General features: G+C 52.7%; 2 protein-coding genes across 5 annotated transcripts in view; one reads left to right on the top strand and one right to left on the bottom strand.

Moving 5' to 3' along the window:
• The first annotated feature begins 19,079 nt into the window (after positions 1-19,079).
• IL21R (interleukin 21 receptor) lies at positions 19,080-56,073 on the top strand. The gene is made up of 9 exons (XM_036413012.2): positions 19,080-19,562; positions 40,262-40,324; positions 42,098-42,200; positions 43,770-43,969; positions 48,315-48,460; positions 49,334-49,511; positions 49,903-50,002; positions 51,521-51,602; positions 53,993-56,073. The coding sequence occupies exons 1-9, from the start codon at positions 19,556-19,558 to the stop codon at positions 54,791-54,793; spliced, it is 1,680 nt and encodes a 559-aa protein (XP_036268905.2). The 5' UTR covers positions 19,080-19,555; the 3' UTR covers positions 54,794-56,073.
• Positions 56,074-59,390: 3,317 nt separating this feature from the next.
• Positions 59,391-70,118, bottom strand: part of GTF3C1 (general transcription factor IIIC subunit 1) — a 78,401-nt gene continuing 67,673 nt past the window's right edge. For 2 of the 4 annotated variants that reach the window (XM_036413009.2, XM_036413011.2), the window contains 9 exons: positions 69,570-69,663; positions 68,438-68,610; positions 67,003-67,290; positions 66,126-66,385; positions 64,743-65,023; positions 62,904-63,450; positions 62,231-62,276; positions 61,249-61,441; positions 59,391-60,246 (listed from right to left, as the gene is read on the bottom strand). In XM_036413009.2, the coding sequence (XP_036268902.1) occupies positions 60,037-60,246; positions 61,249-61,441; positions 62,231-62,276; positions 62,904-63,450; positions 64,743-65,023; positions 66,126-66,385; positions 67,003-67,290; positions 68,438-68,610; positions 69,570-69,663 (2,092 nt within the window). In that variant the 3' untranslated portion in view covers positions 59,391-60,036. Of the gene's footprint in view, positions 60,247-61,248; positions 61,442-62,230; positions 62,277-62,903; positions 63,451-64,742; positions 65,024-66,125; positions 66,386-67,002; positions 67,291-68,437; positions 68,611-69,569; positions 69,664-70,118 lie in introns of those variants that run through there. The other 2 variants (XR_006739943.1, XM_036413010.2) reach the window with 2 other exon arrangements.

Here is a 70,118-nt window from a genome sequence, read left to right as displayed (position 1 = left end):
CAGGCCCCACTTCCCTCAAGACACCTCTCATGGTATGAAATTTTGATCTTTGTGGAATATTATAAGGAAATAGTTCATAGGAGTTTGATATGGAATGAATGGGAATGATAGATTGTCTATGAAAATATATAAATGTGATGGGTCTTTGCTTGTTTATCTCTACACTCCACCTCAAGTTCAGTTCTGAGGATCCTACCACTTTGGACCTGTGTCAAATTATTAGTGCTTCACACATTTCTTGTAGCACAATGTGCCCTCTTCCAGCTCATATAAAGATATTCTTCCATGCTTCTCTGACAGGCCCTCTCCTACTCTTTCCTCAAATGGAACACTGTTCTCCACTGATCTTATTGGGCTTGCTCCAGTCCTGTTACTTGCTTTTCCCTTGGAATGTATTGTTCCCACTGTTGATCCTATGGAAGGCGATGCAGAAGCATTCCTGTTTTTGCCCTTGGCATCCTTGTGTGGACTAATAGGCAGAACTATTCAGCTCAACCCTGGATTCTGCCTAGATCCTAACCTCCCTTTGCATCCTAGTCGACAGTCCCTCCTTAGCAGCACCATTGAGCTTGTCTTAGAAGACCTGCAGGATAAACTGTCTGAAGGAGAGGCCTAGCCTGCTTTCTGGCCTTGAGTCAGGGCCACGGCCTTGTTCTGTGCTGTGAAGCATCTTCTCGTATGTGTGTTTAGCTCTGCTGAGAAATTAAATAAAAATAATAGAGATGTACCATGTTTCCCCGAAAATAAGACCTAGCGAGTGAAAAGATAAGACATCCCCTGAAAATAAGATCTAGCACAACTTTGGGAGAAAAAATTAATATAAGACACTGTCTCATTTTGGGGAAACAGGGTAGTTGATGTTTATTATCGTGTATTTATCTGTCCATTTAACAAACTAGGAGACTACTATGTGCCATGTTCATTGAGCACACATGGCCTTCATCTTCATTGATAGTGTAATATGATTCCTATAAAACTATTAAATGCACAGAAATATTTATTGTGTTGATATATGTCATGGGGCACTGAGTTTGCACCAAGAGTTCTTTGAAAATGGGCTGCCGTCTCCTTTCAACCTGGACATACTACTATGCTGTATTTCTGAGCTTGCCTTGCAGGTAGTTCTGACCATAAGACTACATTTCTAAAAGAGGAGATGGTGGGTTATGACAGGTTCCCCTTCCAGGCATCACCATACAATCCTCCTTTGTGCTCCGCCTGGCTCTTCTGCTTCCTAGCTGACTGGGATGCAGGCATGTTAAAGGTCCAGGACAGGCAATATTTTGACCTGATTGTTGGAATGCTCAAAGGAAAATTTCAAACATAAGAAAACCGAAAGATGGGTGTGAAGATGGGTAGGAGTTAAGATGGCCATGACCTACATGAGCGTGTGGAGTGAAAGTTCATGTATATGTTTTATTTCAGAATCCTGTGCGTGGGTTACTTTGTTAGATGCTATTACATGGTATAACAATGTGGGAATGAGAATGTAGTTTGTGTGCAAGTTTTTGCCGAGTGGTATGCATATTCTGGGACTTATCTGGGAGTGTTTTCCATGTCTGTAAAAGGGGATGGTGACTGAGGGTGTGCATCTTTGCTATGTTGTGTGACAGCATATGTGAACCTGTGCAGGAGTGGTACCTGTTCTTACATGAGATTCTGAGAGGGAGCGTGTTAGAGGACATGTGTGTGCACTCTCAGAATGTTCAGCTCTATGAAGGCCTAAAGGCCTTATGGTTAGAGACTCAGTAGATGAAATTTCATTTTCTTAAGGGCATGTTAGGTTACCTGAGTGGATAGTTTATGGAATTAAAGTAAAATGGGTGAGTCTGAAAATGATTGTTTGAAGGAATGGAGAGTGTATCTAGGTAATGCTGCTAGAGAGTGGGGAAGATAGATGAGCAGTGAAGACCTGTGTATATGAGAGAACTAGCTGGGGAAAGAGCATGAAGCCTATCTGGGTATGAAAGAGGACAGAAATGTTTGTGAGAATCTTTATACTCATTTGATTCTTAGGTTCTAAGTGAACTTTCTTATACCTCTTGGCATGTACCAGTGCTGTTTGTGGAATTTATGCTGAAGGACTTTGCCCAGTTCTGGAAGGCACCCTCCCTACTTGTCTCCCTACAAAAGAATTAGTAATAGTCCTTCTGCCCTGAAGCCCTTTCCTGTTTTTGAGAGGAAAGTGAACTAAGTAGAGAATAGCCTGAAGATTTGAGCTACATCTCATGACCAAGCTCAGTTCCCATCTTTGTGTATTTCTCACCTTCTTTATCAAAACCCGGAAGCTTCAGTGGGGGGAAGACAAGGATGGGACATTTAGAGAATTCAGGACTTTCTCCTGCTGCCTGACTGGGAGCTGCGGCCTCCGCAGGTGACTGATGCTGAGGCATGTCCTCTTGGGTGTTACATGGTCCTGGGCAATGGAATAAAGGAGAACATTGACATGCGGCATTTTCTGGGGTCTGTGTCAATTCAACAACTACAAGTTGAGTGGATATTATTTGACAGACATGATCAATTGAAATGACACTTGCTCTCACAGAAATTAAAGTGACTATCACACTTAAAATTCCATGTACTCTGAACTATTAGTGAGTATTTTTTATATGGTAGGTTTGGTGGATGTCAATGGGATTGAGCATTTTGCATGTGATATTTCTGGAACTCTATAAATATAGATTATCAACAACTTTGAATTATGCTTGAAAGACAGTATGCAAAGATTAAAAAGTGGATATCAACTCAATTTCTTCATGAAAAATTATGCATTTAGGAGATATATGATGTGACTTTCATGAAGTTCTTAATGAGTATTCACATATTTACATTGCTATCTATAATAATATAGATATACAGACATAGCTGCAAAAGGATAAATTTGTATTTTTGAAAAAATTATTCACTATTGTGTCACTGTCCATTTCAATCTTAGCCAAGCTCACTGCTCCTTAATTCACTGTTTAAGATTATCATCATGCCTCATGATTGTGTGTGCTATCAAATTATTCACATTTTTAGCAAAATGCCATGGTGAATAAAATGTACTTGCTGTTTAAGTTTATAATGTGTTGGTTAAAACCGGGTTGAGGTATAATGTGTTATTATTTGGTGCTGCAAATGTAAATGTGGGATGAGCTTTGTGTGACTGAGGAGGTTATGTGTGCTTTTTGTCTCCGTGTTAGTTCAGCACACATTTATGTATGTAGATTGTATTGTCAATAATAATGTACTTATCTGCTTTACGTATTATGTTGTTTAGATAAGGAATGTTATTTCTAAAAATATTCTCTTTGAGACTAGAGCAGTTACTGTATTTCCAAAATGTGAGAGAATAATTATAGACAGTAGGGATATGCAAATGAAGGTGTATAAGAGAAAGAATACCTCTGTTTTGAAAATAATGGCACAGAATGCAGAGAATATTCTGTAGTACTAGTGGCCCAGTTCACAAATGTGTGCACATTAAAAGGGAATTAATTAGAGGAAATATTTTAATATTGCTATTTGCCCTTTCTCTATAATAGAAGTGTCAGAGATGAAAGAAAATTAGTAAAATGTACATGCAAATCTCCCTCCTGTCAGAGTCTGGGGCTTGCCCTGGGACCCAGAGTCAAGTCCCCACCTACCTTCTTGTGCCTTGAAATTGCGCAAGAACCAAACTCTACAGGCCCCACTTCCGACAAGACACCTCTCATGGTATGAAATTTTGATCTTTGTGGAATATTACAATGAAATAGATGATGGGGAAATTGAGTTCAAAGAAGTTTGATATGGAATGAATGGGAATGGTAAAGATTGTCTATGAAAATACATAAATGTGATGGGTTTTTGCTTGTTTATCTCTACACTCCACCTCAAGTTCAGTTCTGAGGATCCTACCACTTTGGACCTGTGTAAGTTATTAGTGCTTTACATGTTTCTATAATAGTAACACAATGTGCCCTCTTCCAGCTCATATAAAAATATTCTTCCATGTTTCTCTGACAGGCCCTTTCCTACTCTTTCCTCAAATGGAACACTGTTCTCCACGGATCTGCTTGGTCTTGCTCCAGTCCTATTACTTGCTTTTCCCTTGGAATGTATTGCTCCCACTGTTGATCCTATGGAAGGCGATGCAGAAGCATTCCTGTTTTTGCCCTTGGCATCCTTGTGTGGACTAATAGGCAGAACTATTCAGCTCAACCCTGGATTCTGTCTAGATCCTAACCTCCCTTTGGATCCTACTGGACAGTCCCTCCTTAGCAGCACCATTGAGCTTGTCTTAGAAGAGCTGCCGGATAAACTGTCTGAAGGAGAGGCCTCGCCTGCTTTCTGGCCTTGAGTCAAGGCCACGGCCTTGTTCTGTGCTGTGAACCATCTTCTCGTATGTATGTTTAGCTTTGCTGAGAAATTAAATAAAAATAATAGAGATGTAGTTGATGTTTGGTATTCGAGTATTTATCTGTCCATTTAACAAACTAGGAGACTCTACTATGTGCCATGTTCAGTGAGCACACATGGCCTTCTTCTTCATTGATAGTGTAATGTGATTTCTGTAAAACTATTAAATATAATACACAGAAATATTTATTGTGTTGATATATGTCATGGGGCACTGAGTTTGCACCAAGAGTTCTTTGAAAATGGACAGAAACTGCCTTCTCCTTTCAACCTGGACATACTACTATGTTGTATTTATGAGCTGACTTTGCAGGTAGTTCTGGCCTTAAAACTACATTTCTAAAAGAGGAGATGGTGGGTAATGACAGGTTCCCCTTCCAGGCATCACCATACAATCCTCCTTTGTGCTCCTCTGGGCTGTTCTGTTTCCTAGCTGACTGGGATGTAGGCATGTTAAAGGTCCAGGATAAGCAATATTTCGACGTGATTGTTGGAATGCTCAAAGAAATTTTCAAACATAAGAAAACTGAAAGATGCGTTTGAAGGTGGTAGAAGTTAAGATGGCCATGACCTTCGTGAGCATGTGGAGTGAAAGTTCATGTATATATTTTATTTCAGAATCCTGTGTGTGGGTTACTTTGTTTGATGTGATTACATGGTATAACAATGTGGGAATGAGAACGTAGTTTGTGTGCAAGTTTTTGCCGAGTGTTATGCATATTCTGGGACTTATCTGAGGGTGTTTTCCGTGTCTATAAAAGGGGATGGTGAATGAGGGTGCGCATCTTTGCTATGTTGTATGACAGCACATGTGAACATGTGCAGGAGTGGTACCTGTTCTTACTTGAGATTTTGAGAGGGAGCGTGTTAGAGGACATGTGTGTGCACTCTCAGAATGTTCAGCTCTATGAAGGCCTAAAGGCCTTATGGTTAGAGACACAGCAGATGAAATTTCATTTCCTTCAGGGCATGTTAGGTTACCTGTGTGGATAGTTTATGGAATTAATGTGCAAATGGGTGAGTCTGAAAATGATTGTTTGAAGGAATGAAGAGTGTATCTAGGTAATGCTGCTAGAGAGTAGGGGAAATAGATGATCAGCGAAGGCCTGTGTATATGAGAGAACTAGGGGGAAAAAGAGCATGGAGCCTAACTGGATATGAAAGAGGACAGAAATGTGAGTTTGTGAGAATCTTTGTTTGTACTCATTTGATTCTCAGGTTCTAAGTAAACTGTCTTTTACCTCTTGGCATGGTCCTCTACCTTAGCCCCAGCTGTCCCAGTGAAGTTTGTTGGGGATTTATGCTGAAGGACTTTGCCCAGTTCTGGAAGGCACACTCCCTACTCATTCCTCTACAGAAGAATTAGTAATAGTCCTTCTGCCCTGAAGCCCTTTCCTGTTTTTGAGAGGAAAGTGAACTAAATAGAGAATAGCCTGAAGATTTGAGCTACATCTCATGACCAAGCTCAGTTCCCATCTCTGTGTATTTCTCACCTTCCTTATTAAGACCGGGACGCTTCAGTGGGGGGAAGGCAAGGATGACACATTGAGAGAAGTCAGGACTTTCTCCTGCTGCCTGACTTGGAGCTGCGGCCTCTGCAGGTGACTGACGCTGAGGCATGTCCTCTTGGGTGTTGCATGGTCCTGGGCAATGGAATAAAGGAGAACATTGACATGAGGCATTTTCTGGGGTCTGTGTCAATTCAACAACTACATGTTGAGTGGATTTTACATGTCAGGCATGATCAATTGAAATGACACTTGCTCTCACAGAAATTAAAGTGACTATCACACTTAAAATTCCATATACTCCAAACTATTAGTGTATAGTTGTTATTAGGTATGTTTGGTGGATGTCAATGAGATTGGGTATTTTGCATGGGATATTTCTAGAGATGTATATGGATTATCAACAACTTAATATCAATGTTAAAGGCAGTTTGCAGGAACTAACATTGGGTATCAACCCAATTTCCTCATGAAAAAGTCTACAGGTTGGAAATTTGTGGTGTGAGTTTCATGAAACATTCTGCATGTACCCACATATCGTATATTGCTACCTATAGTGATGTTGCTATACAGACAGAGATACATAAGATGAATTTTTTATTTTTGAAGAAATTATTTTATTTTTTTAAAACATTTTATTGATTTTTTTTTACAGAAAGGAAGAGAGAGGGATAGAGAGTTAGAAACATAGATGAGAGAGAAACATCGATCAACTGCCTCTTGCAAACCCTCTACTGAGAATGGGCCCGCAACAAAGGTACATGCCCTTGACCAGAATCGAACCCGGGACCTTTCAGTCTGCAGGCCGACGCTCTATCCACTTAGCCAAACCGGTTTCGGCTGAAGAAATTATTTTATATAATTATGTCAGTGTTCCAGTTTCAATGTCAGCCACGCCTAATTCTCATTATCACCATGTCTCATGAATATGTATGCTTTGTGTATTACTCATATTTGTAGCAAAATGCTATGGTGAAGGTAATACATGTGGTGTTTAAGTTTATAATGTGTTGGTTAACCCTGGGTTAAGGTTTAATGTGTGATTGATTTGGCATTTGCAAATCTGAATATGGGTTGGGCTTTGTGTGACTGAGGAGGGTATATGTGCACTTTGTGTGCTAGTTCAGCACATATTTTATGTGTGTATATTGCATTTTCTATAATGAAGGATTTGTAAGTTTTTCATATCATGTGGTTTATGATATGAAAAACACACACATCTTCATTATAGAAAATGCAGTATATACACATAAATATTACAGAGAATGTTCTCTTTGAAACTAGTGGAATTGTAAAATATGAGGGCATAATTAAAGAATGTGAAGATGTGAAAATGAGGGTGCATAAGAGAAAGAATACCTTTGCTTTTTAAAAGATGGCAGAGTATAAAAACAGAGTGTGTAAATTAGGAGGCCAATAACATGTAATTGTCTTAGAAGTTAAAAGTATGAAAATTGAGTTCTGAAGGGGTTAAGATAGAATATGGCACCTTAGGCCCAGTGGTCCAGCTCTTCAGCATTCACCAAGTAGAAATATGTCCATACTGAAAAATACTTACGATCAAATGCCCAGAACATCGCCTTTTCATGTAATTCAAAATGCTCAGAAAAGTATAATTAATGAAAAAATCATATTCATGCAATGCTACACAGAATTAAAAAACTACAGTCAGATGCTACATGGATGAATATCACAAATATAACAAAGAGGGAAAGGAACCAGACACAAAGTATATATTGTGCACTTCTGTATACCTAAAATTTAAAAACAGGAATACCAATCTAGCGGGTTAGGAGTCAGATAAATTATAACACTTTGCATGGTAGAGTGTGGAGAACTCAGATGCATGTGGATGACTTCAATGAAATGAATGATAGGACAGTGAGTGCAAAGGGGTCCGAATGTGAAAGCAAGGGCTATGAAAATATATGGACGTGATCGGGTCTTCAACTGGATATCTCTACTCCATCCAAAGTTCAGTTTCGGGGGATCCTACCATTTTTGGTGAGTTTTAAGTTGTTGGTGCTTTCACATGTTCCTGGTAACATGACATACCCTTGTCTGGCTCATAGGGACATATTCCTCTATGTTTCTCTGATTAAACCTCTCTTCACTTAGCCCCTCTCCCATTATACCCTCAAACAGAACACTGTTCTCCAGTGATCTCCTTGGACTTGTTCCATTCCTGTTCAGTGTTTTTCCCTTGGAATATAGTCCTCCCCCTGATGATTACATTAAAGAAGATGCAGAAGCATTTGAGGTTTGTACTGAGCAGCCCTATGTCCACTAAGGGGTAGAACCACTTAGCTCAACTCAGAGTTTGTCTAGATCCCACCCTCCCTTCGTATCCTATTCAGTAGTCCCTCCCCCTCAGCCCCCTTATAGCAGCATTTAGCTTGTCCTCAGGTGGGATGCAGGATAAATCATCAGAGGAAGAAGAAGGCGCCCATGCTTTCTGGCCCTCAGTTGGAGCCACTGCCTTATTTCCAAGCTGCAAAGCATCTTCTAGTAAATTCAGCTTTGCTGAAAAATTAAACATAATAGAGGTGTGGTCCACGTTTGTTATTTGTTTATTTATCTGCCCATTAACCAAACACAAAGGTTCTGCATAGCAAAAGAAACATCAGCAAAATGAAGAGACATATTCACTCTCTTGGAGAATTTATCTGCCAATGATACATCATAAAAGATTTAGTTTCCAAGATTATATAAAGAAGTTATAAAACTCAGCACTAGGAGAAGAACCACCCAATTTAAGAAAACAAAACAAAACAAAACAAAACAAACAAAACAAAAAAAACAACATAGAAGAGTATGTCCCTATGAGCCAGACAAGGGCATGTCATGTTACCGGGAACAGATAAAAAAAATGCTCAACATCACTAATCATCAGAGAAATGCACAGTTGCCACAAGGAGTCCTGGCAGGTGTGGCTCCGTTGGTTGGATTTTATTCCTGGTTGGAAACATACCCATGTTGGGGGTTTCATGCTGGTTTGAGCTCAAGTAGCAGGCAGTTTATCAATGTTTCTTCTCTCTCTCTCTCTCTCTCTCTCTCTCTCTCTCTCTCTCTCTCTCTCTCTCTCTCTCCTTTATTTAAAAATCAATTTTAAAAAACCTCAATGAGGTATCACCTCATACCTGCCATAATGATAACCATTAATAAATCAACAAACAACCAGTGCTGGTGAGGATGTGGAGAAAAAGGCACCCTGATGCACTATTGTTCACTGCAGCATTATTTACAATAGCCTAGATCTGGAAACATCCCAAGTTCACATCAACAGATGAATTAAAAAACTATGTGGTACATTTACACAATTCTACATAATAAAAGATTAATATGCAAATTAACCCTAACCCTGCCCAAAGCCACACCAACCAGCCAGGTCCACCAGCCAATTAGAGTGAGTATGCAAATGAATCCCAAACAAGATGGCTGCAGCCACAGACAGCAGTTGAGAAACTAGGGTTGCCCCTGGCAACGGAACCCAAGCTTTCCACCTGCCCTGGCTGGCCTAGGTCTCCACTCAAGGATACAAAGTTTCAATTAAGAAATCCAAAAGAAATGGCTGCAGCCATGGAGCAAGCAGGAGGCTTGGCTCTGGTCCAGGCTACAAAGTTTCAATTGTAGAAGATAAATAAATTCCAGATACCAGGGCCTCCACTTGAGTTGCCAGGGGTGCATGGTCGGCTTGCAAACCACCACAGGCCCCTCACCCAGGCCACCCAACACTCCAAGGGAACCCCACCCTGATCCGGGACACCCTTCAGGGCAAACCAGCTGGCCCCCACCCGTGCACCAGGCCTCTATCCTATCTAATAAAAGAGTAATATGCAGATTGACCATCACTCCAACACACAAGATGGCTTCCCCAATGTGGTCAAAGATCCTGCCCCTATGTGGACCCAAGAGGCCACCACAAGATGGCCAGCAGGGGACGGCAGTTGAGAGGGACCAGGTCTGCAAGGGAGGGCAGTTGAGGGCAATCACCCTGGAGGGGTGGCCAGGAGGGCAGAGGAGGAAAGTTGGGGGCAAGCAGGCTGGCAGGGGAGCAGTTAGACAGCAATCCAGGCTGGCAGGGGAGTGGTTAGGGGGTGATCAAGCTGGCAGGCAGAAGCGGTTAGGGGCAATTAGAAAAGCATGCAGGCAAGTAGTTGGGAGCCAGCAGTAATGGATTGTGAAAGGGGTGTCCAACTGCCCATTTGGACCCTATTCCAGGGGGATAGGGTCTAAACAGGCAGTTTAACATCCCTCAAGGGGTCCCAGATTGGAGAGGGAGAAGGCTGGGCTGAGGGATACTCCCCGCCCCGCCCCCTGCTTATTTATATTTTCCCTGGCTTATTTATATTATGTGTGTGTGTGTGTGTGTGTGTGTGTGTGTGTGTGTGTATGAAAAGGTGTAAATGTACATTTGCTTGTCTCATAGTTTATGCTCAATAACATTTCTAAATATGTTCAATTATTTTTTGAAAGTGAAATGAAATCAGCCTTTTTCAAAAGTTCCCTAGAGAATGCATAAATCCCAAAGTTGGAAATATCAGTCCTCTTGAGTAATGTGAGCTACCATTGGAACTTTGGGGCTGGCTCCCATCCATCCCCCTCCCATCTTTGCCCAACGGTTCTTCCATATACTGGTTACTTGTTTACTTGTATCTCCATAGTAACTAAAATATTCCAGTGTTCCATTTTTCAGGAAGAGCCAAACTTTCTCCTTAATTTAACCATCATTGTTAATATTTGCTTTATTTGTGTGTGTGGGTGTTGCGTGTGTGTATACCATTTTTTCTTACATTACACATAAGAGACCCACATTTACATCTTCATAATCAAAAAACAATTTTTTTTACTTCTGTGTAAATAATTTCTGACATTAAACTCTCATCCCTACACAATGAGTTTAAGTGTTCAAAGTCCACCCAACCCCCCAATTTATTCCTCACCTCTAAGAGCCAGACTTTCTTCTTTATTAACGGGAGAATATACTATTAGAAAACTAGTAACAACACTTACTTTACCAGTGCCTTTAGGCAGAAATCAAATACAGGGAAATACATTTTCTAAGAATATTATTCTATCGATAATCAACCACTATATCTCTAACAGAGTAACCCAGAGGGACAGGTTTAGGTAGCACACGTCCTAAACCACAGTGACAAGGACTCGGGCATCTGAGTTTACTCTCAGGCTCCCTGGGCCCTCAACATGCAAACATCCATCTCAGTCTCATATTGTCTCCCTCCCTCCCTGCCTCCCTCCCTCCCTCTCTCCCTCCCTCCCTCCCTTCCTCCCTCCTACCCTCCCTCTCTTCCTCTTTCCCTTCCAACCTCCCTCCCTTCCTTCTTTTCTTTCTCCCTTCTTCCCTCCCTTTCACCACCCACTCTCTCTTCCCCTTCTCTTTCATTCTCTCTTTTCTTCTCTCTCCCACCCACCCCTCACTCCTCTTCCTCTCTCTTCCCATCCTCCCTCTTCCTTCCTCACTTGCTCACTCTTTCCCTCCATCATCAAAACTACGAATTCTCTCTCTCTCTTTCTTTAGAAAATAGTACCTGAATGTGTGTAACACATACCTCTTGACATTCTTGAAGTTTTGATGGAATACTTGTCTTCCAGATGTTTCTGCTTTTTTTTATGCTTCATGGTTCAACTCTTTAAAGAGTCACTGAAATCAGATACCTTTCCCCCCCAAACTCTGCTCTCAGTGTGTCAGATGGTGATGACAAAGAATCAAATTAACAAATACAATCAATATGAACAAATCACTATCAATAACAAGACACTTGAGAGACCTCTCCTCTCTCACCAACTCACTGTTCTGACCAGGGCTTAGGACACCACCAGGGCAGTTATGATGCGAGTTGTTGCCATGGTTTCAGTGGTGTTCTATGACCAGTGTGTGACATCAGCGCACCCCCTGCACCCAGCTAGTGTTCACAGGACTGCAGGGCCACCACACACACTGGCCAGAGTGACCCCTTTATCCAATGGAAACACCACCATTAACTTGAAATTTTTAAGTTGTTTACTTCATATCAACACTAGAGGTTAGGTGACTTGAGTGAAAAAAGGCAATGATTTCATGTTGAGGATAAGCACATTCCTAATACTCTCCAGTGGTGAGGCTAAGCAATACCTGAGAAAATTAGGCTTAGATAAAATCAGGCTTACATTTCACGTAAGAGGCTCACATTTACATCTTATAGAAAGTGGTATTGTTTATATATATGTTATTGGCAGTCCTATTTAACTGGTGTGTAAACATGAGTTATATGTGAGGTATATATTGGTGCATGTATGTGGATTTGAAAATTGCACACAACCCTGTATCATTTATGGAGTACCCTCCATTATGGGGAATAGTCTCCTCCATTTTTACAAGCCAGTTTCTCTTTGGCCACGCTTTTCCTTATCATGGCCCCAGAGGCTTGGGAAAAGAGGGAGCTTCTGGCCCTTGTCATGAATCCTGCTCCTGTCAAGCCAGAGGCCTCATTTCTAGGCTTGTTGTAGGACCCCAGCTATATCTTCTGGAAACAGCTGGACTCTCACCAGGGTTTGAGCTCTATAGTCTTTTTCCATTCTACATCCCACCCACCACAGACTATGCCTCCTCCCTTAAGAGTAATATGTATTTACTTCCAAACCTTAGCAGTTACCTTAGAGACTGGCCATGATTTAGCCTTCTCAATCTTCCTTATGCCCAGCAGGCCCTGCCTCTGGGTCTTTCCTCATGTAACCATGTGTGGGATCCCTTCACACACCCATGTGGTTCAGGGCCCACTCAGGGTCCGGTTTCTGGAGAAGGCCGCACACTAAAATGAAGAGAGAGACTGGAAAAGAGTTAATTTGGGAAAATGGGGGACCAGGCAGGAGTCCACCTCTAGTGGGAAGACTACCACTAGGCTCTGGCCTTGCTATCCCTTTTATTGAGGCTATGGGATATACCCATTACCCTTAAGCAGGTTTGGGAGACACCTATAGCCCTTAGACAGGTAATAAGCGGATTATCATATCAGTAAGGATTTACATGATTACAAGATGGGGAAGTTGCCTCAGTTACCATTGTCTCAATTAGATAGGGAGTGGTTGGTTCTGACCTTTTAGAGCTTCAAGGTTGACCAGGCTTTTACATCTTTCTATTAATGGGACAATGATTGGTTTTTGGCAAGATGGGCAGTATTTTCCAATGCTATCACCAGCACACTAGTGTAAATAGTGGTGGAAAGAGACTTCACTTGGATGGTAAACACAGTAGAGATGATGTGTTATGGAATTGTACCCTTAAAAGTTATATTTTATAACCAATATGACTCCAGTAATCTCAATACAAATAAACTATAAAACAATAGATAGCAATAGAAATTGTTTTCAAAGTATTTTGTTACTTCAGGCTCTTCTACTTTTCTCAGCGTTATTCACTTATAACTTAGCACTGGACTCTGCAAGTGTCTCTTCGGTGTTGTCTTGGCACTAGGTTTCTTTGAGAAGGCGTTTTTACCTTCATGTTTGAATAGCTCTCTATCACCTGAATTATTACTTTTATTTTGTGCTCTTTCGTTCCCATTTGTCTTTTTATTCAAAGTTTTTTTTACCTGTATGATACATGTAGAGTTTATAATCCTAGAGAATTTAGTGATGTACTTGTGAAAGAAAAGAGCCACATGCTAACCTGACAAGCTCAGAGAAGGCCTGCCTGGCAGTCTTGCAAACCCAGAGACCTAAGATAACCACAAAAGATGGTTTGAAATTAAATATCTAACAGGTTATAGTAGGTAATCATGTCCCAGATATTTCACCTGACGAAGATCAAGTTTGATCTTTTACTGAGCATCTGAGATACATATCTGTGAGATGTTAGGGTAACTTGTAACTTCCTTTTTACACTGGACCCTTCAGGGCACAACAAATGGCCTTGAGACATTCCTCATTGTTATTGTTATCAAGTTAATTGTCAACTGTTAAGTATCCTGTATCCATCTCTGTAAAAGAAGCTCATGTCCATCATTTCACCTTTTACCCTGTCCCAGAGGTTTCCTGGCTTGGCTCTGTCCCACCTCCCGAATGTATTACCAATGAATTTCATGTAACTCACCTACATCCCTTTCCTTTGATTGCAATGTATAAATATAGAAATGTAACCCGCCATTTTCCTTAGCATTATATCAGATCATCGAGGTTCTGCTTCCTGGCATATGTCGACAGTAAGGCTCAAATAAACTCACACAAAAAAATCTTTACAGGTTTCAATGATTTTTTCGTTAACAAAACCATTGGCTGAGTTGGCTGGGTGGATTTAGCATCAGTCTATGGACTGAAAGGTCCCAGGTTCGATTTCAGTCAAGGACACATCCTTGGGTTGCAGGCTCGATCCCCAGTAGGGGGCGTGCAGGAGGCAGCCCATCAGTGATTCTCTGTCATCATTGATGTTTCTATCTCTCTTTCTCACCCTTCCTTTCTGAAGTCAATAAAAATATATTTAAAACAAACAAAAAAACATTTGAATGGTGTGCTTCAATGTCTGAATTTTGTTCTATATAAATTATACCCCAAGGAAACTTAAAATAAAAGGGAGGAAATGGGTTGAAGGTGGGGTTGTCTCAATTACACACCCCCACCCTCTTCCCCAGGCCCCTTGGCTGAAATGCAAATGTAACCACTTCCTCCCCAGTGACCACCTCTGAATTCTAAGAGGTGCTGGGAGGGTGTTGAGAGATCCAATTACATCCTCCTTCTGAGACCTTGGGGGCCACACACCAGACAGAAACAGGCACCAGGGGCCCCTCAATGCACTCTTCTCTCAGCCCAGATCTATTTCTGAAGGGGTCGTGGTAACTGTTAAATGTCAACCTTCAAAAGCATTAACTTTTTTTTTCCCTTTAGAAAAATTTATTTTTATTGTTGACAGTATTACAGACGTCCTCCATTTCCTCCTTTGCCCCCCTTCACCCAGCCCCAGCCACACCCCAGGCCTTTGCCACCACACTATTGTCTGTGTCCAAGGGCTATGCATATATGTTCTTTGGTTAATTTATTCCCACCCTCCCCTCTCCCTTCCCCTCAGAGATCTGTCAGTCTGTCCCATGCATCCATGCCTCTGGAGCTATCCTGTTCATTGTTTTATTTTGTTCTTTAGGTTCCACATATAATATTTTCCTTCTCTGACTGGCTTATTTCACTTAGCATAATAATCTCCAGGTCCATGATGTTGCAAAAGGTAAGAGATCCTTCTTTTTTACAGCTGCATAGTATTCCACTGTGTACACTGTATAAATGTACCACAGCAGAAGCATCTACTTTTTAAACACAAGGAGTTACACTTAACTGCCTCATCCCATCCACTTGCCGAATTATGACCTGAGCACTCTTTTGAAAATGTAAATTGAATTAAACCACTGCTCGGATGAAAACCTCAGATGATTCAATTTCTTTTGGAACCAAGCCTACCTTCCATGCATTGCCCTGTGAGGCCCCATGTGGTACGCAAGATGTGTGACTTCCGTGACCCCAGCCCCTGGTGTCCCTTTGCTTGCTCATTCTATTTTGTCACTCTGTTCTCAGGGTTCTGGAGCAAGCCACATTTCCTTCCCATCTCAATGCCTTTGCACTTGCAGTTCCTTCTGCCTAAAATGTTTCCCCAAGGCTGGGTCCTTCTTACCATCCAGCCTGCCCCTAAATGTCACCACCTTGCCCCCTCATTGGCTTTCGATGACACTTAGTTTAGTTCCTATGAACATTTGTGTAGTTTGTCCATTATTTCTTTGTGTCTGTTACTTCCCACTAGCATACAGGCTCCATGAGGGCTGCCACTTGTACATATTTCTGCGGGATATCTGTAAGCACAGAAAAAAGCCTTTCCTTTTCTTTGCTATGGTTTTCCACAATTTATGAGAAGCACCTGGTAATTAAACTCCAAGATTTTAAAACTCAAACAACTCTGTTCAAACCTTGGGACAAGAGAAGCTACTCTCAAGGCTACATTCTTGCATCCTCCTCCTCCCTGCTGTTTTCACAATTCAGGGATAATCTGCACCAAGGAATCTCTAGTTAGTAGAAAGTTCCCTTCCCCCCTCTGCCCACCCCCAAGCCTTCAAACAAGCCTCTTTGAACTCTTCATAACTTTTGCTCTTGGCATGTTTTACAGACTTGGGGAAAAACACTGATCAGACACCTCCTTAGGACATCTGTTGGACTGTCTCCTGGAAAACAAGCAAACTGTAGCTTTTCAAAGTAAAATAAACTTCCTCTCTGCATCTTTTCCCTTCGTTGTGAATTCTTTCACAGTCTGTCACCATAGCCAAAACCCTGACAGTATCCGCAGTGCATACTCAAGGGCCTGCTCAGTATTGGAGGGTGGAAGGCGGGAAGGAGAGAACAGGTAGTTGGGCAGGTGGGTGGATAGAAGAATGAATGAGTGGGGACCCTGGCTAGGTAGCTCACTTGGTTAGAGAGTCATCCTGATATGCCAAGGTTTCAGGTTCAATCCCCAGTCAGCGCACATACAGGAACCAACCAATGAATGCATAAATAAGTGGAACAAAAAGGTGATGTTTCTCTCTCTAAATAAAAAACGAAGAATGATGAGTGGGTAGGTAGGTGAGTGGGTGAGTGGAGATAAGGGATGAAGACAGACAGGCAGGAAGGGGGGAGAGAGAAAGACAGGGGAGGTTAATACACACCCAGAAGAGAAATGAGTGACCAAGAATGTTAAGAGCAGCCTGGCTGGTGTGGCTCAGTGGTTAAGCATGGGCCTGTGAACCAGGAGGTCACAGTTCCATTCCCAGACAGGGCACGTGCCTGGGCTGCGGGCTCCCTGGCAGCTGATTAATAATTCTCTCTCATCATTGATGTTTCCATTTCTCTCTCCCTCCCCCTTCCTCTCTGAAATCAATAAAAATACGTTTAAAAAGAAAGCTAAATGAGTCAACAATGTAAACTCAGGAGCCCAGGGGACTGAGTTCAGCCTCAGCTGTGTGGCAGAACAGCACCAGAATGCTTCTGATGATCGGACCCCCGTTCGGCGTCCTTGGTTCTTGAGCTCTGGCTCAGAAACAATTCAGGGCCAAGACAAAGCACAAGAGAAAGTTTGTTTGGAAAGTCACAGAGGCGGGAGAAGTGAGCAATAGAGGAAACGGGCTCTGAAACAAGCTGTGGAGGCAGAAGGAGGGCCCTTGGAGCCCAGGAGACAGAAAGGTGAAGGCAACCCCTGGGGGGCAGGCGAGGGGAGGGGAAGGCACAGGTGTGCTTCCTGGGGAGAGGGGACCTCGGTGGGGGGAAGGGAGGAGCGGGGTCCTCAGTCCAAAGGGCTGTTGAGGGCAGGGACTTTAGGGGAGGTCCCAGGGGAGAATCCAAACATAATGTCCTCAGCTTCCCAGCTGTGTGCTTTCAGGGTCCTGGTCTCCGCTGATTGGACGGTGCCAGGGGGTCATGCATCAGGTCATGGGGTGGCCTGTCTGGTTTTGCTGCTTCTCTGGGCCTGGAGCCGAAACACAAAGGAGGCCTCCATGTATTTGATGCATGCGGGTCAGAGCTCACTGTCCCCCTTAAAAATGCTTAAGGCTGTTCTCTGGCCCCTGGTCTATCTCTCCCCGCCTCCCCCCTCCAAGGGGGTCTGACTTGCACGATGAGCAGCCTGCCAGGGGCGGGAAGGTCAGGGGAGTGTCCAAACCACAGGACCAGCCATGTGCCAGGGAGGAAAGGTCACACTGGGGGCGAGGTCCCTGTTTTCCCAGTTTTGCCCGTTGCTAGGAGCCTGGGGCTTTCCAGCCGGGTGGCCTTCTGTACCTGCCGCTGTCTGTGCCCAGCCTGTCTGGCTGTCTGAAAGTCGCTGCACTTCTCTGGCCCGAGTGTTTGTATCTGTGAATAAGGAGGACGGCGGTGACGGAAATAAATAACGATTTTCTCGGCTCATTCCGGGTGAGCTCCTGCATCCTGCGAGTCCTGGGCACAGAGCAAGCGCCGCCCCCCTGCTCTGGATCTTCCCGCTGCTGCCAACCTCTGATCCCGGGCATCAGACACCTCGCCCAGAAGATGGCTAGACAGAAAGTAAAGAGCTGGCTATCTCCCAAGACTTGTTCTCCAGAGAATGCCACATCCTTCCCATCAGCCAAGTTCCTCAAAAACAACCAGAGAAAGAAAAAGAAAAATAGAAGAAATAAACAGTAAGATGCTTTCTCTTTTCCCCCTTTGGACCGGACATGTGGGTGAGCTGCAAATTGTTTCCCAAAAATGAGTCAGTGGGGAAGCGATGACGTGCGGTTTGAGCCGGCCCGTGCCATCCAAACACCGTTCACCAGCCCGTCCGCCCTGAGCCCCTCGTCCGGGCCCATTTCCACAGGTTCAAACCCTGGCGGGGACACGTCTCGGCGTGTGTGACATTTCCGCCCTCTGGGCCTCAATTTCTCCACCCGTGAAATGGGAATAACCTCGTCTGCCTCACGGGGTTTGTGGATACAGCGAGATCACCCAGGAGCCTCCAAACTGTAAAAGAGTCAGAGTAGCCACGGCCGCCGCCATGCTCCTGCCCCCTGAAGCTGCTGCAGGCATTTGCTGAATTTTGCACCCTGGCTTTTCCAAGGTCGGCCTGAGAGATCTGACCCTCTCACCGGCCCCCGGCTCGTCTGCAAGATGAAAACCCTCTTTAGAATCCTTTTCTCTGTTTTCATCCCAAATTCCCATGTGTCATGGCTGCTCCCCAAAACCCCGTCCAATGGCTGTGTCCCCATTTAACAGATGGGCAAAGGGAGGCCTTCAGAGAGGTGATGTGATATGCCCAAGGGATTGTCTCCTGTAGGGTGTGGATGCAGGGTCCTGCTCCCTGCAGCCCTGCAGCTACAGGCTGGATTCAAAAATCTTGGGGTCCCAGACCTCCCCCGGGCCCCCAGGCAGCATGCCCAGCGACGCACACCAGACTGGGAGAGGGGCTGCGGTGGGGTCACTGCCATGGCTGCACCAGGGCACCCGGGCTCTTGGTCTCTCTGAGCTGAGAGTTGGACGCTCAGGACCTCCAGGGCCTCCCTGTCCAGTATGGCACCTCTACACCCCTCCTGCCTGCCTGCCTTTGGGTCATGACCTTGGGGAGCAGTGGGCCCTCCCACCTCTTTCTCACTGCCTCTGGGAGGAGCCAGCTGCTCTGTGGGCGGGGCAGTGGGCAGCTCTCACCACATCCTCCTCTTCCTCTCCTTCCTCCTCACCCTGCACACACTCCGGGCAGCTATGTCAGCGGCGGCTGCTTCTGAGGGACCCACGGGGGGCCCTCTGCCGAGCCACTGACAGGCTCGGGGCTCCATGTCTGCCTGCTGCTCCCTGAGCCCCAGGGGCAGCCTGCCTGACCTTCTGCCCGCCTGCCTCCCGCCTGTCTGCCTGGCCAGCCCCTGCCTGCCGTCTGCCCATCTCTGCACAGGCGACCCGTCCCTGCCCCACGATGACCCTCTTCTGTCCGTGTCTGACCGCTCTGGGACGTGACTGACCCCTGCGTGGCCTGCCTGCCCAGGGCCCAGCGTCCCTCTGCCCGGGGCACAGGTGGCATCCTGTCTGGTGGATGACTCGGTGTGGGGTGTGGACTGCTGCCCGGGAGCCCTGCCTGTGCTCCCTCCGCACGGAGCCCGCTGCCCCCTGGAGCCACGGAGTGCCCTGAGCTTGCGGAATGGACTTCTGAGGAAGGAGCTGGAATGGCAGGTAACTCCTCTGCGCTGGGCAGGGGCACGGGCACCCTCTCTGCCCGGAGGGCCCGGCCTTGCTGAGTGGAGGGCGGAGAGGGATCCTGGGCCCTCAGCACGGCTGGGACATGAGTGAGGCCGGCATTGCTGGGCTGGCGTCTCCGGCTCAGCCCGGCTCAGCACGGAGGGCCTCTGTGGGGTGGCGGCCGGGGGCCCGGGGCAGGCATGGCCGGGCGGCCCAGGGACTCTGTACAACTAGCGTCCCCACCGCAGGGCGCTGGGGGGGAAAGCCGGTTCTAGATCAAATGTGACTGACGGTCCCGGTGTTCTGGGCAGCTGAGCGGGGCAGGGTGGGTGGTGTGACTGTGTCGCTGCTAGGGGCCATTTGGGGGTGAGTGGGAAGCACTGACCGTGTGCGAACTTCTGAGTTTTATCCCCTCATTGTACCTGATGCCTCACATGAGTTGGTGTGCCCATTTCCCAGAGAGAGGACTGAGGCTAGGAGCGGTGGGAAGACTTTCCCAGGGTGACGCAGGCAGCGGGAAGCAAGTGGCTGGGGCTGTCCTGTCCTCCACGTGCTGTCTCCTCTCTCGCATGAAAGAAGGGGGCCAGGCGATGGGGGCACACGGGAGCTGTGCGCCGGGCTGGGGCCGAGGCTGAGCCCTGGAGGGTGGGCCCGTTTCTGGCTGAAACAGGCGAAAGCAGGGACAGGCACATGCCTGGCAGGGGAGTGGGTCAGCGAGGCCTGGAGTGGGAACCGAGGGCTCATGGAGGATGGCAAGTTGTGCTCGGCCAGAGCAGAGGGCCCAGGGCAGGGGGCAGGGGCCACTGGGGGAGGGGGGCACCCGCATGGCCTGGGCAGGGGCATCACGGGGTCAGGCCTCGGGGGGGTCTGGGGCAGGGGCATCACGGGGCCAGGCCGCGGGGAGAGCACCTGAGTCCCCGGGGGAAGTGCAGGGCTCTCGGAGGCACATGGCGGAGCGGGGAAAACCGGGGGTCAGAGCCCAGCCATGCGGGACTGGGTAAGCTTGGCAAGTCTTTGTGGCTCTTCCAGCTCCATGGAGCCTCGGTGGTTCCATCTGTACAATGGGAACAAAGGCTGCCCCATCCTGTGGGGCGGGCTGTGAGGATTTGAAGTCATAGAAACAGGAGAGCTGCTGGCTGGAGGCCTTCCCAGGAGGGAACTTACAGCCCGTGGAGCCTGGAGCTCAGGGCGGGGGGAGGACCACTCTCCTCGGGCAAGAGAAGGTGCAGGGCCCCCTCGGGAGCCACCGTCTTGCCTCCCTTGGCCCCCTGGTCCGGCCTCCCTGGCTTCGGCGCTCGGCACGCTGCAGGCACTCAAGGGCCTCCCATGTCCCCCAACACAGGGGAGGCTGCTGGCCTCATTCAGCTCATTTCACGGGTGAGAGTGCGGCTCAGTGGGGAGAACCTTGCTCCCAGTCACCTGGAACTGTAAGAGGCAGAGCTGGGTTTGGACCCCCAGGACCAGAAGCCCTGGCACTGCCCACCCCACACGGGGCAGGGGGTCTGGATGGGGCACCCAGGAGCCCCGTGTTAGCAGGTGGATGAGACCCAGGGCTGGGAGAGGGGCAAGCAAGGCGGAGGCTGAGCCCTCGGGGTGCTGCAGGCCTGCCCCTCCCCGGAGAGGAAGAGGGGGGCTGGAGCCCCCCAAGGCTGTGGGCAGGGGTGGGGCATGCTGGGGGAGGTGGAAAGAGGCACCAGCTTCTCTGCAGCACCTCGGCCTTCCTGGTGAGAGAGAGAGAGAGAGAGAGAGAGAGGGAGAGAGAGAGAGAGAGGGAGAGAGAGAGAGAGAGAGAGAGAGAGGGAGAGAGAGAGAGAGGGAGAGAGAGAGGGAGAGATGAAGAGAGGAAGAAGCTCAGGGCGGGAGCAGAGCCTCAGGGAGGCTGACGGGGCTTGGAAGCAGCCAGGCCTGGGTTTGAGTCCCAGCGGTGTGACCCGAGGCAGCCACAAGCCCCTCTGAACCCGTTTCCTCGTCTGCTGTGTGGACGCAGAGCGCCTGTCCGAGCTTGTCCTGAGGTTTTGTCCCGCAGGTATCTGTTGAGCACGGCTGTGCGCCAGCGCTGCCCTGCTCCCGGGCGCATGGGCACAGCCGGCCGGCCCGTGCGAGGACGGGGCGGCCAGAGCACAGCAGGGCTCAGGGAATGGCCGCTCTGAGGTTTTACTTTCAGTGTGATGGGCAACCATCCCCTTGTGATTGGCTAGGACACTGGCACAAGCTAGGGCAAGGCCCTCAATAAGTGAGAGCGCTTACGATGACTCTACTCCCCATGCTGGGGGGGTGGGGGGGTGGGGAATGAGGCTCGGCGAGCGTGGGTCTCTCTAGGGTCACCAGGAAGCCGTCTACAAGCAGAGGGAAGAAAGCTGGGAGACGGGGAACCAGGACTCCCTAGCAGCCCTTTCCTCACATGCACCTTTCTCCCCCGCCCCCCAGGGCCGCCCAAGCCCGGGGTGGGGGAGGGCAGCTGGGAGGAGCCACCCCCACCCCTCGCTGGCGCCCAGCCAGAGGGACTTTTTATGACAGCTCAAAAGAGAGCTCTGAGTAAACGTGGAAATTCTGAAGCAACCTGAGAATATGCACTTCCCCGGGTGTGGGCAGGGGGCCCCCGGGGGGCCCCAATGGCCAGCACCTGCGGCAGGAGCCCAGTGGCTGGCCCCGCAGCCCCCAGGGGGATCTGGTTATGCAAATTGTCCCCACAGAGTGAGGCTAGCCTACCAGCACGGCCTGGGTCCCTCCTCGCTGTGCATCCTGGGGCGAGCCTCTGCACCTCTCTGGGCCCCGAGTTCCTCCTCTGCCTGATGATGGAGACTGGGACTGGGACTGGGACCCGGAAACGTTCCCCAGCACAGAGCAGGGACACTCAGGCTGGCGCCAGGCCAGGGCAGGCTGGCGGGGCCTGCTGGGCACGAAAGGGGCAACGGCAGTTGCCCCCCACCCCCACCCCCCAATCCCACCCCCACCCCTCAATCCCACCTCTCAGCCTCAAGCAGTTGTGGTTGAAAGCATGTTTTCTTCCTCCGCCTTACACCCAGCCCCTCCTGGTCTGGGGAAAGGCGGCTGGAGTGCCATGTGGCTGCAGGAGGGAGAGAGGTTGCACAGTGTGGGCGAGGCTGAGGTGGTGGGGCAGGTGGAGATGGCACGGGCAGGGGGCGGCTGCTGGGAGTCGGGGTGCGTCTCAGCGAGGGGAGGTGGCACAGGCTGGGGGAAGTGCCGGCAGGAAAAGGCTGTCCAGGTGAGGACAGGCGTCTGGACAAGGGCCCGGGCGGGGCGGGGAGGGAGGCTGAGAGCTCCCGAGGCTCCGAGGCTGTGCATCCTCGGGAAGGCCAGACGCTGCCTCCCAGGTCCCGCTCCTACTGCCTGAGCTATGATGCCCATGTCCTGGCCTGCCTGCCTTAGACACCCACAGCCCGCTCCTCATCACAGGCAAACACATAAAGTAACACTACCCACACGCCCACAGTGTGCCCAGCGCCTGCCTCAGACCCTCAGCCAGGCCAGGCCACAGGGCACTGTCCCCATTCTACAGATGGGGAGAACTGAGGCTCAGAGAAAGGAGGAGATGTGCCCAAGGTCCCACTGTGAGTGAGGGGCAGAGCCTCCGTTCTGAGAGCCCCATTTGGTGGGAACCAGCTGCTGCCCCGAGCACCCTGCTGTTCCTGTCTGAAGTCCTTGTTGCTAACCTGATGACGGCAGCCATGGTCCCTCAGACCCTGGGCACTGAGGGTGCTGTCCAGCGTGGGGGGCAGGACCTAGACCGATGAAGCTGACGGGGAAACAGAGATCTCTCAGGGCTGCTCCGTGTATGACTGGACACAATGATTCTTAGCCTCATTCATTCATTCATTCCTTCATTCATTCCCCCTTCTTCTTCAGCTACTTGCTGAGCACCTGCTATGCTCCAGGCCCCGTTCTAGGCACTGCGGTGAACAGCACCAGTTCATTTCCCAGCCCCTGGGAGCTTAGGCTCTGCGGACGGAGAGAGGTCGTGAACACAAAACCGATCCTGATATGACACGAGACACACAAAGGGGTGTGTGGCCAGCGAGCAGCCGGGGAGGCCCCTTCCGGGCAGAGTGGGTTGACATCCGAGAAGGAGAAGGCAAAACGCACAAGGAACAGTGTCCTAGGCGGGGGGGTGGCACGTGCAGGGACCCTGAGGCGGGAAACAAGCTGAAGCACCCGCCTTTGTCCTCATGGAGAACACAAAGACCCCGGGGCCCCGCGTCTAAGAGAGGGAGTGAGGAAGAGGAAGGGTTCACTGGGGACCACAGTCCTCGGGGCTTTGAACGTGGAGGTTAAGCTCCAGCATCCATCACTACTCGTAGAGAGCGCGGCCGCTCCCTCAGCCGCTCACGCAGGGACTGTTTGGGCGCCGTGTGTCAGGCCCCGAGACCTCTGTGTCAGGACGCAGGCCACACGCGGCCCTGCCTGGGTGCTGCTCCGAACGCCGCCGAAGGCACCGGGCGCAGGAGGCAGGGACCTGAGCGGAAGGAGTGACTCACGCTCCGCAGAGGCCGAGATTTACGGGCGGTGACATTTGAACTGGCTCTGGAAGACGGAGCAGGCGGCTGCCGGTCGCCTCGGCCTGCAGACAGTCCGGGCGGCGGAGACACAGTGCACGGGCCCGGAAGCCAGCTGTCCGGACCCGGTGCGTCTGGAGTCCGGGCCGGGCACGGGGTGGCGGGAGCGCTGGGCAGCAGATCCTGAGAGCTCCTGACGGCAGGGATTGGGGGTTCTCTCTGCAGGTCAGTGAGGAGCCACAGAGGCCGTAGTGGAACGAGGGTGGGGTTCAGGGTCGCTGCTGCTGGCGGTGGGGAGGCCAGGAAGGAAGGCGTAGGGGGCAAGGTGGGCAGAGTCCCTGAAGACCAGGGACAAACTCGGCCCTTTCTTCTGTGTTCCCTTTTGGGAAGTCCCGGGGGCTCGGCACTTCCTCTTCTGGCCGCCCGCCCGGCTCCTGTTTCTGGCGCTCTGGGGAGTCCCTCCTCACCCGCTCCAGTGCCTCTGGACCGGGCATGCACTTCACCAGCTCCTCACCTTTCACTTTCCACGCCCAGTGCCCTCCTGAGTTACAACGGAGATGGTAACTGACTGCAGGAGCAGGAGGGAGGCCATTCCTGCTCACCGGTGAGGGAAAGACACACAGAAAGCACTCGGCTTCTTTCCAGCCTGGGGGGGGGGGGGGGTACATCACGCTGCTGTGAGTGTGCACGTCCATGTGCACTTCTCACTGGCGCACAGTCCAGGAATGGCCTTGTTGGGTGTCCCGTCCAGCGGACGCTTTCTGACATGGTTGTACCAGTTTACGCTCTCACGGGAACACTGGGTCAGGATGCAGAGTGCCGGGTCTTTCCAAGCGCTTGGAATAGTCTGTCTTTTTTTTTTCATTTTAGCCATTCTGGGTTGATGAGCAGTTGTATCCTATTGGAATGTAAATTTGCATTTCTGTGATGAATAATGATTTTAAACACCTTTCAATATGCTTATTGGCCATGTAGATGTCTTCTTTCGTAAAGTGTCTGTTGAAGCGTTCTGTCTATTTTTTTAAAAAGTGAGTTCTGTGTTATTTATTATTGTTTGGTAGGAGTTCTTTCTATATTCTGGGTACAGATATAGAAGGCAATCAATCAGTATTTCTGTTTCACACAGATGTTTCTCTCTCTCTCCCTGCCCTTCTCTAAGCATATCCTTGGGTGAGCATTAAAAAAAAATTATATATATATATGCATGTATGCACACTTTAACAGCTGATAGCTCCATTTTGAAAATGAAATGCATTTTAATAAATATTGCCTTTATAATTATTCAAAGTGTGTATATATAGTCTTGGGACATCCTATAGATGTATGTATATGTGTGTGAATATAGATATAGATATAGATGCAATCTCCTTCCATTTTTTTTTTCCATTCTCTTAATGGCATCTTCAGATAGACAGAAACTAATTTTAACGAAGTTCAATTTATCAGACTTTTTCCTTCTGGCTTGGTATGTGCTGTTAAAGAGGTGCTTTCTGCCCTAAGGTCATGAAAATGTTATCCTAAGTTTTCTTCTACGTGTTTTATTGTTTTAGCTTTCACACAGGCCTACAGCCCAACTGTAACTTATTTTTATGGGTGAAATTAAGCAAAGGGTCAAGGTTTATTTTCTGCTAGGTGAATACCCAGTTAATCGGCCCTCATTTTTAAGACCCTGCTCTCTGTGGCTTTGCAGTGGTACTTTTGTTGAAAGTTAAGAGGCTATATATGTGAATCTATTTCTGGACTCTTATTTTTTCAGTGGCTCATTTGTTTTTCTTTGCCATAATGCCATATTTTTTTCTTCAAGACTGTCTAAATTATTCTTGGCTCTTTGCATTTCTATGTGAATTGTAGAACTAGATTGTCAATTTCAGTCAAAGAAAATCTTGTTGGGAATTTTTTTGAACCTTGGGTTTACATTAAAACTATAGTTCAATTTAGGGAGAATTGACATTTTTAGAATACAGTTATCCCTTGATAACCACAGGGAATTTGTCCCAGTATTTCCTGTGGATACCCAAATCCAGGGATGCTCAAGTCCCTTATATAAAACTAGAGGCCCAGTGCACGAAATTCGTGCATGGGGTAGGTGGGGGTTGTCCCTCAGCCTAGCTTGCACCCTCTCCACTCTGGGACCCACTAAGGCACATGTGTCAAACACAAGGCCCGTGGGCCAAATCCGTCCCTCCAGGCCTTGCAATGTGGCCCGCACCGCGCTGTCATCACTGCATTCCGCTGCGTTTCCATCACAATGACAGTTTATGACTGTTCAGTAAACCATTCGGCCCACGATTTAGGCTGGATTTTAGATTTTGGCCCCTTCTCTGATTGAGTTCGACACCCCTACACTAAGGGATGGTTAACTGCCCATTTAGACCCAATTCTACTGGTGGGATCTCATAATCCAGGACTGCTGGCTCCCAACTGCTTGCCTGCCTGCCTTCCTGATTGCCCCTAACCACTTTTGCCTGCCAGCCTGATCACCTCCTAACCACTCTCATGCCAGCCTGATTGATGTCTAACTGCTCCCCTGCCAGCCTGTTTGCCCCCAACGTCCCTCCTCTGCCAGCCTGGCCACCCTTAACTGCCCTCCCTTACAGGGTTGATAGCCTCCAACTGCCCTCCCTTGCAGACCTGGTCCCTCTCAATTGCCCTCCCTTGCTGCCATCTTGTGTCCACATAGGGGCAGGATGTTTGACCACATGGGGGAAGCCATATTATGTGTTGGAGTGATGGTCAACTCTTTTGTTGACCTATAAAAGATATTACTCTTTTATTATTTAGAATAGGAGGCCTAGTGCACGGGTGGGGGTCAGCTGGTTTGCCCTGAAGGGTGTCCTGGATCAGGGTGGGAGTTCCCTTGGGGTGTGGGCAGCCTGGGAGAGGAACCTGTCTTGATTTGCAGGCTGGCCATGCCCCCTGGAGACCGAAGCAGAAGCCCTGGTATCTGGAATTTATTTACCTCCTATAATTAAAACTTTGTAGCCTGGAGCAGAGTCAAGCCTCCTGCTCGCTCCATGGCTGCAGCCATTTCTGTTTGAATTTGTTTGAATTTGTTTACCTTCTATAATGGAAACTTTGTAGTCTAGGCCAGCCAGGGTATATGGAAAGCTTGGCTTCCACTAGTGAAACCCAAGCCTCTCAATTGCTCTCAATTGCCATCTTGGTTGGGGTTAATTTACATAGTCACTCTGATTGGCTGGTGGGTGTGGCTTGGGGTGTGGTTTGAGTGAAGTGATGCTTAATTTACATACTACTCTTATTAGTTAGAATGGTACAATGTTTGCATATAACCTATATTTGCATAGAAGTGACAGCAAGGTATGCCTACACATCACTTCATTCATATGCATTCAACATAGTGCTGAAATTCATGTTTTGTTTTTTGAAACTTTGTGAGATTTTAAAAAATAATTTTGATTCTCAGCTGGTTGAATCCACAGATGTGAAACACAGATACAGAGGGCCGATTGTATTAAAATTTCCAATCCATGAGCATAGTATGTCGCTCCATTTATTTATATTTAAAAAAAATTATCTTACAGCCCTGACCTGTTTGGCTCAGTGGATAGAGCATTGGCCTGCCAGCTGAAGGGTCCCAGGTTCAATTCCGGTCAGGAGCATGTACCTTGGTTGTGGACACATCCCCAATAGGGTTGTGCAGGAGGCAGCTGATTGATGTTTCTCTTTCATCGATGTTTCTAGCTCTCTATCCCTCTCCCTTCCTGTCTGTAAAAAAAATCAATAAAATATATTTTAAAAAATTACCTTACAAATATCTTGTAGATTTCTGTGTGGAGGTCTTGTAAACCTTCATTAGATTTATTCTTGGAGATTTGATTTTTATGCTAATGTAAGTTATATGATTTCAAAAATTTCATGTTTGCTTTCAGTGTGTAGAAATACAATAGTTTTTTGTTTTTTGTGTTTTTTTTTTGTTTTTACCCTTTATTAACTTTGTCAATATACTTTTGCAAGCTGGAGGTCCAGACGTAGGAAGAAATAGCTGAAAAACTCAGCCCTATTCATCTTCCTACCACTTGGAGGCTTCCTACCTTTGTTTTTGTAATGGTTGTAGACATCGCCATCTGCTAGTCCCTTGAGAAGGGGTGCTGAAAAGCAGAATTCCTAGCCTTGAACTTCATAAACAGTCTTAACTATATATATATTACTGTCTTGACAATATTTAAGTGTACAACACAGAACAGTGCAGTTTAGCTATATGCATTGTGTTAAACAGCAGATCTCTAAAACTTCTTTATCATGCGCTCTATCCCCATGGAGCAACTCCCCAAGAGACCCCCTCCCTCCATCCCCTGGTGACCGCCCTTCTACCTTCTATTTCTGTGAGTTTGATTACTTCAGATATGTCAGATAAGTGGAATCCTGCTGTACTTGTCTCTCAAGATTGGCTTATTTCGCTTAGCATAATGTCCTCAAACTTGATTCATGTTATAGCATCTGGCAGAGTATTCTTCTTTTCTTTAAGGCTAAATATCATTCCATTGCATGCCTACCACACTTCCTTTATCAGGTCATTGGCTGATGAGTTTAGATTGCTTCCACAATCTTGACTATCATGAACCATGGTGCAATGAGCATGGGTGTGCAAATTACTCTTTGAGATCTGGTTTTCAATTCTTTTGGATGTGTACCCAGAAACAAGACTGCTGGGTTACACGGTAGTTCTATTTTTGATATTTTAAAGGAAACTCCATACTGTTTTCTGTAGCATTTGCATTCTTTCACAATTCCACCAGCAGGGTGCAAGGGATCTTTTCTTTCCACATCCCCCCACCCCCACCCCCAACAGGGTAGTCATCTTAGCAGGTGTGAAGTAGCAGCTCACTGTGGTTTTGATCTGCGTCTCCGGATGGCTCGTGTTGCTGGGCATCTGGCCATACACCTGTTGGCCATTTGCTTGTCTTCGCTGGAGAAATATCTATTTAAGTCCTTTGCCCATTTTCCCCCCAATTGGGAACATTTTTCGTTTTGGTATGTTTCTGAGATATAGGAGTTCTTTATAGATTCAATATAGGGTGTGCAAATTTTTTTTTTTATCATTCCGTAGGTTGCTCTGTCCTCTGTTGATTGCTTTCTCTGCTGCCCAAAAGTTTCTGTGTTTGATGCCATCCTATTTGTCTATGTTTGCTTTGTTGCTTGTGCTTTAGCTGTCATAGCTGATAAATAATTGCCACGTCCAATATTTTTGAAGTTTTTCCCTATATATTTTTTTCTAGGAATTTAATAGTTTCAGATCTTACAGTTAGGCTTTTAACCACTTTGAGTTAATTTGCATATGACGTAAGGTAAGAGTCCACCCTCATTTGTTTGCCTGTGGATTTCCAGGTTTCCCAGCACCAGGTGTGATGTGGGTTTGACACTCTTGTCAAAGACCACCCCACCATGAACACGGGGTTTACTTCTGGGCTCTCTATTCTGCTCCATTGGTCTCAGTACCTGCTTATCTCTCTTTATGCAAATACTTATGTGGATTGCTGAAGCTTGGTAATATATTTTGAAATCAGGAGTCTGAGGCCTTCATCTTCATTCTTCATTCTCAAGATTTGGATATTTGGGGCCCTTTGAGATTCCATATACACTTTAAGATTTTTCTCTATTTTTGCAAATAATGTCATTGGGCTTTTGGCAGAGATTGCGTTGAATCTGTAGATTGCTTTGGGCACTTAAAATATATTAAGTCTTCCAATCCATGAACATGGAGTATTTTTCCATTTATTTGTGTCTTCTTTAATTTCTTTCAGCTGTTTCTTTTTTTTTTTTTTTTTCCAGCTGTTTCTTTTGTAGTTTTACGTGTACAAGTCTTTCACCTCCTTGATGGAGTGTACTCCTAAGTATTTTATTCTTTTTGATACCATTGTAAATGGCATTGCTTTTTTAAGTTTCTTTTTGCATTGTTCATTGCTAGTGTATAGAAATGCAACTTATTTTTTAAAAATACATATTTTATTGATTTTAGAGAGGAAGGGAGAGGGAGAGAGAGATAGAAACATCAATGATGAGAGAGAATCATTGATGGGCTGCCTCCTGCCTTACCCCTATTGGGGATCGAGCCCGCAACCCAGGCATGTGCCCTTGGTTGGAATTGAACCTGGGACCCCTCAGTCCCCAGGCCGACACTCTATTTATTGACACAAACCAGCTGGGGCTGCAACTGATTTTTGAGTGTGGTTTTGTATTCTGCCACTTTACTGAATTGGCTAATTAGTCTAATAGGTTTATTATGTGGAACCTTCAGGGTTATTTATATTTAAGATCATGCCATCTGTGAACAGAGATAATTTTACGTCCTCCTTTCCAATCTGTCTGCCGTTTATTTATTTATTTACTTATTTATTTGACTAATTGCTTTGGCTAAGACATCCAGTGTCATGTTAAATAGTGGTGGCAAGGGTGAGCTTTTGCCTTGTTTCTGTGTTTTTATTTTGTCGTTAATCCTTACCTAAGAATATATTTTTTTCCATTGATTTTTGGAGAGAGTGGAAGGGAGGGAGAAAGAAGAAAGAGAGACAGAGAGAGATATTCATGTGAGACACATCTATTGGTTGCCTTCTGCACATGCCTCAACTGGGACCAGGGATCGAGCCTGTAACCCAGGTACATGCTCTTGATCAGGAATCAAACCCGTGACAGTTCAGTGAGTGGGCCAACACCCTAACCACTGGGATACACCAACCAGGCCTTGCCTTGCTTTTTACATTAGAGGAAAAGCTTTCTGCTTTTTACCATTGAGGTGAACAGTGTATTCATTTATGGCATTTATTATGTTCAGGTAATTTTACTCTATTACTAGAATGTCTTCATCATGAACAGATGTTGAATTTTGTTGAATGCTTTTTCAGCATTATTTGAAATAATCATGTCATTTTTGTCCTTTTATTCTGTTAATGTAGTGGATTTCTGTGTGTTGAGCCATCCTTGAATCCCAAGGTTAAGTCCCCTTTATTCATATCCCTTTTTAATGTGGTGTTACATGTGATTTGCTAGTATTTTGTTGAGGATTTTTTTTGTGTCAACATTCCTTATGCATATTGATCTCAAAATATCTTATTGTACTGTAGTTACTTTTATTTTTGTGATGGTGAGATGATAAAATGCCAAACCTGTTCCTAAATCAGGGTAACCATCCCTTACTTGCAGTAAATGATTTGGTTCATCATTTCAGGGGTCCTTTCTGATGCATCATGTTGCCATCGATTAGAGCACATTTTTTGTTCATGTCTTCCACCCACAGATTTAATGCTTTTTCCGTTTCATTTATTTGTTTGTTTGTTTTTTGTTAATCCTCACCCGAGGATATTTTTCCATTGATCTTTTAGAGAGTGTGGAAGAGAGAGAGAAATACAGAGAGAAACATCGATGTGGGAGAAACACATCCATTAGTTGCCTCCTGCACATGCCCTGACCAGGACCCAGGCCAGGGAAGAGTCTGCAACCAACGTACAACGTGCCCTTGACTGGAATGGAACCCGGATCCTTTGGTCCACAGACCAATGCTCTATCCACTGAGCAAAACTAGCTAGGGCGCCTTTTCCATTTTAACTAAGCACTTACCATGCACTGGACCATTACTTTTGCAGTTTGAAGTGTGACAGCAAAACTAGCATACATTTCTTTCCCCCTCTTCACAATATCATGGATAGAAGATTTATTCTTACTGTATATCTTAGCAACCGCAGCCTGTGATTGTGATTCTTATTGCATTTAGAACTTTCACCTTTTCACTTAAAGGAAGCACTTTACGGCTTCTCTTCGGCAGATCTGAATTGCCAGGATCACTACTCTTGTGCTTTGGGGCCATCTTTAAGTAAAGTGAGGGCTATCTGAACACAAGCGGTACAATACGGTGACAGTGGATCTGCTGGTTTCTGAGAAGCCACGTGATCAAGGGCAGGTGGCATACAAACTGTGTCTACACTGAGCAGAGGAACAATTCATGTTCCGGGTGGGACAGTGTGAGCTTTTATCACACCAATTTAATATTATGCATCATTTATTTCTGGATCTATTTACTTAATATTTTCAGACTGCAGTTGACCATGCATAAATAAAACTGCATAAAATGGAACCACGGATCAAAGGAAACCGCTCTACTGATTTTCAGATGCTGAACTAACCTTGCATTCCTGAAATATACCTCATGTGAGAATGATGTATTACCTCTACTTTCGCACATCTCATTAGATTTGATTTGTTAATATTTTGCATGAGAACTTTTATATTTATCAGAGTGTTTGACCTATAATTTAATTTTCTTTTAATGTCAAGTTTCGGTATAAGGTGACGTGTTTAATTCACATGTTAAGTTTACTTATATTTGATAAAAGTACTGATGTGCTTGAGATGAAGTCTATCATCTTGCTATTTATTTCCTCTTGCCTCATCTATTCTTTGTTCCTTTTTCCCCCCCTTCTTTGTCCCATTGTTTAGAAGAATAAAGTTTTAAACAAATTGCTATTCTACGTTTTTTGTTTGTTGTTAGTTATACTTCCTTTTTTAATTCTGTTAGTGCTTATTTGGTATTTTTAGAGACTATCTTACATTAGTGCCTTCCACACTTCCCAGGCAATGCGGTGACCTTTAACTGCATTGACCTTTGGGGAATCATTATCATGTATTTTAATTCTACATATAGTTTAAACTTAACAATATTATCATTATTGCTATTTAAAAAAATTAATATTTATTTATATTTATAATACTCTCTATTGCTCTTTATTTCTTCTTATGGTAGCTTTCTTCTCATCTAGGATTCTTTATCTTTTGCCTGAATAACTTATTTTGGTATATATTTTGATGTGGTATACCAGTGACAAATTCTATCAGCTTCTCCTGGTCGGATAATATATTTATTTTGCTTTCAACTAAAAAAAAATTAAGATCTAATTTACATATAAAAATCACTTTTTTAAGTGTACAATTAAGTGATTTTTAGTATATTCACACAGTGTGCAACCATTTCCACTATCTGAACATTTTCATCTCTCAAAAAACCCCCACAAAAACCTATGTCCCTAAGCAGTCACTCCCATTCCTCTCCCTTCAAAGCTCTAGTCCCTGGCAACCACTATCTACTTTCTGTCTATGGATTTGCCTATTCTGGACATTTCATATAAATGGAATCACACAATATATGGCTTTTGCTTCTGGTTTATTTACCTTAGCATATATTTTCAAGGCTCATGCATGTTGTAACATATATCATTACTTCATTTTTATGGCTGAATAATATTCCACTGTATAGCTATCCTACATATTGTATGTCCATTCACCAATTGGTGGAAATTTGAGTTGCTTCTAGTTTTGGACAATTATGAATAATGCTGCTGTGAGCATTTGTGTACAAGGTGTTTTCTGTGGACTTATGTTTTCAACTCTTTTTGCTACATACTTGAGGTCAAATTGCTTGATCATGTGATAACATTATACTGTATTAACATTTTGAGTAACTGCAAATTTGTTTTCCACAGCATTTTACATTCCTATTATTAATGTAGAAAGATGCCAATTTCTCCACATCCTTGACCATATTTTCATTTTCCTTTAAAAAAAAAATAGCCATCTAGTTGGTATGAAGTATCACATTGAAGTCTTTATTTGCATTTCCTTAATGAATGATAATGATTATCTTTTCATGTGTTTATTGACTATTAATATAACTTCCTTAGAGAAATGTCTACTCAAATCTTTTGCACATTTTAAGATTGGGTGATCTTTTAAGTCTCAAGTTATGAGTTCTTTGCATATTCTGAATACAAAACCGCTAACAATTATATGATTTGCAAATATTTTTCCTCACTCCGTAGATTGTCTTGTCATTTTCTTGATAGTGTCTTTTGAAGCGCAAAAGTTTAAAATTTTAAATAGTCCAATTAATCTTTTTTTCTCTTTTTTTTATTGCTGTGCTTTTGGTGTCATATCTAAGGAACTATTGTATTTGGTTGTTTGATTTATTATTATTTTTTTTAGTGAATTTCTTCAATTTTATATTCAAAATTATATAATCTTAAAATAGAAACACTTTATTTCTTTTCCAATATGGATGCCTTTTACTTCTTTTATTTGACTTATTATCTTGGCTAGAACCTCGAGTACAATGTTTAATAAAAGTCATGAGAGTAAATATTCTTGTCTTGTTTATCTTAGAGGAAAAACTTTCAATTTTTCATCATTAAGTATGATGTTAACTGTGGAGTTTTAATTGATTCCTTTATCATTTTGAGTTTAATTTATTTTTTAAGGATGTTTTTGCTATATATAACATTTAAGTTGGCTCTTAAGTATGTATATATCTTTAATTAAAAAAAATTTTTTTTCTATGATGTATCTAGATGTGATTTTATTTTTATTTTTCCTTTTGGGATTTTGTAGAACTTCTTGAATCTGTGGCTTAATGATTTTTTCTTGTTTTGAAAAATACTTAACTTGTTTTCTATGATTGCTTCTGAGCAGTTCTTTCTCAATTCCAAATACATGCATTTTAGACCTTTTCACAATGCCTTGGTATGCCCCTCTTGCCCCTCTTCTGTATTTAAAAGTATTTTTTCTCTGCATATTTCAATCTTGGCATTTTCTATTGACTGATCTCCTAGTTCACCAATCCTCTCTTCTAATGTTTCTCATCTGTACCTAATCCATCAACTCAGTTTTTATCAATTTCAATTATTGTATTTCTCATTTCTAGGGTTTCTGATTTTAAATAAATTTCATATTTCTTACGGAATTCTTGAGCATACTAATCATAGCTATTTTAAATCTTGTCTGATAATGCAATTTTCTGAATCATTTATGTGCATTTTCATTGCCTCTTTTCCTCTTGGTTTTTGGTCACTTGATATTGCTTCTTGGTTTTCCTTATCAACGTAAGGGAATGCGGAACATTTTGTAGGGAAAATATAAAGGCTTTGGATAAATCTAACTTTTTCCAGATAGGTTTTCATTTTATCCTAGTAGACAGATAGCATATAGGAGATCCCTTTGATGCTGTGTAGGCTAAATTATTTCTGATTTTTTTTCTAACTCTTAAGGCATAACCTTTTCTGAATAACTGGGTACTTTCCAGGGCCCATCTTTCTTGCTAGGCCTTGAACTTCAATAACTCCCTCAGCATTGTGAAATTGCCAAAATCTCTTCTTAGCTTTTTAGCCTATTACCAAATGCTTCTGCTAGGTTTCTTGGTATGCAACTCATTAGCAATGACTTGGCGAATTATTTGAGAGGAAATTACACACAGAATCTCAATGCATTTTCCTCCACTTTGACACCCTGTCCTCTCAAGTACTGTCTACCTTGGGTGCTCTCTCATGCCTTCTCACAGTATTTTTCCTGCTTAGTAATTGTTCTCAGTAGGGGAATGAGTCTGATACCAGCTACTCCATTATAGCCAGAAGTGAAAGTCCCCCTCCACATTTTACTTGACAAACTTAAGATTCACTTACGTTTAAAAAGCTATGAAATAGTTTGGACATACCGAAAGGTATGAAGAATAATATAGTAATCAACATTCAAGGGAACTTCACTCAGTTTTCCCCAAGTGTTGAGACTCCTAAAGACCCCTTTTCATCACATCCCCTGCTTTCCTACACTATTTGAAGTTTGATGTTTATCATCAGCTTGGACATCTCTGTGCTTTCCAGACACGTGTAAGTTCACCTAAACAACATATGGAGCAATTTTTCCTGATGCTGAGTGTGTGACACGGATTGTGTTCTTTTCTAACTTGTCTTCATTTCGCATTTTGTTTGTGAGAGTCATTTGTTTTGTGGTGTAAAGCTATGCTTCAGTTTCACATTGAGCAATTCTACCGCTGTTTACTTTTCCATTCCTTTGCTGTTGGATATTTAGGTTGTTTCCAGTTCTTTGTAATTGGAATCAATGCTGCTATAAACATCTCTAGGACACCTGTGGCAGAGTTTCTTTTGTCATGTTCATAGCAGTGAAATTGCCGGGTCTCATGGCAAGTGCTTGCTCATGCTAATGAGATCATGCAAACCATTTTCCTGACCAGTTGTATCAATTTACATTTCCGATAACTGTGAACCAGAGTTCCCATGACACCATGTCTTCAGCCACGTGGGGTGCCGTCAGACTTTAGGTTTTGCCAATCGATTAGGTTAAAATGGCCTGCCATTGTGCTTTTTATTTGCATTTCTCTGTGGACCGGGGAAATCAAGCGCTTTATATTCTCCACAGCACCTACTTCAGTCTTGTTTTCTACCCCCACGCTTCTCTACTTCCTCAGAATCTTCTGAAATCTGGCCAACTTTTAAGCGGCTTTACCACAAGCCCAGAAACCACTTCTCGGCACTGGAGCCTGGTGCACAAGCGCCTGCCCAGGGCTCCGTGTCATCCAGGACTGTGCCGGCGTGCTTTGCCTGCAAGGATGCATTTAGTGCTTGCCACAAACTCGGAGCAAAGAGTCATGACCCCGTTTTATAGATGAGAAAACAGAGAATCAGGAGGATCAGGAACTTGCCCAAGCGTGCCCAGTGGGACCTGGCAGGCTCCAAGCCAGGTGCTCCTCACGCCCCTCAGCAGGCAGCCGCGAAGGGCACCCACCTGTGGTCTGGTGAGCATCTGGGAAGGAAGTTGCTGTCGCCCTCAGGACCCCGAGTGAGAAGTCCCATAAATAGGAGGATTTGGGGCAGGGAGAACAGTAAACATCCCCAGGCCGCTCTGCAAGAGTGAGACCCTCTTCCACCTCCTTCCAATCCGCCGATGGCGGTTTGGTGCCAGTACGTTTGAAACGCCTCTCTGACACTCTTCCTCCCCCTTCCAACAAAGGCAAACACAACCTCAGGTCCTGGGTCTTCAGCAGGGGTCGCAGCTTCCTAAAATTCAACCGCTGTCTTTTGTTTTCCTTGTATTTAGTCTTTACATTTCACTGTATTTGGTTTTACAGTAAGTTGACTGTTTTGTTTAAGAAACGCTTAGATCACATCTACCCTCCGCCACGGCCTGTCCCAAATGCTTTACAAACATTGACTAATTTATTGTAAAGGATCTTACGATGCAAGTACTGTTATTACTATTTCCATTTCACCCCAATGACCCTGAGGCCCAGGAAGTAAACTTCTCCAAGCCACAGGGCCTGCAAACGGCCGTGCTGGGATTGGGACCCAGGCCCGCTGGCCCCGTGTGTGCGGTGTGACTACTGAGCTACACGGCCTCTCGCTTCGTGCTAACCACCTGCCAATGGTAGTGATGACTGCCTCTTCCGTTAAGACGTGTTTATTGGGGCGGAAACAGGAGGTAAAATAAAGGTGAATGGCAGATAGAAAACCGCACAGTGGGAACCTGGACCGCAGGGAGTGGTAGGAGTTCTGGAACATTTTAAGGAGGCTTCATGGATGCGGGGATAGAGCAGGTGGGCCGTGAAGAAAGAGTCTAGAGCGATGGGAGGGGAAAGGGCGTTCACGGAGAAGACAGCGTGATAATTTGCCTCGTGCAAAGGCAGAGAGGCAGGGTGGGCCTGGGGTGCCAGGAGGATTCTGGGTAGTTCGGATCAGTGGGACAGTCCTAGCAGGAGTCCAGCACCCTCAGTTAGTCGCTTACAGTCACAGAGCACGGCCACGTCTGCTTCCCCTTGGACTCCCCTTCACGGCCAGGCACAGTGGGCATTATTGTCCCCATGTCAGAGATGGTAGCCGAGGACAGAGAGGGAAGGACCAGAGAAACTCCAAGATCCGCTGGCTTCAAGTTCTGGGCCCTTTTCTCTGTTCCACTGTATCAGCTTTCTGAGGTGGCAAGCAACAGAAGCACAATTCCACGTGGTTGAGCAAAATAGCTTTTATTCCCCCTGTGCTTATGTCAATGAAGAGTCCAGTCATGGACTTCAGTACAGATGGACCCAGGTCCTCAAATGAAGCCATGGGGGCTCACGTCCATATTTCTCAGAACTGGCCTCGTTTCCAGGCATCCTTTCTGTAACAGGTGACAGAGGTGGGTACCAGATTCCAATGGCCCAAAGTCCCTCTCAGTTAGAGTTCTAGAGAAAATTACCAGGACGGTGCTCACTGGCATGCCTGGGCTGCTGTCCACTCCTGGCCCGCTCCCAGTGGCTAGGCTGTTGGCTGCTTTGTTGGCCTGGCCTGGGTCAGGAGTCCGCCCTATGGGGTCCCAGCCAGTGTGAGGAGCGCCTCACACAGGGGCAGGGAAGCCAGGCAGACGGAGCAGCAGCTCCCCTCCCTCCCCGGGGCCTGGGTGACTCTGTGTAGAACTGAGGAGCGTTGGCTGAGGGGACCCCTGGATCTGGGTGGAGGGATTTGAGCTTTATCCTGCAGTCGAGGCAGAGCCGCTGGGAGAGATGGGACAGAGCTATGCAGGCCCTTATGCTGGGCGGGGGCCAAGGCGTGGACACGCTAGTGAGGCACAGATCTGGCTTCAGCTCCTCTGGCGGGAGGCCCCACCCTTCAGGTGTGGTGCCAGGACTCCTGCTGGGCTTGGGGCTAGATCAGAGTTCTTCAAAGCAGCTTTACGAGGGTTTCCCCCCAACATCACCTTTAAAAACAACAACCCACATATTTTTATTGATTTCACAGAGAGGAAGGGACAGGAAGAGAGAGCTAGAAACATCGATGGGAGAGAAACATCAATCAGCTGCCTCTTGCATGCCCCCTACTGGGGATTGAGTCTGAAGCCTGGGCATGTGTCCTGACCAGGAATTGAACCAGTGATCTCTTGGTGCATGGGCCAACGCTCAACCACTGAGCTACACCGCCGGGCTACTGTATTTTAATAGCACCGCTATTCATTTTAAAGTGTGTTGGGGGGAAATACACCACTATGGAGGTTTTTGCTTAGGATGAGGTTGGAATTAATTTCTATAACTTCATTTATAAAAAACACTAAATAAATGATCTGCAAATATGACCAACATTTTGAAAGAGAAATTTGGGGAGCTCTTGGCTAGATCCTTCTGGAATCCCTTCATTTCTGAAACTCTAGATTCTGTATCAATCACGGTGGTCTATTATTGAGTGTTTGGTGTCGGGGTCATGCTCAGGGTTTTCTGAATTCTCACAAGAATCCTGGGAGTGGGCTTTAGTGTTTTCTATCCGGCTCAGAGAGGGGGAGTGACAGGCCCAGAGCCATACAGCTGGTAATCTGACCCTCTCTGTGCCCTTCGCTGCTGACTACCTGGTGCCCCCGAAGGTAGTTCAGAGCGAGCTCTTGATGGGGCCAGAGGAGGATCTTGGGAACCCAGGTGGGGCGGGGGGTGGGGTGGGGTAGGAGGGACTCCACTGTGGGATCAGGATGGTCTGGAAGAAGCCAGGTGTGTGACTCGCTCCCGGCATGCGTCCTCCCTGTAGGCTCCAGTTCCAGCCATTCCCCTTTCCGGGGGGTGGCCTGGGTGGGCGTCCTGGCTGGCAGATGGGCCCACTGGCCTCCAGCTGGCACCTCCCCAAGCACACACAGCACTGGGGATGCAATGGGCCAAGCCCCAGCTAGAGGCTGGCATTGCCAGCCTGGTGGATCATCCCTCTGCCGAGGGCACCAGTGTCCACTCTTCCCGGAGAGGCTGGCTGTCCTCCGGAGAGGTCTCTTCTCCGTCTCACCCGCTCCAGGGTGTCCAGCGCCCCTTCGGCTGGCGGCTCTGGGCTCCCAGGGCGCTGCCTCGTGGGCTCACCGGGCTTTGGGTTGAGGAAAGGCTCACAGACGCACCTTCTCTTCGGTCCCCAGGAGGGGGCTCTCTGCGGGTGAACCTGGGCCTGCTGTTTGGTGAGGGGACCATGTATAAGGAGAATCTGACGGGAGGGAGCACGCAGGATTGCTGCCCATTATGTAGCTCTTTCCAAGCCAGTGCCCCCTCCCTCCCGCCCCTCCTCCCCTAGCTGAGCCAATGCCCACGGCTAATCCCACGCAGCGTGGACTAAGCGTGTGGGGAGCAGCGAGCTCCTCCCACATTGAAGGCACCTGTCCTGTGTGGCCGTGTGAGGGGGGCGGAGGAAGGTGGGGGGAATGGGAGGGCACCCACGGGAGCTGTTTGTTTCTAAGGGGGAGGAGTTCTTGAGCGAGTCCTCGGGCTCTTCAAAATCTCCTTTTCCTGAGACACATTCAGGAATCTTTCAAGTCTTCCGAGGGAGGGATGGGGAGAGGGAGGCTGTCCAGGCCCCCTGGTCCCCGGGCTGGGGCCCACCATCTGCTGTGCATCTCTTGCAGGCCCCGGAGTCAGCATGCTGCGGTGCTGGGCGGCCCCTCTGCTCCTGCTGGCGCTCCAGGGCGGTGAGTAGCCGCCGCCTCTTCAGCGGGAGGGCGGGCGGGCGGGCGGGTCTGTGGGCTCCGGGTCAGAGTCCACAGCACGCGTCCACGCGAGGCGGACACAGGTGGAACAGCCAGCTCTCCACGAACCAGAATTCACCCACCCACAGCACTTCATCAGCCAAGTTCGGGCAGGTCCAAGCAGCCCGGCCCCAGCTGGGGTCTTGGGGGCCCACAGGGGCGCTGGGAGACGGCACCCTGCATTCCCGTGGCCCTGCCTGCCACGGCGGGCTCCAGCCCCCCAACCCCTCCCCGTGAGGAAGTCCTGCTTCTGGTCCCACCTCAGCTTCTCCCAGGGGAAGTTCCTCCACCGGCACCGGCTGCCCTCAGACACTGATGCTCTGTGGGGAAGAGGGGGTGGGGACCGAAGTAGCCAGAACCTCGAAGGTTCTGGAGAAGCTACAGTTGTAGGTGGGGGGGAGAGCTGTCAGACATGGAGCTGGGGAAGGCCAGGAGATAGACACGGGGCACGGTCAGGGCTGAGAGATCCAGGAGGCCTGCCCGGGGTAGGGGGTGGGGGGCGGGGGGATGCAACACGCAGGCTCAATGGGGCTGGCCAGGGAGGGCAGGGGCCCTCTGCAGCCACTCGATGACCATCGGCATTCCTCCCCAGTTTTTACTTAGAGACCTAGAGCCTCAAGTCGCTCCTTCAGCAAACAGGTGCCAGGCTCCTGCCCTGGGCCTTGCTGAGCTGCCGCACTCGGCCGTGGCTCTCACAGGCCTCTGGGGTGCCCGCCACAGCACCCACTGTGGGCACCAGGGGCAAGCCCCGCTGTGCATGGGGGCGGAGCACCGCCTCAGCCCACACTCCTCACAGCCCGCCAGGTCCGTGCCAAGTGCCGCCCAGATCTCAGCTGGGAAAACTGGCTCCCAGAGGCTCAGGGGCAGGTCACAGGTCTGCTGACTCCTGGGGTCACCTGGCATTGCTGCTTTCCTTGAGCATGGGCTGCACATGTGATAATAGCACATGCTCACCTCCATGCCCTCTGGGGCCATGGCCCCCGTTTACAGGTGGCTGCCCAACAGGCCAGGCCCAGGGGCAGGGCCAACCAGGTGGCTGGGCTTTTTACTCCCTCTGGCCCCTGATTTCACCTCCATCCCGAAGCAGCCCTCATCCTCCTCAAAGTGCCCGGGTCAGGGCCTGCCTCCCCCAGCAGGGAGCCGAGAGCAGGAGTCATTTCCCAGCCCAGGCCAGGGGAGGCCTCGGAGGCCTCCCCAGGGAGACTGTCCTGTCCGTCAGCAGTGCCTGCTCGCTCAGGGGGAGGGCGGACCCCAGGAATTTCCAGGGGGCGCGCCGGGCTTTGAGCCCCGCTTCTGACCTGGGCCTCCATTAGTGACAGGAAAGTCAGGAAAGGCCGTGGAACCTGAATCTGCGTGAGCAGGGGACACATCTCTGGGAAACGGCAGGAGGCAGGGAGAGCAGCACGGGCGGGCACTTGATCTTCTAAAACAAAGCTAAACTGACTGCGTTTATTTTGTGGAACATGGGACACAGGTTAGATGACCCGCTTAGTTAGCTCCGTCTCATTAGGAGTGCCTTGACACGTGGGGGCTCAGACAGGGAATCTTGGGGGACCAGGACCTCCTTGCCTCAGTCCCTCATCTCAGTGGTCCCTGACTCGCCCTGGGGCCCCGCCTCCACTCATCCTCCACCCTGGACGGGCGGGGCCGGGGGGAGCAAGGAACTCTGCAGCCCCTCCCAGCCCCTCCAAGGCCTCTCTCTCCCTCGCTCTGCAGCCTGGGGCTGCTCAGACCTCGTCTGCTACACCGACTACTTCCAGACGGTCACCTGCTTCCTGGAGATGGGGCCCCTCCCCCCCGGCATGCTCACCCTCACCTGGTAAGTGACTGGGCCTCAGGGGAGCATGGGCCCAGGACAGGACCGCGGGAGACCAGGAGCTGAGCTGGACCTACTGTGTGTCAGGCAGGTAGCTTAGCAATAACAACCGGACTAAACTAACAACAAGGGCTGCCACTTCCCAGGGGCTCACTCAGCATTTGGTTTCACCCCAAGAAGGACGGTGAGATGGGAATCCCTGTGCCCATCTTGCAGGTGACCGCCCAGGGCTCCTGGCACCTGTGCAGAGAGTAACTGAGAGGCGCAGGGCCGCTCTGCCCAGCTCTGAGGCCATTCCCTGCCGCTCACGCAGGCCTGACGCTGGCTTTGAGACGCCGAGGGGACCGGCCTCCCATACGGTGTTTCTGAGCACTCAGTCCGTGCCAGGCAGCCCGCCACGTGCTTCGCATGAATGGCCACCTCCGTCCTCACCAGTGTGACTCTCATTTTACAAGCCAGGGCACTGGAGTTCAGAGAGGTTATTCACCTTGCCCTAGGTCACACAGCCAGCCTGACCCCCCAAGCTCCAGGGGCCCCTAATAAGTCCATGCTGTCAAAAACAAAAATCATTCATGACACTTGTTCAAGGGTGGTGGGGCAGACTCTAAGACCACCCTGACAGGCTAGGGGCCGCTGCACAGGCTTTTGCTGATTGGGCTCAACTCGGAGCACAAGGAAGAGCTGGGCTGATAGCCAAGGAGCAGGGAGGGGTCAGTGCAGGGAAACCACTAGGAGGAAACATCAGGGGTCAGAGGGCTTCCGGCTAAAGCGATAGCAGGGCTCTTGCTGAGGCAGCCCAGGGGGACCAGACACCTCCTGGGGCTGGAGGAGGAGGAGGAGGAGGGGAAAAAAGAGGAGGAGGAGGAGGAGGTACCCAGCTCGGTACTGAGGGTGGGATTCTGGCTGGACTGACTTAGCCGGAGTTTCGCTCAGAGTAGACGATGCAGAAACAGACTCGGGAACCCAAAAGTCAGGGCCGCGTTGAGGAGAGCTCTGTGGAGTGTGGTCACCGGGAGACCTCGCCACCATCCACTCCCTCGGCCGCTCACACAGAGCACTGGTTACACTCCCGCCTGGTGGGAGCCGGTGACTCACCAGAGGCCCCGCCGCGAGGTCCCGGTGTCCTGGCGCTGCCACACGGCGGCGGGAGGGACCGGAGGGACAGACACACACACAGCGGCCAGCAGGATGCTTTCGGAGCACAGCGAGTGCTCCGTGAGGCTCCTGGCTTGGTGTTGGGTGGAGTTTGGAGGGGAGGAGAGTGGGAAGGAGGCCTGCAGGACAGTGATCCCGGCGATGGGAGGGACAGGGACCGAGCTGGAAGACATTCAGGCGAGAACGGCCCCGCTTCTGAGGTTGAGAGCTGCTGCTCTGAGTGACGTAGCGAGTTCTGGTCTCGTGAAGGCGTGCACGCCTGGAGCCTGGACTGATCCACCGGGGACGCTCCGGCGGAGGGTACACCTTCCCCGGGGAAGGGTGGGTTGGACTAGATGAGTGCCAGCCCCACCGCCAGCCCCTCCCGTGCACCCAGCCCCACCGGCCGCGCCGTGACCGGCCGCTCTGTCCTCGAAGGGACGACCCGTACGGAGAGCTAGAGGACGAGGTCACCTCCTGCAGCCTGCTCCGGGCGGCGCACAACGCCACGCACGCCGAGTACAGGTGCCGCATGGACGTGTTCCGCTTCATGGCCGACGACATCTTCAGTGTCAACATGACAGACCCGCCTGGCAACCGCTCCCAGGAGTGCGGCAGCTTCGTCCTGGCCGAGAGCAGTGAGTGTCCCGAGGAGGAGGACCGGGAGGGCGGGGCCCCGCACTCCTGTCCCCTGCCCGGCCTCTTGTTGGCGTCTGGCCCTGCCGGTGCGGTGTTTGCTGGCGTGGGGTGGCCGCTGGGCCTGGCCTGAACCACTGACAGGCAGCCAGGGGTGCAGGGGCTGCCGGGCCTGGGCCTGGGGCGGCGGCTCTGGTTCGGCCCGGGGACCTTGCTCAGCAGAACGAGAGCCCTGTTAGCTCTGCCCGCTGGGATTGTCTCCCACTATGAGGTAAGCGGGGGACGCTGAGTCACAAGAGAAAGCCCCCCAAGTTTCCTCCCATCATCAGCTCCAGGAGGGAGGGAGGAGGCGGGGACAGAAGGCACCTGGTGGAGGCAGCTGTCAGTGTGGGGCCAGGGCCAGGGCGGGGCAGGGCCGGGCCGGAGGCAGCCTTAGTGAGATGTGTGCGCAAAGCGGGGTGCCCAGCCAGGAAGTGAGAATCCTGTCCCCCGGGGCTTGCAAAAACGAACTGCCACGGGAATCCCACCCTCAGGAAGGAGCAAGCCCTGAGGTTGGGCAGGTTCTGCCTCCAGGACCCAGCAGAGGGGGGAGGGATAAGCAGGTGTCTGCCATTCTCACTCTGGGGGTCCAGGTCTGTGCCACTTTGCTGAGTGGATGTCACACCACAGAGCATGTGAGCAAAGGTTCACATCCCCCAGACACAACAGACTCTCTCTCTGTCTCTGTCTTTCTCTCTCTCTCTCTCTCTCTCTCTCTCTCTCTCTCACACACACACACACACACACACACACACACACACACGGACACACTCACACTCATAACTCCCCCCAACCCCTGGCTTAGACAGCACAGACACAGAAGCCCACATTCTCATGTTTATGCACACACATGCACACACATGCACATGTCTGCACACATGCACACTCACTCAGCATTCAGATCCAGGTGTGGTGGCTTACCCAGCAGGGGTGCCCTCCTATCTCCCTGAGAGCTGGGCCGGCAGAGGAGGGCACAGGGCAGGGCTGCCCCTGCACCTGGCGTTTCTCCGGCCCTTTCTCCCCCTCCTGCCCGGGTCTGAGGCCAGGCCTGTGCTCGGCGGTGAAGGAGGCAGCACTCTGCCCCAGGCAGCCTCCCCAGCCCCTGGGTCCTCCGGGGCCCTGGGAGATTCTTAAAAAGCCCCCCCCCCTTTTTTTTTTTAAATAAATCTTTATTGTTCATATTATTACAAAAGTTTCTAATTTTTTCCCCCTCCACCAGGTTTGCACCCCACCCTCTGCCCTCCCCCCGCACTGTCCTCATCCTTAGGTGCACAGTTTATGATCAGTCTCTTCCCGCACCCCCTACTCCTCTTTTCCCCCGAGAATTGTCAGTCCACTCCCCTTCCGTACCTCTGATTCTATTATATTCAACAGTTAATATCGTTCATCAGGTTTTTTAATTCCCTTGGTTTTTAGATTCACTTGTTGATAGTTACATATTTGTTGTTCATAATTTTTATCTTTATTTTCTTCCTCTTCCTAAAGAACCCCCTTTAGCAATTCATATAATTCTCGTTTGGCAGTGATGAACTCCTTTAGCTTTTTTTTATTTGTGAAGCTCTTTATGTGGCCTTCGATTCTGAGTGATAGCTTTGCTGGGTAGAGTATTTTTGGCTGTAGGTTCTTGTTATTCATCACCTTGAATATTTCTTGCCATTCCCATCTGGCCTGCATAGTTTCTGTTGAGAAATCAGCTAGAAATTGTATGGGTGCTCCTTTATAGGTAACTACCTGCTTTTCTCTTGCTGCTTTTAATATTCTCTCTTTGTCTTTTGCTCTTGGGATTTTAATTATGATGTGTCTTGGTGAGGTCCTCTTTGGATTCCTTTTGTTTCGGGTTCTGTGTGCTTCCTGGACTTGTAAGTCTATTTCTTTCACCAGGTGGGGGAAGTTTTCTGTCACGATTTCTTTCAATATGTTTTTGGTATCTTGCTCTCTGTCATCTTCTGGGATGCCCATAATTCTGATGTTGGTTCGCTTGAAGTTGTCCCAGAGGTTTCTTACACTATCTTCAACTTTCTGGATTCTCTTGTCTTCTTGCTTCTTTGGAGGAGTATCCTCTAGTTCTTTGTGTTCCAAATCTTTGACTTGATTCTTGCAATCTTCCATTCTGTTTTTAGGACTCTGTATAATATTTTTTATTTCAGAGAATGTATTCTTTATTTCTAGTTGATCCTTTTTCATATCTTCATAGGTCTTGTTTATTTTATTGGCCTTTTCTAGGAGATTCTTGAAAAACCTTATAAGCATGGTTTTGAACTCTATATCCAGTTGCTTTTTGTCTTCCATTTCTTTCATTTGTGATCTGTTTCCTTGTCTCGGCATTTTTGGTGCTTCCCTGAGTTGGTAGGGTGGGAGGATCAGCTGTATCTATGCCAGGAGACAGCCTTATTCAACTGGACTTGGAAAACTGCAAGAGCCTCTGTGTTCAGCTTGGATGGGGCGGAGTTTCAGGGTGGAGCCTACAGCCTTGGCTTCCGGTTAGCCCTCAGTGTTCCTCAGTGTCCTTTGGTACTTGCTGCAAGCACCTCTGAGAGAAAGGTGCCCTAGAGTTTCGCCCGCTACCAGACAGTCTAGTCTCTCCCCCAACAAGCGCGCAACTGGGGTTCTGTGCAGTTGGAAGTGGGGTTAAGAGCAGTCGGAGCTTTTGTCTCCTTGCTGCTAGGGCAATCCAGAGGCTCAATCAACAGTCTGTCCTCTGCGCACAATGTGTGCAACTGGGGGGCTCTACCTTTTGCAGCTCCCCTGAGCTTCCGCCTTACAGCCCAGATTCCCTCTGTATGAGCCTGGGGCCTGAGGGTCTCGCTCAGTACTGGGGTTCAGTGCTGTCAGAACTGGGGTTCAGCACAGTTCGGAGCTTTTATCTCCTTCCCGCTAGGGAACGCCAGCCAGGCACTCAGCAGCCCCTCCTCTCCGGCTCCATCCTCTCTGCGCATGCAACGTGTCTCCGTACCTTAGGCTTTTACAGCTCCTCTGATCTTCCGTCTGGTTTTCTCTGTCCTTCTCGTTGTAGAATTTCCAGTCAGTCAACTTTCCTGCACTTCTGGATAATGTCCACTTTATATTTTAGTTGTATTTTTTGAAATTGTTGTGTGAGGCTGCAATAAGGCAGCTACCTATTCCGCCATTTTGGTTTCTCCCCCAGATCCCCCTTGAATGGGTCCCAAAGACGCTGACAGGCAGCGCCAGCCGGCCTGGGAAGAGAGAGGAGGGCTGAGGGGCTATTCCAGTTCAGAGGGGCCCACGGCAGAGAGAGCAGCCCCCACAGAGCGCTCAGCATGGGTGTGAGCGGGGCGGCGTCGGAGGCAGCTTCAGAGCTCCTTTGGGAATCTGGGTTTGACAGACACTCCGCGAGGGCCTACTGTGTGCCGGGCTCTGTCTCGGAGTGCAGGCACGGCACTGACCCAGGAGATCTAACCCTCTGCCCCGAGCTCAGATCCCCAAGGGGTGGCAGGCTCGGCGGAGGCGGAGTGGGCACAGGCCCCGCTTCCCCTGCAGGAGCAGCCTGCCCGGCTGCCTGGCGTTACCCCCTTCTCTGCTTCGTTTGGGCCCTGAACTTCCACTCCGTGTGACAGGAACGGATGCCCTTTTCCCAGAGAGGAAATGGGGCCTGGAATGTGGCCTGTCCTGCTCAGGTTGAAAACAGATGTGGGGGTGTGGGGGTGTGGGGTCGAGTGTGTGGTCCAGACCGCCGCTCTCACACCTTCCAGGAGGTGTCTGTGAGGGGAGGGCGGGCACACTCAGGGCCACTGTGGGTCGGGCTCTCAGCTGGTAGCTTCTGGCCACAGCAGGACAGACCCGCAGTGTCCCTGAGTTCCGCAGAGCATTCCCAGCCCCACGCGGGCTGATTCCAGTCTTCGGACGTCCCAGGGCCGATGGGGCTCAAAGCACTGACCCCCTCGCTGACAGCAGAACTAGACCACCCGAGGGCGTGGCCAACAGGGGGCTTAGGAAGGTTCTGGGTCAGTAGCTAACGGGAACATCGGAGAGAGTTCTACAGTCATCTGGGCTCTCGGGGTTTTCCCGTCCTGGCCACTGGTCTGCGTCCCTGCCCGGCCGCTGTGCGCTGGGAGGGCTCTTTATAGCTCAGCACCCACACCAGCTTCACCCGGGCCTGTCACCCGCCGCAGCCTTCGAATTTGCAACCCACAAAGCAGCCCATTTTTCAGATGAATAAACTGAGGCCAGGGGAAGCTTCAGCCAGCCGCCCAGGGCCGCTAACCCTGACCACATAAAGGATGGGCCACCAGAGCCTGGTCAGCGAATACAAATCTCACCGGTTCTATCCTCCTGGCTGTTTTCTTTAAGTCAAGCTGTCGCCTCCTTCCAATGTGACCGTGACCTTCTCGGGACAGTATAACGTCTCCTGGAGCGCCGCCAGCGACGCGTACCCGCTCAGGGGCAAACTGCAGTACGAGCTGCAGTACAGGAAGCGGGGAGACCCCTGGGCGCAGGTGAGCCTGCAGAGAACGGGGGGCCGGGGGCTGGGGTGTGTGCAGCCATCCGGGTGTGGGAGGGGAGTGCCCGGGAGACAGGTGAGCTGGTCCTTCACAGCCAAGAGTGGACACCCAGTCACACCCAGGACGGAGCCCTCATGCTGCCCCGCCCCTCCTCCCCAGGGTAGGAGACCCCTTAGAACCATCTCCTTCCTGTTCCCGTCTCCTCTGCATTCCCGTCCCCTCTCCATTCCCGTCTCCTCTGCACAGCTGCCAGAGGAAGGGGCTGGCGCCTCGGCAGGCCCCGCCTCACGTCTGGCAACAGGGGTTGCTTCAGAAGTGGGGGTTTGGGGCCGCCCCACTTCACTTAGGACAGCCATAGTTGAGGAGTTTCAGAAACTTCCATAACCAAAAAGTCCGGGGCCAGAAGGACGTTGTTTCCAGGGTGAAGGCCCAGGGTCCTCTGTCGAGGTGCCAGAGAGTCCCGTGTGGCCGCTGCTTAGAAGCACTTTAGCCTCCTCTACCCTTTAGGATGGTCCCAGCTGGAGGTTTTCATTGTGTGCAATGTCCCCGGGGAAGAACATTGTGTGCAATGTCCCCGGGGTGTCCACAGCTAAGACCTGTGGCAGAGCCTCTCAGACGCCCGCTGTCCAGATAGATGCCTGCTGTCTGGAACGCGGCCAGGAGTGGCCATTGCTGCTCCTGGGCAGCCCTGTCCCGGCAGGGAGGGCTCCTGTGTGGGATCAGAGAGAGTGAACACAGCATCGTGTGGGGCCTGGCTCTCGGGGAGGGAGGGAGGGAGGGAGTGCGGACTCGGGAGGGGGCTGGGTGGGGCCTGCCGGAGGCCAGGCGTCTGCTCGCCCTGACAGCGCGGCCCTCTCTGCACCGCAGCCTCCGGGGAGGAAGCTGGTCTCCGTGGACGTGCGGAGCGTCGCCCTCCTGCCCCTGGAGTTCCACGCAGGCTCCAGCTACGAGCTGCAGGTGCGGGCGGGGCCCCAGCCCGGCTCCTCCTTCCGGGGGGCCTGGAGCGAGTGGAGCGACCCGGTCCTCTTCCACACCCAGCCGGCAGGTAGGCGGGAGGCGGGGTGGACACCACTCTGTGCCACCCCTTGTCCTGAGCCCCGAGATGTCCAGCTGGGCACCCCCGGGGTGGCCATTTCACAGTCCGGGAGCCCCTGCTGGCCAGGCCCGCATGGGGTGCCGGGGCTTCTCCCGGCAGGCTGTGCGCACGCCTATCGGTCTGTGAAGTAAGCATCATTGTCCCCATTTTGTAGATGAGCAAACCGAGGCCCGGCAAGATAAAGTCACTTTCCCGGGGTGGGGTGGGAGGGGGATTTGAACCCCCATCCATCTCCCTTCAAGGCACCGAAGCCTTCCACTGCACCCAGACCCCCCGCCCACCGCGCCCGCCGCGTGCCCCTGTAGCGGGCTCCGTGTGACCCCGTGCGCTTCCTCCCCAGAGCCGAAGGGAGGCTGGCACGCGGACCTGCTCTGCCTCTTCCTGGTCCTCACGCTCCCCATCCTCGTCTACTTGGGACTGAAGATCCGCCTGCCCTGGAGGTGAGGCCGGGGCTCGGGGCGGTGGGGATGGGGTCAGCCTGGGCTGCAGCCCCTCTGGGACCGCCCAGGGCCGGTCACAGCCGCCGTGGACAGTGGTAGTGACGGTGGTGGTGACCACGGCCGGCTCCCGCTTCCCCACGTGCTGGGCGCCCGCTCAGCCCGCACAGCCGCCCCGTGAGCTCGATGCAGGCAAAGCCTCCGCGGACGAATCAGGACTCTGAGGCCCGGAGCCGGCAAGGACCGTGCTCCATGCACACAGCGATGGAGGGAAGGAGGCGGGCCTTTGTGTGTGTGTGTGAATCCTCACTGGAGGGTCTTTTTTCCATTGAACTTTTAGAGAGAGTGGAGGGAGGGAGGGAGGTCGGGAGGGAGGGAGGGAGGGGGGCGGGGAGAGAGAGAGAGAGAGAGAGAGAGAGAACATCAGTGTGAGAGAGCCACATCCATTGGTTGCTTCCTACACATGCCCCAACCAGGGCTGGGGATCAAACCTGCAGCCCAGGTCCGTGTCCTTGATGGAGAGTTGAACCTTTGATGTGCGGGCCGACACTCTAACCCTGAGCCATGGGCCAGGGCTGAACCCTGTGCTCTTAACAGTGGCCTCAGCTGTGATGGTGTCAGTGAATGTTAAGCTTTGACCTGGGGGCGCGGGGGACTGCCAGGGGGTGACCCAGCCCCACCTGCTCTGCTTCCACCCGAGGCTTTGCTTTTACCTGTTGTGTGTTGGTTTGTGCTGGACACGGTCCTGGAGAGGAACGTGCTGCTGGTGGCAAGTCCACCCCGGGCTCCCGGCCTCCAGAGCGCGGCCGGTGCCGGTGCCGAGCCTCGCCCGGCGGCAGCACCGCCTGGTCCTCTCCGTCTAGAGCGGGGTCTAGTGACGCACATGTGTCAAACACAAGGCCCTCGGGCCAAATCCGTCCCGCCAGGCCTTGCAATGTGGCCCGCACCGCGCTGTCATCACTGCACTCCGCTGCGTTTCCATCACAATGACAGTTTATGACTGTTCAGTAAACCATTCGGCCCCCGATTTAGGCTGGATTTTAGATTTTGGCCCCTTCTCTGATTGAGTTCGACACCCCTAGTCTAGAGACTCAGAGCCGGAGGCAGTGCCGGGGCTCAGGGCGCTTCTGGTGCTTGGTGCTCGGTGCTGGGTGCTCCTGGTTCTGGGTGCCAGGTGCACCCCCGAGTCCCCCACATCCCTGCGGAGCTGGCCCTTTGCCCACCTGGTCCTAGAGGAGGGGTTGGGGCTCAGAGGGGCAGCGCTTGCCAAGCACATGGGCGGCGGAGCCCTGTGCCTTCAGGAGCCGTGGGCAACTTGCTGCCAGTGTACAGATGTGGGCGCTGCAGCTCAGGGCGGGAGTGGGATGGGTGGGTGGGTGGGGGGGGGAACAGGGTGGAAAGGAGTCACTGGGTGTGTCTTGGGAGGCACTGAGACGCCTGTAGGACAAAGTGGGGGAGCCTCTGAGGGGGAGGCGGCTGCCCTCCGCGAGATGGGGGGCTTACCTCGCTCTGCCCTCCCAGGCTGTGGAAGGTGTGGGTGCAGGTGCCCAGCCCAGAGCCGTTCTTCCAGCACCTGTATGTGAGCCACAGCGGGAACTTCAAGGTGAGAGCCCCACCGACCACCCCCTGGTGCCTCTTACCCTCTCCGGAGCCACCTCCAGCCCCAGCCCAGCCCCAGCCCAGCCCCAGCCCAGCCCCAGCCCCAGCCCAGCCCCAGCCCCAGCCCCAGCCCCAGCCCAGCCAGCCACAGCCCCAGCCCAGCCCAGCCCCAGCCCCAGCCCAGCCCCAGCCCCAGCCCCAGCCCAGCCCCAGCCCCAGCCCCGCCCCAGCCCCAGCCCCAGCCCAGCCCCAGCCCCAGCCCAGCCCCAGCCCCAGCCCCAGCCCAGCCCCAGCCCCAGCCCCAGCCCAGCCCAGCCCCAGCCCAGCCCCAGCCCAGCCCCACCTCCAGCCCCAGCCAGCCCAGCCCCCGCCCCAGCCCCAGGCCCAGCCCCAGCCCCAGCCCAGCCCCAGCCCAGCCCCACCTCCAGCCCCAGCCCAGCCCCACCTCCAGCCCCAGCCCAGCCCAGCCCCAGCCCCAGCCCCAGGCCCAGCCCCAGCCCCAGCCCAGCCTCAGCCCCAGCCCAGCCCCAGCCCAGCCCCAGCCCCAGCCCAGACCCAGCCCAGCCCCAGCCCAGCCAGCCCCAGCCCAGCCCAGCTCCAGTCCCAGCCCCGCCCCACCTCCAGCCCCAGCCCAGCCCCACCTCCAGCCCCAGCCCAGCCCAGCCCCAGCCCCAGCCCCAGGCCCAGCCCCAGCCCAGCCCCAGCCCCAGCCCCAGCCCCAGCCCAGACCCAGCCCAGCCCCAGCCCAGCCCAGCCCCAGCCCAGCCCAGCTCCAGTCCCAGCCCAGCCCAGCTCCAGCCCCAGCCCAGCCCAGCTCCAGTCCCAGCCCAGCCCCAGCCCAGCCCCAGGCCCAGCCCCAGCCCCAGCCCCAGGCCCAGCCCAGCCCCAGCCCAGCCCCAGCCTCAGCCCCAGCCCCAGCCCCAGCCCCAGCCCAGCCCTGCCCCAGCCCCAGCCCCAGCCCCAGCCCCAGCCCCAGCCCAGCCCTGCCCCAGCTCCAGTCCCAGCCCCAGCCCAGCCCCAGCCCCAGCCCCAGCCCCAGCCCCAGCCCCAGCCTCAGCCCCAGCCCCAGCCCCAGCCCAGCCCCAGCCCCAGCCCCAGCTGCAGGCCCAGCCAGACCAGAAGCCAGACTTCGGTCTTGGCATCTGCCAAGTGCAGGAAGTAATTCCAGGGCAGAGTTCACCAAGATCATGCAGCCCCAGGGGCCAACTAGGGGTGGGGGGCACCCTTTGGCCACACGTTGGCTTCCTGGTTCTTAGTCGCCCTGGTGTGAGGGTGGAGAGGGAGCAGGTTGTGGAAAGGGACGGACCGCCTGCAAAGTGCACCCCCCTACCCCCCACAAGCTTCAGCCAGGACAGCCACGCGGTGCCCACGTTCTCTGGGCCCATTTACCGCTCAGCACCCTCTGGGGTGGCGGGAAGGGCCCACAGAGAGGATGTGGTGAGGTGGAGCCTGGAAGTCAGGAAGTGCGGGCTGGCGCCTTGATTGAGCTCCTGCCAGCTGCCTGGAGCTGCTCCGAGCGCTCTGGCTGCACCCACAGCTCCCGCAGCCCCTGCAGGGCGGGCCCCACCCCGGGCCTGGGAGGAGACCTGCTCAGATGGCATAGTGGGCGGCACAGGAGCGTGGATGCCAGCCTGCGTGGATGGACGCCTCCTCTCCCCTGGGCTCCCTCTGGAGCCTCTGACGTCCCTCTAGCTCGTATCCCCTTTACCCGAACACACAGCCCTGGCTGTGTCCTGGGCAGCTGGTAACCCATGTCACGCTCACAGCAGCCCCGAGGGTGCTCCGTGCAGGCCCACTCCACAGAGTGCAGGGAGGTCCAGAGAGTAAGGCCACGCAGCTGAGAAGTGACTTCAAAGCAGTGGAGGCGGCCACACCCGCGTTCGGAGAGCTTTCCGAGGGCGGTGGGCTCACGTCGAGAAGGTTCCAGCTCTCAGGGATTCTCCCTGCTCATTGGGTGGGAACTCCATGCCCAGAGGGGGGTCCTCAGTGCTCAGGGGCCGCTGCCTCCGTCCCTCAGGGCCCCACAGCCCTGGCCGCCGTGCACACACAGGCCGTTCCACCCGGTCTCCCGTTCCGTTAAACGTTTGCTGGCCGCTGGCCGTGTGCCGGGCTGTGTGTGAGCCTCGGGGATGCAGCTGTGACCAGGAGAACCGGGACCTGTGCCCTGGCCGAGTGTCCACTCCCGTGGGGACACAAACGGGAGAGTGCTGGGTTTTAGGAACTAAAACAGGGACAGGTCAGGGGGCTCTATCGCTCAGACCTCGGGGTCTCTGGTCCCCATGTGACACGACTGAGGAATTTTGGCCCCTGCAGGCCACCGAGCCACCCAGGGTCTGCGTTTACACCCTCCCTGGCCCCCGCCCCATGCATGACCCTCTCCGTTCTCTCCCACAGAAGTGGGTGGGCACGCCCTTCACTGCCTCCAGCCTGGACCTGCACCCCTGGGGCCCCGGGGTGCCCTCGCCCTTGGAGATGTACCACGGCGGCCCCCCACCGAGCGCAGCGCCGGGGCCGGAGACCACGGTGCTGCCCGCGCCTGCGGATCTGGTGGAAACTGACGGCGCCCATGAGCCGGAGCCGGAGCTGGAGCCGGCACCGGGCTCCCGGGGCCCCGCACCCAGCACTGGCAGTGCGGGCAGCTCAGCGTACAGCCAGGAGGGCGACCGGCCTTATGGCCTGGTGTCCATCGACACGGTGACTGTGGTGGGCGCGGAGGAGCCGTGCGCCTGGCCCTGCACCTGCGGGGAGGATGGCTACCCCCCGCTGAACCTGGACGCCGGCCTGGAGCCCGGCCCGGGCGCCGAGGACCCGCTCTTGGGCCCGGGGGCCGCGGTCCTGTCCTGCGGCTGTGTGGCGGCCGGCAGGGCCGGCGGCCCTGCCGGGCTGGGGGGCCCCCTGGGCGGCCTCCTGGGCAAACTGATGCTGCCCCTCGAAGACGAGGCGGGCTGGGCGCCAGGGCCGCCCTGGGGCGCGGGGCCGCCCCGAGGGGCGTCTGACAGCGAGGCGGGCTCGCCCCCGGCCGGCCTGGACATGGACACGTTCGACAGCGGCTTCGCGGGCTCTGACTGCGGCAGCCCCGTGGAGTGCGACTTCACCGGCTCCAGGGACGAGGGGCCCCCCAGGAGCTACCTCCGCCAGTGGGTGGTCATGGCCCCTCCGCCTGCGGGGCCGGGGCCGGGGCCCCAGGCCAGCTAGTGAGGCCGGCGGCCGTTCAGAACCGGCCGTGCCCCGGGCGGCGAGGCAGGGCCGCCCGAGCTGTGGTGGGAAGAGGCCCGCGGCCTCTGGTCTCCAGGGGCCCTGAGCCTGGAGTCGATGCTGTGTGTATGCCTCTGGGGCGCACGCATGTGTGCACGGTGGCATGCATGTGTGTGCATACAGTGGCAGGCTCCCTCCTTGCAGGGCACATGGGCTGGCCCCTGGGTCACATTGGGGAATCTGGTCCAGGGCTGCCCACAGGCCTCCTGGGACCAGGACGCTGCCTGTGACAGACACCAGGCCCCGCCCCTGGGTCCCGCCCCTCCAGGAGCCACAGGGAGGCCAGGCTGGAAGCCCTGGGGACAGGGGGGGGCCTGTAGCAGGTCTGAGCCTCCACTCTGACGCCTGCTGGCTGTGCCACCGCGGGGTGCTGCTCCCGCTCCGGGCTGGGGTTTCCTTTCTGGACAATGTGGGTGGCATGGCTGACCTCGGGGAGAAACCAGTGCAGCCGCCCACCTAGTGTGCAGCCCGGAGCAGACCCTCAATAAATGCCAGCTTCCTTCCTTCCGAGGTGGGACCAAGGCTCGTGCTGAAGGCGGGAGGGGGCGAGGAAGCAGCCTCAGCCTGGGCCTGTGGCCACCCCGCCCTGCAGAGGGGCACGGCGGGGGGAGGAGGAGAGGGAGGGGGAGGAGGTGTTTCCGGGCTGAAAATCAGTCAGGCTTGTCTCTTGAGACAGCCTCCCACCCACCAGAATGTTTTTCTGGCTCCTTCTGCCCATATCTAAGTGCCTTTATGCACCCAGGAAATACGCACTGAGCACAGTGCGTGCCGGGCTTGGTGCCCAGTGCTGGGGCAGGGGAGCACAGGCCCAGGGAGCCCCTTGGCGCTCCGGGTGGAGCCAGGGGCGGAGGAATGGGCAGTCAGGACACAGCACTCCCATTTGCTCACCTCGCGAGTTAGGGAGCCAAGCTCTATTGATGATTTGGAAGTCCGTTGAGATGTGAATTAAGAAGCCAAGAAAACAGTTCTCAGCCGTGTTTGAGGGCTCGTCCTGAACCAGGCGCTGAATACAAACGCTACATATCGCACTCCCCTCGCTTTTATTTTTTTAAAAGAAAATGGACTGTTTCCCCCCTAAGGGCCTTGACCTTTGGAGGTGTCTTTTCAGGACCCTCCGGATGGTGAAGGCAGCTGGGAGGTGGCTCAGAGCCCACGCCAGGGCCCCGAAGGGCACCCCCACCCAGACCGGAACCCCACCGGGACCCCCGTCACCCTCCCAGGCCGGGGGTGCCTGTGAAGACCCATCCTGAGCAGGCAGCTCTGGCTGTCTCTCCTTTAGGCAAGTCTGAGCTAGGAGCTGGTCCACCTGAGAGCTTCTCTGGGACTTCTCTGTAAAACGGGGCGGTTGGGAAAAGTCGCTGGGAGAACACACGAGTCCGTGGTGTGGAAAGTTCTAGAACATGGACGGTTTCCATAGTGGAACTATTAACCTGGATTCGGTTGTATGTGGCTTGATGGCAGCACCAGTGTGAAACCACAGCCCCTGCAAATGTGTGAGCAGCCCTCAACCCCCCCCCCCCCCCCCCCCCCGTCACCCCGGGGACACCTGGCCTGGGTGGTTTTCTCACCCTCTTGGGGGCAGCAGGTTCTAGGAGCCACCTGGGCCCCTAGGGCAGCTGCTCAGCTCTCCACACACAGCTGGAGGCTGGGGGAGGGGGACTTCCAGGCTGACTGATGCCAGGTCCCTGGCTGGCCCGGGGCTCTGACCGGGGCCAGACATCGCTCTTGACTGACTCCATCTTTGACAGAGCTCAGATCATACACATACCTGGGTGCAACATGAAGGCAGAAGCTGGCCACCTGGGAGGGTGGAGGGGCAGGAGGGGGCTAGGTGGCTGGATGATGGCTGGACCTACAGGCACATTGGTAGGTGACTATGGATAAGTGATGGAGAGACAGATGCAAAAGCTTAAAGGATCGTTCGATGGATGGATGGATGGATAGATGGATGGATAGGGATAAACAGATTCTAGAGACGAAGGTGATAGATCCAACAGAAGCTCCATGAGGGAAGGACTGTTTTGTTCACTGCTTTCTCCTCAGTCTGGTACATAGGAGGCACTCAGTAAAGCCTGATTTGTAGCGTTTGCTCATTTCCATGGTGTAAATACTTCCACCATGGCCAATTTCAAGCACCGACCTAGTGACCACGCATGGAACTGGGAAGGGGTGTGCACTATTGACTCTCCTGCCTGGGCTGGGCCAGTCCTGGGACACCAAGAGGGGCATCCGAAGGGGAACGTGGGGGCTGCAGGGAGGATGGGGTGAACTTTGAAAGCCAAATAGGAATTGTGAGGTGCACCAGCCGTCAGGCATTTCCGTCCCAGGAGCCCATTCACTACAGCCAGAGCCAGGAGTCTCAGTGCTCAGCAGAGAGGGCCATGGGAGAAGAAAGGAAAGGAATCAGGACTTTGCCGACGTCACCTCAGAGGGACCTGCACCGGGTCCCTTACTCAAAACTGCAGCCCCCACTTCCCACACTTAGTTTGTCCCACACTTATGATGCTTTCACTCATTTATCATTGTCACTCTGTCCCACTAGTACAGGGCTTATTTTATTCCCTGCTGCTTCAGAGTCTAGAATAGTGTGGCACATAGCAGGTACTAAGAAATATTAGATGAGTTAATTAACAGCAGGCTAGTGACTGAAATGGCAGTGGGCTGGGAGGAGAGAGGGCCCAGACCTAGAATGTCATAGAACGAGACAGGACAGAGTGATGAAAACAGGTCTTCTCGGGAGTCTGTCATGGCGTGAGCCCCTCCCCCCCTGCTCACCCCATGGGGCAGCTAAGTCTTCCCATCCCTACCGGCAACAAATGTCTTCTTTAAAAAAACTGATGGCCCCAGAGAAAAAACCTTTGCGTTCTGCCATCTAAGGGTCTCCCAGCAATATGCTGGCTCCCTCCCCCAGACCAGACCCTGGCCCTGGAAAGTGGTGTCAAGGAGGCGGCCTTTGAGGGAGGAAGGTCTGAGCTGGAAAGCCGGCAGAACTACTTACCAGCTTCCAACCTTGCAAAATCACTGGACCTCCACGGGCCTCAGTTTCCTCAGATGGGAAATGGGTATGCAGATTGGCCGTACCTTTTTGTCTGCCTGCCTGTTGAGACAAGTGCCAGAAACAGCATCTGGCACATTTCAAGTAAGAAAATGTTACCACTGCCATCATTTTTGTGGGAAGATCACACCAGCCTGTAAGCTTTCACTGAGCTCAGCCTACAGACTGGACTACGGTGAGGCAGCAGGGACAGAAGCTGGGCTGCTGCCGCTGCCTGCTGTGGCCACTGCCACTTGGCTGGCTCTGCCGCCCAGGCGACGCCCCCTGCACCTGCCAGCGCTCAGGTGGCCCTAGACAGCCTCTGTGAGGGGAACATGGTGACGAGGACCACGGTGAACTGGCAGGTGGTGAGATCACTGAGCGGGGAGATCACACGGGGGCACACACACCCACACACACATAGGGATACATACACATGCACGCTCACACTTGGAAAACCCTAGCAGAGTGGGTCAAAGGCCTAAGGGAAGGAGGGGTGGTCAGGGGAAGTGAGAGGACAGGGATCTCTCAGCCCAGGGGTATGGGCAGCCCAAGAGGAGGGCGCAGGAGGCTGGCAGCAGCAGGACTGGGCGGGGGTGGGGGGGTGGGGGGGGCTGGCTGTGGACCGCGCAGGTCACCATAGGAAGCCCCATCGCTCTGTTGAGGTGCATCCTCGTCCTCGTGTCCAGTCTCCCCACCACATGCCCAAAGCGCCCCCCTCAGGCACGGGAAGGCAATGAACCGCTGAGCCCTGCCGGTGGCCCTCGGTGATCCTCAGCCCCTCTGCCCTCTGGAGGGAGGCACTGAGTGACCAATGTCTGGGATGTGAGTGTCACCATGCCCAAACTCCCTTCCAGCACGTGACGCATCCCCAAATCACCAGCACTGGGAAGTATTTGATGTTTATAAGGCAGACCACATCCACAATCCTACTTGATCTGAAAAAAATCACCCCAAACACTGTCTTTTCACACTTGAAAAAAAATGAAAAAGGAAGAAAAAAATAACGCTAAGACATGGTGCGGCCTTGGCTGTGCAGGTTCACCCTCAGGACTCCAGACGCACGTTCCTGGCCTGGGGGCCAGGCCCGGGGGGGCCGGTCCCGGTGGAGGGAGGACAGTGGCACGGCCTCACGTCCGGCCAGGCCAGCGCCGCAGCTCTGCCGTGTGCAGGCGGCTGGCTTTGGAAGGAACGGCTGCTTCCGTGGCTGTGAGGCCAGACCCGGGGCGCCCTGCTGACTGGGGTGTGGGGGGCATGTCCCAACTTCTGACCTAAAAATGTGAAACCAATTTTTTAAAATGCTGGCAACTAAAGTAAAAGAACTTCATGGACCGCACGCCTGCATTGCTGCTGCCGGCTGGGGGGGTGGGGCGTGGGGGTGGCCGCGCACAGCCCAGCTGCCCAGCTCCCCTTGTCCTCTGGTTTCCCTGGGAACACCCACTCCCCGCTGTGAAGCAGCTGAAGACAAGAACTCCCTCAGGAACAGACGCTTCAGGAAACACAAAACTAAATGCATTTTACTTCACAGTAATCGGACAATAAATAAACACATGCCAAAGGATTTTTTTTTTTTTTAAGTGAAGAAAGATGTTGAAAAATGAAACAAACCCCAAACCTACAGGGACTCTGGGTTTCTTGCCAGCAGGAGGGCGAGCCCACCCGGCTGGAGGCCTGCCGGGGGCCTGCCAGGCTAAACGGCCCTGCAGGCTCCTCTCCGGAGGCAGGCCCCGCCTCGGGGGTCAGACGTCCGGCCCGGGCAGGCAGGGCACACAGCCTCTATTCTGTGACATGTCCCCACAAGGCCCTGCGCTGGGATCTGGGGCACAGGTGTGCACGGACAGGGCAAAGCCAAGCCCAGAGCTCAGGCCCCACTGGCCAGCAGCTGACAACTCAGGCTCGTCCACACAGGAGGCTCAGGCCGAAGCAGCAGCGCTGCTCCCAAATGGCAGACACTCGGAAGCCTGTGGGCCTCAGACTCATACCACCCGGGTTCAGAGAGGATGGCAGGCAGCTCGCTGGCAGCGGAAACGTGTCTGCAGCACAAGAGGAAGAGCGTGGCAGGGGCCAAAGTCTCCGCGGCCGCTCCCCGGCCAGGCGGGCAGAGCAGGCGGCGGCCTCTCCGAGTCCCAGCCGGCTGGAGCCAGCGGCCTCACAGGTGGATCCACTTGTTCCAGTTGACCTCGTGGGGGAACACGCGGCCCAGCCGGAGGGTGCAGTCCAGCGTGGGCTCGTAGAACACCATGGAACTCTCGCTGGGGCTGCAGGGCGGCTCTTCCTCTTCCACCACGGGTTTGGAGAAGAGCGAGACAGCCTTGGGCTTGAGCAAGCGCTTCTTAATGCAGCCAAGGAATTCCAGGCCCTGGAGAACCAGACACACAGGTTGAGAGGCACTTACGGACCACGCCTGCTCCTTCCCGGAACAGCGGACACCTGCACTGGCCTCGAGTGACAAGGAGGGACTTATCGGGAGGCAAGAGAGAGAACGTGTGACCAGCATTCCCCTGGGCCAAGCTGCTTCCAGATGGGGTTTTGTTTGGCTCCACATGCTTCAAGGCTCAGGGAATTCCAGTTTCCAGCTTGTGAGCAGCTGGAGCCCCTGGGCACACATGGCTGTGGGCACAGGACGGTGATCAGGCCGGAGGGGACGCAGCTGCCCCCAGGAGGCTGAGGTGGTCTCCCGCTCTCCCTGCCACCCACCACTCGCCCACCTGCCTGCCCGGGGGCCCATGAGCTCGTGACCCTGGCTCTAGAGAAAGGGTTAGAAAGAGGAGCCGGGACTCCATGTTTAAGCTGAGCAGCCTGGGGCCGGGGGAGGCCGCCCGGAGTGTCAGCCCGGGGCTGGGGGAGGCCGCTGGGAGTGCCAGCCTGGGACCGGGGGAGGCCGGTGGGAGTGCCAGCCCGGGGCCGGGGGAGGCCGGTGGGAGTGCCAGCCCGGGGCCGGGGGAGGCCGGTGGGAGTGCCAGCCCAGGGCCGGGGGAGGCCGCCCGGAGTGCCAGCCCGGGGCCGGGGGAGGCCGCTGGGAGTGCCAGCCTGGGGCTGGGACTCAGGTGTCGGGGGCAGAGTGCTGAGAAGAGAGCTGGTGCGGGTGTCAGAGGGCAGAACACTCGCGCGGGATTGTTGCCGGCAGAGCTGCCTCGGAGGGCAGACCTCTCAGGGAGGGCTGAGCGGAGGTAAAGCACGTTAACAGGGGTACTCCTGGAGCAGAAGGCTCTTTGGAGGAGCCTGGTGCTCTGCCAGGAGGCCTGGGGCCAATCTCTGCCTCTGTGGCCCCTGTGGGTGGCCTTATGTGGCCGCCGCACCCGGAGCTCATCCAGCACGCCCGCCTCCCCGTCCCTCCGACCGCCAGGCCAGGAGGGCGCACCTGGAGCAGCTCGAGCACGACGATGGGCTGCAGGACGCCCTGGTAGTGCTGCAGCAGGCAGCTCTGCGGCACGCCGGGCCGGCTCATGATGTGGTACAGCACGGCCTCCATCATGCCCTTGCACACCGGCGTGTTCAGGTGGCCGTCCACGATGCGCCACGGGCGGCTGATGAAGCAGATGTTCTCACAGTCCCTGCAGGAAGGGGAGACAGCCCGCTCACACGCAGCCCCAGTTCAAACGGGACACTGAGGCTCAGGGAGGTCCAGGGTCTGACCCAGGTCACAGGCTGAGGATGGTCTACCTTCTGCTCTTTCCCTCCCCTGCCCCTCCCACCTGGGCAGCAGGGTCCCACCTCAGGCCCATGAGCACGGCCGAGGAAAGAAACCGTGTGGGACCTGCTCAGATTCAGCCGCAACCACGGGCAGGGAGGGAGAGCGCGGACTTCCAGGTTTCCCGCTCCAGCTGGCCCGGCCAGCGGCTGCCTCCACCCAGGCCAGGCGTGATCACAGAGGTCTCACCACAGCGCTGCTGTGTCATGGAGGGGCTTCCAGACACTTTCCTTAGAGCAAGGGTTCCTGCTGACCCTAACCAGGGACTGTCTGTCACCCCACCCAGGCTTTGGGCAGCAGGACACCCTGCTGTGGCCGGGCCCTGGGTGCTGGAGCCTGAGCTCTCGGGAGCCAGGAACACACGCATCCCGTCAAGCTGAGGCCATGCACACAGGTCGGAGGGCCCCTCACTGCAATGCCCAGCAGGTTGGCCCCGTCGCTGCATGCAGGTAGCCCCTGACTCGTCCCCCTGGGAGCCCAACAACCAAACGCTCCCACACATTTCCGTGTTCCCCGCCGAGAACCTCTGTGCTGGGCGAACTATCAATACTGTGAGAGGCCTTCCTGCTACCATTACTGCGGCCTCCTGTCTGGGCCCCTGAGGACACGCTGCCCGGGCACTGCCCTCCAGCCTGACGCGGGCCCCACTCACCGAGCTGCCAGGGAGGCATTGCCGGCCGCACCGCTCTCTGTGGAACCTGCGGGGGGAAACGGTGGGAGGCTTAAAGGGCGGAGCCTGTCTCTCCCACCCCGTTCACGCCTGGCTGTGGGGCTGCGCTGGGAAGGAAGGGACAGAACCCTGTTGTGCACGGAGCTCCGTCCTGGGCGTGGCGGCCCCAGAGGCCGCAGCCAGCACACCCAGGACCACCCTGGGATGGACGCGGGGTGCACGTGTGGGTTTGTCCCCAGAGCCCAGCGGAGGTGAGTCACGCCTCGTCCTCCACCGAGAGCACTGACCACAGAGCTCGGCAAAACAGCCCCAAAACAAAACATCCCGAGAACCCACCCAGGAGGCCCTGCTGAGATGAGGACAGGGAAGTGGCAGGGTCAGCCAGGGCCAGGCTGAAGGAAGGGGACACTTCCTATTTCTGTCACTGCCCCCTCCCCCGGGACGGGGAGAGCCTGCTCCAGGGCCTCGGCCTCTGCCCGGGACCCCCAGGCCTGCCCAGCAGCTGCAGAGCCTCCTGCCTCTAGTGGAAGCACTAAGCCCTCTCCCTGCAGGGAGCCGATGCAAAGTTGAAGTCAAGGTTCCGGTCTCGGAGGACAGGCAGGTCCAGGGACAGGATAGATGTGCGGGGGCCGGGGAGTGGAAGAAGGTTCGGTACCTCTCGCGTCTTCCGAGCCCTCTGGGAGCTGGGCCTGACAGCTCAGCTGCTCCTGGCCTGTGGAGCCGGGTACCCCGACTCCCTCCTGGCCCTCCGGTCTGGCTTCGGATGCTCCTGGGAGGGTGTCCCCTGCACCTGTGTCTGCAGGAGCTACAGGAAGAGCAGGTGCCGGCATTTCTGCCCCGTCCTCGGCTCTGGGGCTGGGGCCCAAGCGCAGGTCCTGGAGTGTGGGCCTCTTTGCTGGGGGCCCCTGGGCACTCTCGGGGTCGGCCTCCCCGCTCGAAACGGCCGGGTCAGTGCTGGCCCAGCTGGCACGCCTCTTGCTGCCCTGGGAGCCCTGAGAAGGTGCTGCCTGCCTCTCAGGGTCGTCCTCGCTGGAAGGCCCCTCCGGGGGTCTGGCCTGGGGGTCTTCTCTCTGAGTTTCCGCGTCCTCTTCTTTCGCTCTCAGCCGCACCGAGTGCAGGAGCCAGGGCCGGGCAGAGGCCATGGCCACCAGGCGAACGGAGTTGCCGCCGACTTCCAGCACCTGATGTTGCTCCAAGAGGTCCTGGGAAAAGCGGGACCCAGATCATCAGGGTCTGTGTGCCTGCCTGATGTCCAGGGTCCTGAACAAGTGCCCTGGGCATCAGGCAGACAACACGAGGAGGCGGCTTCCAGCCCCGGGCAGCCACCAGGCGGCTGTGCGGCCCCGGGGCAGTCCCTCCATCTAGCCACATGTGTCAAACACAAGGCCCTCGGGCCAAATCCGTCCCGCCAGGCCTTGCAATGTGGCCCACACCGCGCTGTCATCACTGCACTCCGCTGCGTTTCCATCACAATGACAGTTTATGACTGTTCAGTAAACCATTCGGCCTGCGATTTAGGCTGGATTTTAGATTTTGGCCCCTTCTCTGATTGAGTTAGACACCCCTAATAGGCTGTGTGCCTTTTTGTAAAACAAGGCAGATGCGGGAGCCGCACCCTGGAACCTGATGTGACTACAGGTCTCCTGGCTGCCAGCGTCCTCCCACAGAGGTCAACACTCTGAGTGCTACAAGTTCTGCACAAACCACTGTTCCACACGAACGACACCCCCTCATCTTCTCTGCGTTGCCTCCCGAGTCCTTGTCCTCATCCAGGAGCGGCACCCCTTGGAGTGGCACATGGTGTCACGTCCTCTTTCTTTTAGGTTTTCTATTAAAAACGCACTATTTGGGGCTCACAGAATTTGCCTGGAACCAGGCCTCCTAGCAGGCCGAGTGGGCCTGGGAAGGTCAGCTGTGGGTCCTCAGCCTCGGGCCCCTGGGCCGGGCACCAGGAGCTCAGGGAGCCCCCCCGAGCGTCACCTCTGATGGCCCTGGGACGGCTCCCTCCCCCACCCCCTAGGCCCCGGTACACCAAGATGTCCATGAAGGAGCGAACCCCACGAATAGCGGCTGCCATCACCTCTCACTGCGGCCTCGCATGCGTAAGAACTTGTCTGTTAACAGGCTTTGGCCTTCCTCCCCCTCCCCTGCAGGACATCGCGAGGCAGGCGTCTCCGAGACCACGACTGCCTCCAACCACTGACAGCGCTCGAGGGCAGCCAGGCCCCTGGCACTCATTTCAAAGGCCCTTTTGAAAGGACAGTCTTGGGTTTAAGTCATGAAGCAAAGGGGTCCAGGTAAGTAAAGTGGTGAGAAAAGGGGCTCCAGCCAGGGGGCCGAGGAGCAGGGCCCCGAGTGGACAGACCTTTTAACGTTCACAAGAAGCTGGGCTACGGGCAAGTCTCCTATTTGTAAATGTTGACAACGAATTCAATGTTTTAAAACAAAACCCAGCGCCCCGGCAGCGTGCCCGGCCTGTGAGCGGCAGGCTCACCTGCACGTAGTCTGCGAAGGCCTTGGCGCGCTCACCATCCGCCCTCTCCAAGGCAGGGAAGCGTCTCCTCAGCTCCGCCTTGTCCACCCCGAAGCACCCCGTGGCCGCAATGGCCCCCCGGACCTCCAGGGCGGCAGACACGTCAGCAGGTCTGTAGCCGGACAGCTCCGCCCGGTGCACAAACTCCTCCAGGCGGCAGGTGTCCTCCCGGCTGTTGATCAGCCTGGTGAACACGCTGGGGAGGCAGGCAGTCCCCACCGCTAGCTCTTCCAGAGCGGGGCCTGCAGAGACAGGAGACGAGGGTCAGCCTGCGGGCCCGCCCATCAGTGGTGCCGCCGCGGGGCACATGCCACCGCAACACGCCGCTCCCCAAACGCCCACGGTGGGCACGGGTAGCCCTGGCTTCAGGCCCCGGTGACATGCCCCAGGGCCTTTGACTGCAGCCACCAGGGCTGGATTCCCCCGGGGCCAGTATTTCTCCTGCTCAAGACTCAGAGGCGGGGTGGGGTCCAAAAACTGACCACAGTGTTCTGGAGGGGAGGTCCTCAACTCGCTGACCCTGGACCCCACCCTTCCCGACTCTGTGCTCACAGCCCTCAGAGCCTGTGAGACTCGGGCTCTTTAGATTTTCTATTAATAATAGAAAATCCCTGCTTTGCGTACACTAGCTGGCTGCTTCCTGAAAAGGTATCTCTGCTAAGACCACAGTCTTAGGTCACCTCTAGCTTGCCAGGGTCAAGCTCAAGACAAAGCACAGGATACTAACTGTGGATATGAAACCAAAGGTAAACACCATCCACCTCAACTCAAAAATAAAGCATGTCAGACAGAGGCAGGCGGATGGGAAGGAGGTGGAGACATGCAGGGAACATTCTCACTTTATGTCGAGGGGAAAGACTGCCTAAAATTGAGGGTAAGGAAACAGAGGTTCAAGTCAGTTATCTAAAGTTTCAAAGGTAATCCATGGAACTAAAAAGAAGTCTAAAAACGAGGAGTAAAGAAGGTGAGAGATAATGAAATGTAAGGGGAATACACATTTTTTACAACTCAAAATACTTAAAAATTTCAAACAAATGCATCATTTAGAGTTACAAAGGGAACCAGAAGAAGAACTAAAGACAGAAACAGTGACAAAGCTGCCCCACAGAAGAGGCAGGGCCTGGGGGGGTGGGGGCTGGGAGCAGGTGCGTGTGGGAAGTGAAGATAAGGCAGCACAGCCGGGGGCTCCCCGACTGGCAGCAGCAAGGCGCCTGGGACCCATGCTCCTCGACCTGCCAACAGGCTGGGAGGTGCTTCCTTCTGTGGGGCCCCGGCCAGCTTGGCCTTCAGAGCTGGGAGGTGGGCATCAGGGCCGGGCCAGGCCGGGCCGGGGGCGGCGCTCACCAGTGGACCTGAGATGGGTGGACTTGGGGCTGCAGCGGAGCCGGAACCTCACGTGGCAGGAGTTGACCACGATGCTGTCGTTGGGGTTGAGGTTCCGGGTGCTGACGATGCCGGGGGCGTAGTAGCCCTTCATCAGCAGGTAGTTGGTGTGGGAGGCCTGGGAGGCCTTCACCTCAATGCTCCGGCGCTTGCCCCCCGGGTCTTCGTCCAAGTCTTCCTCTTCATCCTCATCCTCTTCCAAGGTGCCGTCCTTCCCCAGGCTGGGAGGAGAAAATGCCCTCGATGACCGAGCTCAGGCCCTGCCTGTCCGCTGCCCCACTTCCCTCCGGGGCACACAATGGCAGCAGACAGCGCCGTGACCAGGCCTGAGCTACAGCCGTGGTCGCTGTGGCCCACCCTGGCCCTGGCTATGAAGGCTGGCACGGGCTCCAGATTCTCCCTCACCCACCTTCCCACACACCTGACTCCTCTTCACACACCTGTCTTTGCAAGGCTGTTCCTTTTACCTGAAAAACCTTCTAGTCTCTGTCCACAAAAGCGCCTGCTTCCCATTAAATCCCAGTTCAGCTATTATGCCATCACGGAACTTGTGCCACTCCCTCCTTCTCTGCCAACCTTCTTTCCACCATACCATGTCCTCCCCCCTTTGGCACAGCCGTCACGCCCCTGGCTCCCCCGGCGCCAGAGGCCCCAGCAGAAGGCCTGCATTGCCTGGCACCGGAATTCCCACAGGCACGCTCTGTGGCCAATGCCCAGTGCTGACACAGCGCGGGAAAGCCAGCGCGTGCTTGTTGCAGGAATGCAGACCGGGTGACCGAGCAATGCAAGTGCAGCCACCACGGGAATGAGGGAAAGGCGGCCGAGGCTCAGCCTTTACCTCTTAATGACCTCGTTCTCCACCATGGAGCTGTCCACCACCACGATCTGCTCGGGGATCCTGACGTCCACGGAGATGAGGCCCAGCGAGAAGAGGGTGAGGGCGGCCACACAGTGTCCTCCAGGGCCGTCCAAAGAGAACGCCACCAGGTCATCTGGGCAGTCATCACTGTCCTGGTCTTTGAAGGAGAAATGATCAGGCTGGTCTAGCTTGCCGGCAGCCAGGATTCTGTTGAAGAACTGGAATGATTCGGTGCAGATGGTGCTCGGAAATCGCCATGTGAAGATCCTACAGACAGAAGGGAGGGCCTTGCTGAGGACGGGAGGGAGCCCTCGCCTGGAAGCTGTGTGCGCTGCAGGCCTCTGTGGTTGAATCACACACAGCTTCCCGCCCCCTCAAACGCATCGCACTGCAGCCCTCGGCGTCCTCCCCCACTCACCCGGGCACCTTCTTATCTAACTCTGTGCCTCCCAGGCCCTCACTATACACAGGTGCCAACCTGGGGCGATGATGTACTTTTTGTAATCATCTTTACACAACGCAAGCCCTGAACCACACAGAGAGGAGGGGACATGTGTGTGCTCAATCCTGCCGATTCCAAAGGCGACTGGAGAGTCAAGCCCTTGCCTCTGCCTAAAGTCAACCTCCCAAGACTCTGTCAGCAGAGTCAGCGGTCTAGGCAGAGGGAGGGGCCCAGTCCTCCTGATCCGTGGCCACTGCTTCTCAGCTCACAGATGAGAATGGGCTCACGGTCACATGGCCTGTTGGACTCGTCTTCTGCTGCCCGGGCTGCTCTCTGGAAAGGAAAGGGGACCGAGAGCCACACAGAATGGCATTTAGGAACGGAACAAGTGAATCCTCAGCTGGTTGTTCTGATTCTGAATGCAGCCTCTGCAGGTCTGAGGACTGTCAGGAGGCCAGGATGGAGAGGGGAAGCCAGCCCGGGAGCTGCCACGGAGAACTCCTGGGACTGTTATAACGGACTTCTCTGCTGGGGGACAGAATGCCAGACCAGCCAGGCTTGCAGCCATGAGTGAGCTGAGGGGTGCTCCTAGCAGGAGGGGCTCCAGGTAGGAGACCCTCGACAGTGCACCCCCGAGCTCAGGTCGCTGCTGTGCTGCCGGCTGTCTGTCTGAGCAACACCTGACGCTGCACAGTGGTGAGCCTGCGAGACAGGCGGCTGAGCGCCCTGAGGGAGAGGACCAGGGACGGAGGTTATGCCCAACCAGGAGGGTGCACTTTTAACCGGACAAGCAGTTCATCAGAAACTCATTTTACCCAATTTGACAAGACCAAGGGAGACCACTGGCAAAAAGGTAAATGCCCCAACACAAAACACAAACCACCACAAAACACCGTACGCCCACACCAGCTCAGCATCTGACACGGGCCCTGCCCTCCCCAAGGCCAGACCAGCGCTCCTGCACGTGCTCACTTGTAGTAGCTCTGGGACAGCTGGTAGGACATTGGCACGAAGGGCAGAGCCCGGTTTTTCTTTGGGCCCAGCGTGTGGTTGACCCGGCGCCGGTTGACCAAGCTCCTCTTCTGGCACTCCACGAAGGCCCTCCCCAGGATGTGGTCCTTATACTCCTGGTACAGGCGGAACGTCTGTAACACAGCAAGTCGTGGGTGAGCGGCGGGCAGGGCACGGCGGGCAGGGCACAGCGGGCAGGGCACAGCGGGCACGGGCACAGCAGGCAGGGCACAGCGGGCAGGGCACAGCGGGCACGGGCACAGCAGGCAGGGCACAGTGGGCACGGGCACAGCGGGTAGGGGCACAGCGGGCAGGGGCACAGCGGGCATGGGCACAGCGGGACGGCCAGGTGCTTAGGAGCCTGAGCCGATCATCTATAGGGGAAGCAACTGGCATGGGGACTAGGTGTGGGGAGGCCAGAGCTGACCCTTGGGGGTGTGAGGGGGGAGCCTGACAAGTTCTACCCCCACCAACACGTCACACCTGAGCCAGGACAGGAGCCTGGAGAAAGAGGAGGCCCCTGCACCACCCGTTTCTTACGATGCAAAGAACTAGGAATCAATGCCAAGTCACCAGGGACCCGCTCTTCCTCCTACTCCTCGTCCAACACATCACATGTCCGGTGCCTCTACTCCCAAAATGTGTTTCCAACTGGTTCGTGCCGCCTACACTGCCACCACTTAGTTCACACCGCCATCATTTCTCATTGCGGCCTCCAGCCAACTGCTCTCCCTACTTCTGTACATGCTACCTCCTCCAACCTGATTCTTCTCCAAGCAAAGCAACCCTTGGAAGCCTAGATCACACATGTCTGTACCTCAGACCTCAGAGGCTCTCCCTGCAGGTGACTGTCCACCCTCTCTATGCTGGACAAGGGCCGCTGTGAGTGGGACCTTGCCCACCCAGCCTCAGCCCCTCACAAGTTCACTTCTCATCAGAGCACTGGATTTTGGAGTCACTGGGTCCTTTGCCCACACTGTAAAGATGAAAGAAGTGAGGGCCAGAGTCTCCTGTAAAGTCAGGCCCCTGGGCCACACAGCTGAGAAGAGAAAGAGTAAAACGTCGCATGGATGGCGCCGGCCTCTGCACGCACCTGGAATGACTGGCAGGACTTCATTTGACTGTCCGAGAGGGCCAGCGTGCTCTGGATCAGGTTCTGGAGCACCAGGTAGTGGATGTCATCCATGCTGAGAGAGAAGGGGTAGCACAGGGACGTGAGGCCACAGAGCACCGGGCATGCGGACAGATTCCGTTCTTATCGAATATACATTTCCGATCTCACAGGAGTGACCTGAACACCCAAACTATTTACAAACCAAAACAAAACGCATGCTGGGCTTTAAGCCTTACAAACTGGTCAATTTTTGCAGGAAAAACATGTCAGCCTAGGGGAGAAGGGGGTGACATAACCTGGAAATAGGTTTTCACAACAATTAACAAATGTGGTTAACTGCTTATATTTTCTTTTAATCAAATTTTAAACAAGTTTTTCTCTAAAAGGAACAGGCTTCTCGCTGAAATACAGAGTTCAAATCAAACTGAATATTGCTCATCCAAGACGGGGAAAAAGCTGGGCTTTCTAACCACTTTTGCTCAGAGAGCTCATGGGCTGAGAGTTCAGACCCTTTCCCCAGCCCACCTT

This window comes from Pipistrellus kuhlii, unplaced genomic scaffold, assembly GCF_014108245.1.
Source record: "Pipistrellus kuhlii isolate mPipKuh1 unplaced genomic scaffold, mPipKuh1.p scaffold_m20_p_48, whole genome shotgun sequence".
NCBI lineage: Eukaryota > Metazoa > Chordata > Mammalia > Chiroptera > Vespertilionidae > Pipistrellus > Pipistrellus kuhlii.
This window is presented reverse-complemented; position numbering and strand designations above follow the sequence as displayed.

Bases quoted from the DNA above. Each gene is read 5' to 3' on its own strand.
- IL21R (XM_036413012.2), top strand. The intron at 42,201-43,769 runs GTAAGTGACTGG...CTGTCCTCGAAG, and splicing joins GGCATGCTCACCCTCACCTG to GGACGACCCGTACGGAGAGC. The intron at 51,603-53,992 runs GTGAGAGCCCCA...TCTCTCCCACAG, and splicing joins GCCACAGCGGGAACTTCAAG to AAGTGGGTGGGCACGCCCTT.